The following is a 72,089-nucleotide window of genomic DNA, read 5'->3' on the forward strand; positions in this document are numbered from 1 at the left end:
GCTGTCAGTCGCCCAAAAGTGCAGGAACATTCTATTTATTTATTTGGGGGGCGGGGGCATCTGCTGCTTTCTGCAGCCAGCATACAAAGAACTACGATTTGTTGTGTCTGACACCTTGATCAAGTTAAAAATAATAATTGATTGCATTTTTATAGTGCTTTTCTATGCACTACGTGCTTACTCAAAGCGCTTACAATGGTCCAAAGCAATTTGAGAGAACAACTGCAGAATTACATTGCACTGATTGTAGCAAGAGCAGCCAATAAACACGACGTTTGCGCAACGACGCCTGTGGGGAGAAATAAATAAATACCGGTAACTAGACCCTTCTGATCCCCCTCCTCCGGCGCCCCTGGTCTGGCTATATGCCAGACTACTGATTTTCACGCTAACAAAGCATTGCATTATGCCTTTCTTTTCAGCAAGCGACATTGGAGCAAAAAGATTTAAAGTTCTCACCAGAAAGGTAAGAAAGGTGATGGGGATAATTATGCTACATGCAGTAGTTATCAGCGTAAGTCGGAAGATATGTATATTTCATGATCACATTCTTGGGTTAAATAGCACATACTGTATGTCAGCATATTTGTAGTATAATGTGCTGGGTTAACCTACCTGTTACCTATGAGCTCCCTGTCCTTCTGGAGGGCATCGTTCGCATGGTCCTGGGAGACAAACTTCACATATGCCTCCCCTTGGTTTCTCCCTCTATCATCTAGGATCACTGTGATCCCGCCGTTCACGATATCCAGTCCTGGGAAACATAGCCAGATCTCTTATGGGTCCATTTGGTTACGCTCTCAGAGTTCAAAACAGTGAGTATTTGAGTGTGCACTGTGTAGTGATGGGAGCAGTGATAACCTACCTGCAAAGAACATCATGATATCTTCCTCTGTGGCATTATAGGGAACCCCTCGGAGTCTTACCACCCCATCACTGGCTGGCAAATGGACTTCTTGCTTGCTCAGAATAGCCTCTGCATGGATGTTTGTAACCTCAAAAACTGAAAAACAAGGCAGGCTAAGGATGCTTAGTTTAAAACAATTTCTCATCCAAAATGCCACAGTTTGCTTTTTCGAAATAGACTGGATAATGAACTTTAAAATGGCTAGTTTCAGTAGATTGGACATAGTGTCAAATAAAATAAATATAAATGTAATATTATTAATTTAATATGGGAAAACTATCAAATCTAATCTAGGTTTTTGAGCTAGCCCGTCCTATATTCAGCTAAATCGTGTAGATTTTCGTCTTACTCAAACATTAAATTGCCATTGACAATGCATGGAGAATATGTCTGAGCAAATTGTCTAATTCTGTCCTACACAAACATTAAATTATTTTCAGGCCATGTTTTTCCTGAAATGGGAATCAACCTGAAATGATGCTGAGCCTCTGGTTTGCCATCAAGAAGTCATTGAAGCCAGAATCATGATTCAGCTTTTGGTTTAGGCAACAGATTAATCTAATAACCATTTGGTTATGCGAGCAATGCCGTGCAAGGTTTAAAAGTCAGAACAACACGTCTTTTGTTGTTGTTTTCTTTTTACAAAAAGTGGGTACATTTTGTTAAAAAAACAAAAAAACATCTACGATTTAACTAGAATGAAATGCCTAAAATCGGGACACCAGGGTTGTTAATGTGGTTCAAAGTTCTGAATGACAAACCTTCAACATAACGTGGACCAAGATACTCTCTGTGTTTCTCCAAGGCTTTCCTCACATCCTCCTCAGTCTCCATCTCAAGGAAGGCCTGACCGTTTGGCTTCCCATGGGCGTTCACAGTTAGATGGACCCCCTTTGCCCCATCACGAATTGTACATTCTGAAATGAGTAGCAGATCACATGTGCCGTTACAGGTACAACTCACTCACTCACTCACTGCTTAGGCCCTGCTAGGGGGCCTAAGGAGTGTCATGATGAATGCTTGGGCAGTCAGGGAACTCAGAACACAGGGCTTAAATTAGCTGCAATTTGCAACACTAGATTTTTGTATAATGGGATGAATCTGGAATTGCAATGCCCTCCATTGACAGCCCATTGATCAAATTGAAATGTCCGATCTACTTGTATTAAACGACATTAAACTCACCAACATTGCAGCTGTAGGGCAAGGATGAATTATCCTCTTTCAATCTGCAAAGCTTTTGTTTCATAAAAGGCTAGGCTTTAAATATGAGCTATAAATGCTTACCTGAGAAAAACCGCAGGAGATCTTGAGCTGTGCAGGTCCATGGGAGCCCTTTGGCCTGAACAATGAACACATCTGCTTTCTCTGGTTCTGGATGAGGGGTGTAGGCTGGCAATGGTGGGTAGTCATCTTCAATGGGTGTCCCAGCCTGTAAAGTAGAATATGTTACATATTATATGTACACAGTAAATAATTGTCCATGTGTCAGTGTCAATGTATCTATTTGAAACTGTGATTTGGTTTACATTAACACTCAAGATTCAAAAGTGAAATTACTGTACAGCTGAGCTGCAATTGAAAATGTAGACGCCTGTCTGGTTGGCTAGGTAGGACACCTACTGGTAGACAAGTAGTCTCTGCCTTAAGTTCATAAGTGCTACAAGCGGGGATGGCCTTGTATGAACCGTAGAAATGTAGTCTCATCCGGGAGAACCATAGGTTCGAATCCCCGGCATATGGCATTATACAGTAGTACAGGTTGCGGATTTCAGCTGTAATCGCGTTTATCGAGTTCACTGTGCATAGGATTAGGGTTTTGGCTGTTGGTTTTTACGGAACTACAAACCTTGGTACAAAGGCTGTGTTGAGTTATTCTCAATGAAGACAGTGCAGAGAGGCTCTGCATTGGTGGAGTCAGGGTGGAGATCCATTTACGGTGTTGATGGTGGTAAATAAATCCACACGATCGGGCTGTCAACACACTTCCCTTCCACTGCAGCGCCATGGGCCTGGCTGCGACACACCGGCTCAATAAAAACAACAAAGCTTTACTGTTACCAGACATGTTAGCGTAAGAAGGTGATAATTAACGTCTGGCTGAAAGCGATAGAAGCTGGCTATTAAACTAAACTTGTAAGCTAACAGAAACAGACTTTTAGTTTGTTGTCCTTCAAGGGCAGTGACAGCATGTGTGCTGCAGCCTAGTATCAGAGAAGTGTTCCGTCAGCAGATATAACCTAAGATATAAGACTTCCGGTGGACGACCTCTCCAAAATAAGAGTATCCAACACTACTCAAATGGGGACTAGTGTCCGAGTCTAGAACCCGCCGCAGTGGTCTAGAAGACTAGACCCCTGACACGACGATATCAGTGGGTTGTAAGGCCAATATGCAGACTTGCAGAGATATCTGGGACTGGGTTCTAAGGCCAAATATCCTCCTGACTCATTCATACAGAAGGACTAGTCTCTCACGACAAGGGCGGGCGTAGTAGCTGCTTGCATCTGAACTCAAGGGCAATTTAAACCACTTTATAGAGGGCTTCTGGCTGGATGCTTGTCACAATGACGACGCCAGTCGTATACTCTATATCCATATATGGAGTTCTAATTGGCATGATGTCAGCACTAAATGTCTCTGGATACAAAGTATAAATATTAGTAGATTATATTTGTACTAGAGTGGTGCCAGTTTGGCACTGGCCTACTGGGAACGATGCAAGTTGGAAATGAAGGCCCCACCCAGTTATTATGTCTGTGTCCCTTATATGCTCATATATGGAGTTATTTGTCAGGCATGGCCAAATATGGAGTCTGGAGTATGGAGTCTGGGCCTGGGCACAGGCCTTTTGTGGCGGTTCTGGACAACTGTGGGTCCGACCGACTCAGAGTTACGTGGATTACAGACACATTGGCGCATTTATAGATATACTAGACCGGTGCCCGGCTGTAGAGCATCGAGTCGATAACGATGGAAGTTGGAGATCCATGCCCCACCCGTCTACGTTGTACCCGTATCAGAGTACCTGTTCCACCCATCTGTCTGTGTCCCTTTTATGCCCATATATGGCGATTTATGTGTCTGTCTCTCTGTGTCCCTTTATTCCTATATTTGGAGTTATTTGTCAGGCATGCCCAAAAATATGGAGTCTATGCAGATGTCAGAACAGGCCAGCTCCATATATGGAGATCCAGGGCGGCAGGGCCCATGAGCCTGGGCAGAGGGCTTTGGTGGTGTGGAACGCGTGTGGCGAATTTGAAGTTGGTGGGAGGAACGGTTCTCGAGTTACATGGAGTACAGTTCATATGTACACACAGAGACTCTGAGCATTTAAAGATACTAGAGCCGTGCCCGTTGGGCACTGGAACGATGCAAGTTGGAAATGCTTGACCCACCCATCTGTTTCCCTATTATGCCCATATATGGAGTTCTTTGTCAGGCATGCCCAAATATGGAGTCTATGCAGATGTCAGAACAGGTCAGCTCCATATATGGAGAAGGTGATCAGGTCCAGAGCCCGGGCAAATGAAAAAAAAAAAATGAAGTGACATCACAAAGATGTTCTTCATAATGTTACTGATTTTTTTCAGACCTCCAGTTCTAGGCAACACAGAATGGGGGGGACTTTTTATTTATTTATTTCCACACAACAACTCAACAATACTAAGGTATATTAAGTAAGAAAGTATGTAGCCTTGCTGAGCCATGAGGCCCATAGGGCAGGAGCCTATCTCCTATTTCTGTAGCGTGGGGCAGCTTGATGTACAAGTACACCCCCTGGACATGACGCTAGTATGTCGCAGGGACTTATCCCCAATCCAACCCTTGATGCTGAGTGTCAAGCAGGGAGACACTGGGTCCCATTTTTAGAGTCTTTGGTATGACCCGGCTGGGGATTGAACCCCGACCTCCCAGTCTCAGGGAGGTCTAACCACAAGGCCACTGAGATGGTATATTAGGTATATTAATGACATGTTGAAAATTAGTGGTATTCCCCTTTTTTTCTTTTTTTTAAAGATATTTTTTTGCGGCTTACGCCTTTATTGATTTTTTTTTAAGGGATCAGAAAGTAGGCTGACAGGAAACGGGAGAGAGATGGGGGGATGACATGCGGTAAAGGCCGTGTCGGGTCCGGGAGTCGAACCCGCGGCACACCGCGACTGGATCACCAGTCCGGTGCCCAGACCGTTACGCTACGGCCTGGGCCAGTGGTATTCCCCTTTAAGTGTCCAATTTAATGGGGATGATAATAACAATATATAACCAACCAATAACAATAACAACCTCTCAGGGCACTATAAGCCACTTCATACATGAATGTATTTTTGCTATGCCCAGCTTTGTGTACCCCATAGCGATGATTTGATTGGCTGAGCAATGTATGTATTAAGGATAGAAATCACACCTGCGTGAAGTGAGGGGCGCTCTTATCATCGTACATCATCATGAGGTAAAATAGACACTATGACGTAAAATTGTCCATTCATTGTCAATGGGAATTTAATGTTTGTGTAGGACAAAGTTTGTGCACATACACCAAAAGCTGGCGCCCCTTAAAAAGTGAGTACAGAAAATTGAGGACGCCACAAGAAGTTATTTAATAGCTGGATTGGATTTGAGGATAAAAAGTGAGGTCAGAAAAGTGAGTACGCAAATTGTGATTGGCCAGAATGTGATGATGTATGATGATAAGAGCGCCCCTCACTTCACATGGGTGTGATTTTTATAAATAAATGTGTCTTTTAAAACATTAATTCTTATTATTCTGAAGGCAACCGGAAGCCTTATATCTGCTAGCTCCTAAACAGGGAGTCTTCTGCTGACGGAACGGAGCTCCTCCTCCTTGGTCCTTTGGTCACTAAGAAGTGAATATGTTTTGTCTACCGCCATCTAGAGGCGTGGATGCTACTCGCACCATGAGATGAGTATAATGTAGTTAAAGGAGAAAGTAATAGTTGAGTGTTAATTTTTTTTTAATTTGCTGCTTTCTTTCGTTTTAGGGATTTTAGCTCTTTTTGACAGGGGGGCGGGGGCATTCAAGCATGGGGCTAAATGTGTATTTTTTTTTACCAAATTTGATGATGATTTATTTTTGTATTATTTACTATAGTCCTAATAAACCCCAGGAAATTACATCTGGCCACAGAAGATCACAGGATCTACTGAATGTGAAGGTAGTCTACTGGGGGGAAGGCTTATACTGTGTGTATAGGCTCAATATGTCAGTTTGTCACATTCAATAGATCCTGTGATCTTTTGTGGCCAGATGTAATTTCTTGGGGTTTATTAGGACTATAGTAAATAATAATAAAATAAATCGCCATAATATTTTGTAAAAAAATACCTATTTAGCCCCATGCTCGAATGCCCCCGCCCCCCTGTCAAAAACTGCTAAAATCCCCAAAACAAAAGAAAGCAGCAATTGAAAGAAAATTAACACTCATATTTTACTTTCTCTAATAACAACCTAAAACATGAACCTTGGTTGAAAAAAACTAAAGTTGTCCTTTAATCAAACTTGTGAAATATTGACTTTCTTTCATCAAGTTTTTGTTGAAAGAACTAAGAAGAATTTTGCATATTACTAGAAGAGTGCAGCGAATGAATAGGTTGATTGCTTGATTGAAATATTTATTAACAGTTTGCAGAATTACAGTACATTTCAAGCACAAACTCAATACAAAAACTGTTAACTGTGACCCGATTAAGCATTACACTTGTTTACAAGAGGGTCCACCTTGTTCAATTCATCAAAACAAAAGGCCCCCTTTCCACCGGTTGGTTCCCAATGGGAACCGGTGCAGTTCTTTTTGGTTTTTAGTCCATGAGCTAGAGCTCCAACATTGAAACGTTAATTATGAATTGAGTGGGCAAAACCATACCTATATTAGATTATTATCACCATTAAACTTCCCCAATTGAGTACTTACACGAAGACAATGATTTATTGTATTACAAATTTTACATTTTTAAATATGCAAATGAGGCATTATGTAGGAAAATATGAAAAATATTAACAAATATTAAAAAGCTACTACTGTGGAAGGGTTATCATGTATTAATTTACAGTTTGTATTGATCCTATAAACAATTTAATGTAGGGTAGGGGAGGATGGGGGAAGATGAACCACTTTTTACTTAAGTTGTCCTGGAAGCAAGGCAAAATGAGATGGCAGTCAAATCTAATGATCTACACATATTTCAGGATGTCCTCTATCAATTGAAATGATGAGTAAGCAGCTATGACAAAGGGCCATGAAAATATGACCTTTTCAAAAAAACTGGTCATGTGCCTCAATTTGCCCCAGGTAAGGGGTAAGTTGATCCAAAATTGAACCACATGATATTTTAATGTAAAGAGCTTAAACTTGAACAGATAATGTATTCACTTATTGAAAATAATTTAATAACAGTTTTCCCTTTTGCAAATAGTCTTATTTATCTGTTTATTTATTATTTAATAATAATAATAATTCAATATAAAGACAATTAAATAAAGTTTGTTATTCAGAACCTTATAATATTTGCAATATTGTTAATACAATATAGCAAATTTGCAAACATTTGCAAACATCCAAATTAAAGGTCATTCAGTATAATTTGAGTAGCAAATACTTAATACAAAAATATGAATGGTGATTCACATTAAGAAAATTGGCTCAATTTACCCCAAGGAATTGTTTCAACTTGCCCCATGGCCACTTTTTGACAAAACATGGCTAGCTTAATGCTCCAGGCTAATGTTTAGCTAAATGATTCACATGGGTTTTATACATTGGTATATCACCAACATGCATGATATATAAGTTTAGACCTGGGTGCTTTTGCTTTAACATAAAAATGATTATTCCAGAAAAGTTTTTTTTTTAACTTTGACCAGCAAAAAACACTGACAACTGTAGTTTTAAAGATACAGGGGGTGGTTCAACTTACCCGACGGTTCATCTTCCCCCATCCTCCCCTATAGTTTGCCCACCAATTTTGGAGCTCTGGCTCATGGACTAAAAACCAAAAAGAACTGAACCGGTTCCCATTGGGAACCAACCGGTGGAAAAGGGGTCGAGACATACAAATATATAGACAAATTAGACACTTCTATATAGTCAAAGAACAGAACAGGAATTCATCATAAAGGAGGTAAAAAGGGAAAAGAAACATGTGAGTGAGGGGGAAAAGGGGTGGGGGTGATTCAGATTTTAGGGGGGGCAGTTTTCGAATTGCAGCCGTCCGTATATGCCCTTTGAGAGCGGTTTTGAAGGAGTCAAGGGATTTGCATGTCTTAATGGCTGTTGGTAGGGCGTTCCACATTTTGGTGGCATAGGAGCGAAAATAATTTAGTCCCTTGTTTGTGCCGAATCTGGGTTGTACATGGTTCGTTGCACTCCCTCTGGTGTTGTGGGTGTGGACTTCATTTACATGGTACAGGTACATGGGTATCTTGGTGGTGTATCGAATCTTGTGGACCAGACCCATTGCAAGATGCTCTACTCTGTCGTCGACCCTAAGCCATCCCAGCCTGTCAAAGTGGGCAGGGGTGAGGTGGGTTCGGGGGGTGAGGCCAAGTAGGAGCCTGACCAGTTTGTTTTGGGAGCCTTGTTTTAAGGGCCTTTGAGGTGCTGTGGTACCAAGAGGTGGATGCATAGTCAAAGAAACCTTGTACGAGGGCTCCTGTTATGGTCTTCAAGGTGTTTTTGTTGACCAGTGAGGAGATCCTGTAAAGGAAGCCTGAAGCCCCTTTGACTACCTATAATGTGTGACCAACATGTGTATATTTACTGATTGTAAATCCAGTCTCGAGTCTTGACCCAATGACCCACACATGCCTTGAATAGTGTGGCCCAGGGCCTCCACAAATCTTAATCCACCCTTGCCTTCTTGAGAAAACATCTTAACGTGTGTGTGTGTGTGTGTGTGTGTGTGTGTGTGTGTGTGTGTGTGTGTGTGTGTGTGTGTGTGTGTGTGTTGTTGTTATCACCAACATTGTGATTGATTGATTGATTCAATACTTTATTAACAGTTTACAAAAAAGAGCACAGAGTACAGTTCTAAAGTGTATTCAATTCATCAAACCATCATCATCATTATTATTATTATTATTATTATTATTATTATTATTATTATTATTATTATTATTATTATTATTATTATTAACAGTGTGTGAGATTTTTTTTTTAGAATAAACAAAAAAAAACGGTCACATGATCACCTCTTTTATTTCCTGCAGCAGTAGCTTAGCTTTCTGTTCGCTCTTGCGAGTTGCGACAACAGTGTATTTGCATGACGGCTGTGGTCGCTCTGGCTCTGAACGCACATTTGTGGAAAAATCAGGAATATTTATATTCTTTTATATTGTAAACCGGAGGCCTTTGCCTTTTCTACAGACACAAGGGACGAATATATATACATCAATTATATACAGTCTTATTTTTTGGTTGTTGGCGTGTAAAGCCCATTTTCATAATGGCGACAGCTGCGGTATCTGCCACTGCTGGCTTGAGCCCCAACTCCGGCTCCGGTGCTGAGCTGGTCCGCGGGCAGGCCTTCGACGTTGGGCCTCGCTACAGCAATCTGTCCTACATCGGTGAAGGAGCCTATGGAATGGTGTGGTAAGATCTGTTAATGACACATTCTACATTATATGCCATGCTCATGCTCATGCCACTGATCTGATCCGATCCCTTCTGAGGATTTGACTGTATGCTCTCATGACTCATGGCATTTATGAAGAAAGTTAATTCTACAACTTGAGTCATACATACTACTTTAAACGAGGGTTCTCTACAGATGATGAAGCTGTTATAATAATAATAATGATAATAATAATAATAATTATTATTTAGTATTAATATTATTATTTTCCGGTATTATTATTATTATTATTATTCATTCAGGTGTCATTTGCCCTTTTCACATTCAACACCCAGGCTGCAAATGTATCACTCACAGATAAACACATTTGTGCGTCATTATTCATTTCAATGGCTTGGTAGGATATATGGTGTACAGAATTCAAGTACAACTATCCATCTAAACAAGGGTCATAATGAGTGATTTCATTATCAAGTTTTTGTGTTTTAGACAGTGAAGAAGAATTGTTTTTCATACAAGACCACAATAGAATATTTTTCTAAGAATAATTTTATTTTGTAAAATAGAAACGCACACACTAAATAAAGATTTATTTAGATCAGTGATTCTCAAACTATAATGCCGATTTTGATCGATTATGCCATGAACCCCCATAACCCCAATTCTATCCTCCCCCTTTTTATTTTCTTATTTTGTTGCATCTTGAACCCTAGCATCCCTATTCTGCAGGTAACATTGCAACGTTGCAGTTTGTAGATCTGTTGTGTGTGTGTGGGGAGGGATGAGTTTACAGAGCCTATCCTGGTTTAAGATTTATTTTAAGTGTACTTTTAAGTGGTCAATACAGTATTATACTAAATACAATATGTGTGTATAGTATACTGTATAGTGTATAGGTACTGACACAAGGATTAAAATTGAGAGAATGAGTCAAATAGATAGGCTAACTTTTAAATGTGAAGGGCAGGTAACATTCAAATGGCATACTTGTCACAGTTTAGGCTGGAGCTGAGTAGCATCCGTTCCTGGGAAGGTGGCATTTGATGGTGGCAAATTAAGTGTTTGGGGCAACACATTGACAACTCTAATGACCTTATTTTTGTCATTGCTTTGCCCCTTATACCTACACTCTCCCAAAATGGTTGCCCACCTAGCTCGGCACTGCTCCAAATCCAATTAACCTCAACCTCATGCAAAACATTAAGTGCAGCTTGGCTTTTAAAGAGTGGAAAATGACATTGCGTGATTGTGATGCAATATCTATACATGAAGAAAGAAACAAAATACTGATAGCAAAGCTGTAACTTAAGAGCCCACCCTCCCCCACATTCTCTTCAGGAAGTTCAAAGTCCTCACTTGATTGAGAAAGAAGAGAACTAGAAAGCTTGAAGAAAATGTCACTAACTGGTTGCTAAATAATAATACATAATTGCAGTCAGTTTTGTTTTGCACCTTAGTTGAAGAACTTTAATGTGCTTCCAATTTAATTGATTATTACTTTTTGCATAGATGCAGATCATTTTATAATAACAATAATTATAAGTATAATGCTTAAAACAGTGTTACTTGCCATAAGAATGCAGATCTACAAGCTGGTAAAGAGCGACGGAGGTGCCGATGTGTTTCAACAAAGCTGTCAGGAGTAGATCCCGACCCATATTGGCCAATATTGCCGTTATTTGACTTTTGTTTACGATATCACTATCGGAAATTATACAGCTGATATGTACTTTCAACCTGACCTCTGTATTTTGGGCATGTCGTCATAGGTGAAAAGTTTCAGACATTCCAAAATAGCCAATCTATAAGCTCACAAACACTTTTTTGACAAAACACTGGTCAAAACATGCTCTGTGGAGTGTGGACCCAAAATCGGGATCGTTACCGGACCCCAAAATCTGGCATTGGCCGGGCTGTAGTCACAACCTCCAGGAGAAAAAGAAAAGACCAAAATCTTGGGAGAAGCGTTGACTCAGGCCAGTGCAGGCTGTAACAACAAGCTTTAGAATGGATGGAGAAACCAACTAAATGGACAGGTAGCACATGTGCACATTAGTGATCGATTCGATACCATACATCTCAATGAAGCTGTCAAACAACACATTATTATCAGGCATGATGACTTGATAAATGTCAGAATTCCTTAAATCAGTGAGAAGTACAGGGTCATAATGACATCTAACTTACGACGGTGATTTTCATATCGTTGCTGTCTGGGGAGAAACCACCTAACTCTGCTGGTGTTTTGGCTTATAAACAGTGCAGCAGGGTACTTGTACAGCAGTTGTGAAGGTACCTGTCGTGATTGTGAACAGAGCAGCAGCTGCAGCCTATGAAAACAAGCCCAAACAGTAGTAGTAGTAGTAGTTGTGATTTGTCAACGTACCTGGCTGTCGGGACTCGGCCACTGTACACTCGCCACACTGACTTCCTTCACGTTATTACTACCACCTACTGTACACTCCACCAGAGTTGTTGGGAGGCGGGGCACGATTGTGCCTATGGTGTGTGTGTGTGCTAGCAGCAGCCACCACCAGGCTCTGCCAAACTTTGTTCAACTCAACTGTCATCTCTGTATGTATTTATAATTTTATTTTACCGGGCACGGGTGGGCGGCCGTGTGCCCCCCTTGCCTCTGGGCCCCAACACAGTTGCGTTGACTGCGTAGCACTAGTAACGCCCCTGTTGATTTGGCTTTGTTTTCTAAATAAGGTTGTCTTAATTTCCTGATTTTTTTTATTTTTTTTTGTGGTTTCTTCCCAACAGCAGAGATATGTTAGTGTACAAGAACAGTGAACATGTGACTATACTACTCATTCTGTAAACATTTCCACAGCGTTGTTGCAGGTGTAGTATGAAGTGTAACACATTTGATGATGCTCTTGAAGTTATGGTTGGTGCTAGTCTTAACCACTTGAAACACCATCGTCCTTATTCTGGTGCGCAATTCAGCAAAAACCTACAAGCTCACAGTGCATCTCAGTGTGAAAGTGTAGATCGGCTATTTCAGGTGAAGAGATTTGGTGTAGAGTAGAGGTAAAAAAAAAAATCACACCTGTGTGAACCGAGTGGTGCAACTCCCTTCTCTCCTCCCCCCCTCCTCTCTCTCTCTCTCTCTCTCTCTCTCTCTCTCTATCAACAGTGCAGCACTGTCTCTCTCTCTGTTTCTGGCGCCCCTACTGGTACATACTCGTGCTCATTAATGTCACAGGTGCACATGAACAACACATAGGTACTAGGTAGGCACGGACATTGCTGTTCCTTGGAGTGGTTGCACCACTCAAAAAATTAGTTTATCTAGTATAGACCCAGGGTGACCCCAGTTAACTAAGTATACAGGAATTAAGTGGTTATTGAACTCTGAGCTGAGCTGGACCGATTTATCTATCTTCCGCTATTTGTCGTTATCGACATTTATGCAGCAGATGTGACCCATCAACCTAGTGATGCTGTTTTGGGCATGTCGTCATAGGGGAACATTTTCTAAAGTTAACACAAGTTTTCAAAAATTCATGATGCATTGCGTGTTGAACCCATTCAAGGACCCTTACAGCCAGGTCTGTAACTCTTGACGGTGTACAAATGGAACCAAATAGAACCGTAATGCCCACCAAACTGGAGCTCCATGACGTTGAAAAGTTTGAGAATCTCTGCTAGAGCATTTAACCACTTCAGTGCAACTTCCTCTGCAACGTCTCTCGGTTGCTTGACCCATGTTTTGCTGAAATGCAGATGATGTAGCGTAGCGTAGCCTACTGATTTATTCTGCCATAAACCATCCTCTTAAAATTCCACCATAGAACCCATCTCCATGGCAACCTCTCTGCCTCTGACATCAGTACCACCATACCACAGCCAAGAGCATACAGTACAAGGGGGAAAGTAGAGCCTTGACACTCTTAAATGCTGTTGTGCAATTCAGAGGAATATATAATTATGTCTGCTAAGACGCAATTGCGTTTTGTTTTAGTGCTCAACACATTGACACACTATTTTATATATTGTAGAATATTATTTACTGTTAAGAAGAGATTATTTCACCGGTGTAGTGGCAACACAATTGCACAAAACTGTGATATTACTCCTGCATTGTTTTTTAGATGGACTGTTACATTGCGGGTATATTATTTTAAAGGTAGGGTTAGTGATAAATAGCTCTATAGTTTATTCAAATAGTAGTTGTTGCTATAGAGTTTTTGTTCATTAACAGGGTCTCCCTGTCTCATGCTCTTTAGTGAACAGATAATGCAATGATGCATGTTCAGGTCGGTATACCAATTTCATCCAATCAGAAGAGGGAACTCATACAATTTCACTTGTCTATCCTGTATCCTCACTATCCTATAAGTAATGACACAAAGAAATGTGAGGACAAAATTGAAACTGGAACGCTATAAAATTGAAGCTGATATATTGAGCTCTGCACGAACGGATAGACGGGAGCGAAAAACTGTCCTTTGGCCTAGTGGAGACTAGAGTGAGACAGTACATTTGCATGCAGAAATAAGCAAAGTTGGTGGTAATATCCATTATGCCAATCATTTAGCTGACATTAGTTGCGTAACAATATTTTCACACTGCAGGTGCAGGATTGGTTTTCTTGGAGTGCTGTAAAGAGAATTCTTGTTCAGAACATTGTGTTGCCAAGTGAGAGTGAGAGATGCAACGGTTGTGCAGCATTGGCATCTTTTGTTGTCCTCAGAAACCGTAAGCAATTGTTCAGTAGAATATATATTTTATATAAATGGGCTTGTATAATATCTTCCTGCCATACATTTATTCCGTTAAATTATTTGGTGAACTTCTGTGCTGTTAAACTTTGTACGTTTCTTCTCATTTGTACTTTATTCACACTCAAAAGTTCAGCTGATCCATGAGCATCGAGCACGAGGGGGCTCGCTTGTCAAATACACCAGAATTATCTACAAGCTGCCAAGGCATTGCGATGGGAACCAAAGTCTTGTAAGCTTGTAGATCTGTTCTTTTTGAGAAGCAACTCTGTCTGTACAGACTGTACTGTACTACGGAATGCTTGTTTCCTCTTCTTGTTGCACATGGTCGTTTGATGGAAGCCCTTTATGGTGTTAAACAGGGTATGGATTCCATGGAACAATGCAAAGAAATTGTTCACACGTGAATGGCGTTCAATTTGTTTACAAACGGGTTGAACTCATCTGATGCACCTGTGATGCACAGCACACCGGTGTATGTATACTGCAATAAAGGCGTTATCCACCCTTTCAGACCTACATTAACATATAGTAGAAATTTAAGAAGAGCTTTGTGAATGAGGCCTATTGGGCACACTTCTCTAAATCCAAGAAGGATCAGTATTGATGTTGTGCTCTGTATTGCATATTGGGCTTGGCATATGCTTTTGTACATGATCCAGCTACTAAAGTGTCAGTGTGTACTGTAGCTATTGCTTTGGCCACATTGTGGATTTCTAGGATTAAATGCGCCTCTGTTGTCCTCCCATTACCTGAAAAATGTAATTGCTAGCACTCAAATCCAGGGACGACATGGTATACATGGGGTGCATACTTAGTTTAGACTAGTCATTGGTTAGACATAAGGTTGGTGAGGGGTGCGTTAAGAAAGACGACCGGATTAAGGTTGGTGAGGGGTGCGTTAAAACGACCGGATTAAGGACGGTGAGGGGTCCGTTAAAACGACCGGATTAAGGTCGGTGAGGGGTGCGTTAAAACGACCGGATTAAGGTTGGTGAGGGGTGCGTTAAAACGACGGATTAAGGTTGGTGAGGGGTGCGTTAAAACGACCGGATTAAGGTTGGTGAGGGGTGCGTTAAAAGTTAAAACGACCTGATTAAGGTTGGTGAGGGGTGCGTTAAAACGACCGGATTAAGGTCGGTGAGGGGTCTGTTAAAACGACCGGATTAAGGTTGGTGAGGGGTGCGTTAAAACGACCGGATTAAGGTTGGTGAGGGGTGCGTTAAGGGTTGGGAGAGGGTTAAGGTTAGGTTTAGGTGTGCAGCCCTGTGGGAGGTAGGGTTAGGGTGAGGGTTTGAGATGGGTTGTAAGACTTGTACATTATCAACAGCAGTATCCACTAGTCCATATAAATACAGATTTGTTTTTTATTTTTTTAACCACTTGAGAGGAGAGCTACTGAATTATATGAAACTCACTCAGTAGAATATATATTTTATATATATACGTAAATAGGCTAAAGGCTTATATAACCCATTCTGGGCGGGAACCCATATTGGTATCTTACCCCATCAGGCCGGGAACCCATATTTGGGTTCTGTACAGTATGTACAGTATTCAAAAATGTAATCTTTTTGATGCTGCTATATAAATATTTGAAATTTTAGAATTTTTTTAGGCCTAAATGGGATAATATCCTCCTGCCATGCGTTTATTCTGTTATATTATTTGGTGAAGCCGCTATTTCAGTGGCGCAGGCAGGAATTCATTATTAGCTGGGCCTGGGACCACCTGGGTGGGCATATTTTTGCATTAATTCATATTCATTTTTAATTAATTAATTAATTAATACTCGTTTTTGCCTTCAATTTCCTACAAATATTAAGTCAGGTGTCTTAGAGATTGACAGGTGTAATGTCAGGCTGCTACAAGACACTTCATCCCATCACATTCCCAAATATAAACAGAAAATCAATCCCGTGTGAAGTGAGGGGTGCTCTTATCATCATACATCATCTCATTCCGGCCAATCACAATTTGTGTCCTCACCTTCGACTTCAATGTTTGTGCTTACGCAATGTTTAAACAAAGCTGGCCATTCATTGTCAATGGCATTCAATAATTGTGTTAAATCTTGTTAGAAAATAGAAAGAAAATAAAAAAATGATCAAACAAAAGAAAATAAATTGTGTTAAGACAATGTTTGTGTTTACACAAACCCTCAAAGCTGGACATAGGAGGTCCTAGCACCCCCTCAAGTTAAATGGCAAGATAACACCCCATAGCATAGCAGCAGACAACAACATGGGCACAATCAATGAAAATCCATTCGGCAAAAATTCAATTATGTAATCTCTTCAATCACGTAGTAATCCATAATCAGTTTCTAGGTTGAAGAAAAACAGCCACATTCTAGACAAGTACATGAGGACATAGGCCATCAGGCAGGCAGGCATTACCAATCAATCTACGCAGGTACAGATGGACAAACTAGGCTATCATAGGCTATGGATCCAAATAGGAACTGATGAATAATAATAAGACACCCACTGTCATATTTTGATAAATTGACTGCAGTGATTGCATCCACATTATACTGTCATCATATATTTAAAAAATGAAAAAACATTTTGTGGCTGGACCCAGTTCAGACATAGGCCCACCTATGTCTGCACTCTGCACCCCTAGGCTGTGATGTTAAACTCTGTACGTTACAACAGGTTAAGCACAGACTGTGCTTGTTTTTTGTCTTGTCAAATATTATATTTAAAAATATTTCTGTACAGTAAGTCAAGTGTGCAGTCTGTGCACCAAATGACAAAATTTACATTTACTCCAGACATAAAATGTATTTTGTGGTTTCTTCAAAACGATTATTCTGTTCTCTATTCTTTTTATTTCATTGAATAGTCCATAATTGATAAGGGATCAAATGATCAACGTGATTTGTTTTTTATGATTGACTACATCTATTAGACTGATTAACCATGTATCCAGCTGCAGCATTTTATACTTATAATGAAGTCGCACAAAAATACTTTTTTTTGTTTTTGTTTTTCCTACTTTGATGCTCATTTCCGTTGACTGTATCAGGGATATTATTTGTGTGCTTAGTGTCTACTGTGGAGTGTGGATACAACGCTATTCTCTCTCCCCCCCCCCCCCCCCCCCTCTCAACCAGCCCAACCCCTTCAAAATTCTCATGGTAACAGCCTGTTGCATAACAAGTCGCTCTGGCAACCATGGAAAGCCTTGTACTCCAGTCTCCTTGGAAACAGTGCCCTCCTCCCCCCTCCTTTCTGCGTACTGAGCATGCTCATAAAACAATAGCAAAGGAAACAGGAAAGGCAGCCCAGAGTCTCTTTTAACCACTTGAACCCCAGCGCATCCATTTGTTGGGAAGGGGGGGATTAAATGTATTTAGCCCAAAATAGCTGATCTATAATATCACCTATTTTTGGCGCAGAGATTTGGCGAAGAGAATTGGTGTAGAGAGCGAAAATCTGTCCAAGTACAGAGCCAACTCTGTTCCAATTTACCAATGTAAGCTTCTGCTTATGAGACACCTCATCGGCACAAATTATTCCTAGCATTAATGGAATCAGTATCACTGTAAAACGTACACCTAAAGTCCTCCTGAGTGTTCATTTATGGTCCATTTGGTTGCATTTGCACACACTCTGAGAATGAGATATATTAAGAATGAGGACTTTACTGTGTCTGAGGGTATGGGATCGGTTACCTTATGCTATGCCGAACAGAATCGGTAGCGTTGCTTTTTAGTTTGAAAAAGTAATGTATGATAAGCTACAAGCTACGGTTTACAAGCTAAGACCTTGTCATTGTTTAATTGATGAGGTCTTTATATATCAGGTGGTCTTAGATTTTTGCCTTTTTATTTAGTGGTTTCTTGTATTGATTTCTGAAACTTCACTTTAGTTTTTTCTCTGATATGACCTTCTCCAGTGCACGCTTCAGAAATTCCTTCACATTGTGATGACGTTCCGATTTGTCCAAGTACTTGTTTTTGTTGGTGTTACGGAGATAAGGCACAACCTTTTACCCTACTGAGATAACGGGTATGAATTAAATAAATTAAATCTTCTTCAGAGGCCTTCCAAGGCTCCCATACATTTCAATTTCAAATCATTATAGCGTGTAGGGCTGTCGTATTACAGATTCACATTGATTTATCTTGTATATAACACATTTGTATTAACAAGATAACATTTTTGCTTAAAGCTGCAATCAGGAAATTATTGAGTATTATGTTAACAGTGGTCAGAGCCAAGTAGTACTGCCTGCTGCTCATAAACACTACAGTATGTTGCCCCATGCAGAGTGGGGATTATTGTCTCCATCCACCAGGCCGAAGGTATGGGAGAGTATGTTTTGCACTCTGTCCGTCCATCTGTGTGTGTCTGTGGACAGCTAATCTCTGGCACTGTAGGCTTTATCGCAGCCAAACTCTGCAGTCTGCACTCTGCACACACACTTCCTGGATGCCAGAGCTGAACCTCTGGCCCAAATGTTCCACATGGGCCTGTTATAGCGCCACACAGCCGATTTGTGCGAAACACATTTTTTGACAGTACACCTACAGATTTTGTCCAAACATCATGCAAATTGGTACACAATCTCTCTGCAGCTATTAAAAGAAACGGGTCTTTCAGATTTTTCATAATCCATCTTGATTGGCTAAGATTGGCTTCCAAAGTTCACAGGAGTGCTCCTTTTTGAACAAAATTACTTAAATCATGAACACATCGTGTGATTTCCATGAAAGTTTGCACACACATTCCTACTAGGCCAAGAAAGAAAAGTCACTTGAAAATTTCAAATCAGCCTCATGGTGGTGCTATTATTGCCTTATTAGTGTTTTTACCTATAACTGCACCTATCTGTGTAAAGTTGTATGCACACTCCCTAGAGGCCAAGGAAAAACCTTTGGCCTGTATTTTTCACATTTGCTCTTTATAGCGCCACCAGGAGGCCAACTCATGTAACACATTTTTTATATAGTACTCCTTCAGATTTTGTACAAAATAACACAAATTATGAACGCAGCGTCCGATAGTGGTGAAGCTGTGTGCACGCATATTCCCAGTAGGCTGAAAAAGAAATGCCACTTGACATTTTTCCAAAAAAATTGTCCAATCCTGGTGGAGACCTGTACCCCGAGGGTCACCTTTCTAGTTAGATGTGTGGTCTCGTGAAGGAGACCTGGGTTTGAATCCTGGGTAGGAGAGACGTTTTGGATTGCAACTTTAATATTGTTATTTATTATTGCTTATGTATCCATTAATTTCTTTATTTTGTATTTTTTTTTTATCATGAACCAGCGCTGCCCAAGACCGTGACAATAAGGTCCGTGTGGCCATTAAGAAGATCAGCCCCTTCGAGCATCAAACATACTGTCAACGCACCCTGAGAGAAATCAAAATCCTGCTGCGCTTCAAACATGAGAACATCATTGGAATCAATGACATCATCCGCACACCAACTATTGACCAGATGAAGGACGTGTATCCTTAATCATATGACTGTCATGTGTATATCTATATCAGCAACATCAGTCATTGGGGATGTGAACAAAGTATTTTTATCGAGTCGATGTGCCGTCGATCGATTTCTTTATTTTTATTTTTGCTGCACAGCAGTTGAGAGACGAGCGCAACTGTGCATTCCTTAATTGGCTGAGCCAAGTCAAGACATTTTAACTTTATTGGTGAGCCGGGTTGGGGCGGGTTCAATCATGTATAATGGGATTTCACTTGTCCTGCGAGGACGTTTGGTAAACATTTATTATTTATAGCGTGCACTGCAGCCTACCGGAGTATTGTGGTGGCTTATTTGCATTGACGTTGATCTCCTCCTTTCACCAATAAATCCCAAAACAGTGCGACTGTGAATAAGTCTACGGTCGGCCTTACTAAAAGGTAACCTCTCCGTCTTCTCTCAATCTCTGCCACGTCGCACACGTGCGGCAAATTATTGTAAACAAGACCTGTTATAACGTCATGTCTGTCACACGGGGTTACTGCAAAAGTGTTGAACCACTGAATACGGTTGAATAATTACGCAACTACCACAGACTGCAAGGCATTGGTGATCGGTCACTGTAACACCCGGGGCCGTGCATGCTAGCTAAATTATTTCCACTGTTAATTCTTCAAGACATAATGGCTTATTATTATTATGGAAATATAGTATATTTCCACCTGACATTGTCATTTATATGTCAACATGGCACCCATGCAGTACTTTGCGTGTGTTTTATCATTAGACAGATGCAGGACTTAACGTGAGAGTATTCTCTAATTCATTATTTAGATTATGGTCACATAATACAACACAACAGATGCCATCAGTAATACAAACAGGTTTACATTTTTGGGATGTGGCATTTTTCATCTCTAATGTGTGTGTATAGTATCATAACACGCATATGTGCTCCTTTTAAACAATAAATAAACAGAGCCCCGGTAATAGAAGCATATGCTGCACAACACACCACGCACACCTTGATGGCTAATTAACCGTTAGCCGGTAAGGAATCAATGCTATTGCTATTTTACCCATTTAAAAAAAATACTCAGTCTGCCCTGACAGGGGAATTAGCAGCCGCAACGTTACGTGCGTTATCGTGAACACATTTCCAGTAGTTTTTTACATAGGTTTCTTTAGGAATACCAGGCTAAGCATTTCCGCCGGCTGTATGCCTGAGGCGAGTTGGTAAATGGGTGACTCATTTGGTATTCTTCGAGACCACAAAATGGAATGAGCCGGTCCATTTGGTTACACTCCCAAAGTTAAATTACTGTGTGTTGTATCTGTATCATAATATATCAATACTATAATATTGCACGAAGGGGCGCAAATGGGCGCAAATGTGTATGACATTATTTCAATATACTAGAAATACGAAATGTTAAAGGGTGAAACAGTATGCAACTCAATCAATTTACAACCGTCCGACAGGAGTTTTCATGTAATGCACGGAAGACTACAGTTACAGACTACATCCATCACGTGGGTGGCTCAGTCGTGTAACTTTCCCGACCTTAAGCTGTGTATGTGTTCAACAACACAGCCATGCAAAATAACACTGACAGCTAGCAGGTGACAAAAGCTTGCCATCCTTACCAACGGTTGCTAAACTATTGGCATTGGACTTTTTGGGGTGGTGTTTAACGAAGGGCTAATTCATCTGAAGTAATCGAAAAACATAATTGTTTGTGTTAACGGTTCTGTCATCTTGTAACTTGTCGTTTAATACAAGCGTCTTAAAGTATTTTGTTCAGCTGTTGCACCTTGCCCTCATCTCCTCACCATTCCACAAGTGTTAATAAACAGAACATTGTACAAGCTACGTTATCTCCCAGGTTCACAGAGGAACAATATAATCTCAGTCAGACGTCATTACATACTGTAGCATATGTCACTGATATGCTCAATGAGGAACAAAGGTGTCCACGAAGAATAATCCACAATAGTGATTAATAATCCTGATTACAACATTTAGAATAATAATCCAGATTATAATTTTAGCATGCAGCCCTAGCAATATAGACCCTTTGTCAAATTGTGAAAATCAATCCAAGAATAAATTGATTGTAACATAACTTAAGCTGAACACCTTAGCTTGGTGCGATGCAGATATATTGTCCAGGATCTCATGGAGACAGACCTGTACAAGCTTCTGAAGACCCAGCACCTGAGCAACGACCACATCTGCTACTTCCTCTACCAGATCCTACGAGGACTCAAGTACATCCATTCTGCCAATGTTCTGCACCGGGACCTGAAGCCTTCTAACCTTCTTCTGAATACGACCTGTGATCTTAAGGTACAACAGCCACTGGCTGAAATGGTAATATTGCTGCATACATATCAAAAAGGCACAAACCAAGGGGCACGGTCGTCGGTGGCACAGTTGGTAGTGCTGTCGCCTCACAGCTAGAAGGTCCTGGGTTTGATTCCCGCTCGGGACGCTGTGGGTGCTGATGGCGTGTTTCCTCCTCTGCGTCACCAGTGCCCATACCCAAGGTGGGGTTGGCGAAAGGGCCTTTCTGTTTGTAGTTTGCATGTTCTCCCCGTGTCCCCCAGGGTGCAGTAATCCTGGTCTCTAAACTGCCTCTCCCTGCCTCTCCCATCCGCCTGATGGAGGGGAAAGGAACTGGTTGGAATAACGTGTTCCTTCCACGCTCTACGTCCAACCAGGGAAACTCCCCCCTGTCAGGTGTAAAGGAGCAACTTGGACACTCGGGCATGAAGGAAGCATGAGTTCAAGTCCGTTGCTCTCCCCATGTCCCCCATATATGGGGACTAGGTTGGCGGAGGGTGTGTAGAGCCCAGGATCACATTAGATAATTGACACAGGGATGAAAAATAGGTTACAAAATCGTGGGATAAAAATTATAAGATAGAAAAAGGCACAAACCTGTTTCCGTGCCTTCTTTAGTCTGAAGTTAATCCAAGCAAAGGCAAATTTCTGTGATGTTTATTTATAAAATGCCCGCTTTATTCACGTATCATCCTGTTGACTTTAACGTTGTATCTCTTAACATTGTAGTCACACATTTTTACTGCAATCGTTGTCCTTCCTCAGATCTGTGATTTCGGTTTGGCTCGTGTGGCTGATCCTGACCACGATCACACCGGTTTCCTAACAGAGTATGTAGCCACACGCTGGTACCGGGCACCTGAGATCATGCTCAACTCCAAGGTGAGTGTCAACTTTAAAATGATAGCTACAATTAAAGAGACTTACAGACTAGTAAGAGTACGATTTTCAAAGATTATGAATCTGTATGAAACTAAAGGGGTTTCCTTTCAAATATACCATGAAGACAATATGACCAGCATTACTTAATCTATTTTGTTTGTGTTTTGGATTCTAAGTTTTAAAATGATGTACTGTTTTGCTTCCCTTGATAAAAATCAGCTATAGCTATGAGAAAGTACATTGTATCTGTAAGATAAAGACATACTCACTGCCAGCACTGCAATTTGCCTTCATGGTAGACAGTAACATTATTGTGTAGCATGAAGTACAGTCTCTAATAGGGCGGAGAGAAAAACTGAAAACTAGTTGCAAAGAAATTAACTCGTCAAGGTAACCTCTTCAGAACTCTTCTTTAAGGCAGTTGCCATATATCCCTTGAGAATCAAGCTAGACACTAATATGAATCAAGCTAGACACTAATATGTATTCAAAGGTAAAGGGTTCATTGGGAGCAGATGACCATTTTATGGACCCAACACACCAAACCGACGTCATCGCTGAGATGCGTTAGAAAGGGCCTGTGGACAAAAATCTGTTGTCTAAGGCGGTGGTGTGTACGCTTCTGAGGCGGATCGTCAGTTTGTTGTGAGGCGTCACTCGCCACAAGGGAAACTTTGGTCTAATCCAGCGTTGAGTAGAACTGCAGAGTCTTAACTGATCCAGCACTTGGTCGACCTGGCACATTGGATAGCCATCAAATTTGGATAGTTCTTCAGTAGGCCACACCGGGCTTAAACCTGGCTTAAACGCAAGCACAGTGGTGCCACACCGGTCATAGCTGATCTACGATCTCACAATGTGAAGTGTTGTGAGCTTCACAAAACATATTCAGAAAGATTTTGAAAACATTTTTGAAATGTGCCATTCATAATGAAGTAATTTTAGTCAAAGTATATCTTGTTGCCAATACTTTTGTACTTCTACCCAAGTCAAATTTTCAATGCAGGCTTTTACTTAGTATATCTGTATTGTGGTATTGGTGACAAATCGAAGTACTTCTTCCACCACTGGCTGCATGCTTTATTCACAGGCAAATGTGCATTCTCTGTGTGTCTCTCTCCCTCTATCAGGGCTATACCAAATCTATTGACATCTGGTCAGTAGGCTGCATTCTGGCTGAGATGTTGTCCAATAGGCCAATCTTCCCAGGAAAGCACTACTTGGATCAGCTCAACCACATTTTGGGTAAGAAAATCCTATTACAATGCTCCTGTTCGTAATGTAATTTTAATTTATGTTCACAGTTCACACCTTAGCCAAACAATATAGTTGTTCAGTTACACAATGTCCTGCAATGTGGTTCTGTGAGTAGGCGTCTTCAGACGTTGATATTTGTTAACGAAACAGGCCTCTAGTTTGAGGGGCAGTAAAGTCAATATCTAACGGCAGCGCTGGATGGATTTGGAAGTTTGGCACTGCGTAGTTGAATGTGTACAGCTGGCGGTAAACGATAGGCAAATTGGAGATCAGCGTCCTGTAGTTGACTTTTGCATGGTGCGCTATAGAGCAAACTCCTCTGGTCCAATTAAAAGAAGATGAAAGGTGGAAAAATACAGGATAAACTCATTAGGTCAGTTTCTGATTGGTGGATACTTGTTGGAGGGATATCAGGTTGGGTTAATGCAGTCGATTAACTCTTGAGTCAGACACAAATTCCCTTTCCTTGTTTTTGGCCATTATCTCTCTCTTTTCAGGCATTCTGGGCTCTCCCTCCCAGGAGGATCTCAACTGCATCATCAACATAAAGGCCAGGAACTACCTTCTGTCATTGCCTCTGCGCTGTAAAGTCCCCTGGAACCGACTGTTCCCCAACGCTGATCCAAAAGGTATGAAGCCTGATTACGGGCACGGCCACAAATGCGTGATTGAAACAGCCACGTCCCGTTCACTTCCATTCTATGTGAGGGAATGGGGATTCCCTCACATAGAATGGAAGTGAACGGGGATATTGATAGTGGCGTGTTGGCGTGCGATGTGCCTTTACGCTTTGTAGTGAGAGTTGTGCACCAAAAATAGACGATCTATAAGCTCACAATGCATCACATGCAACACGTTGTGTAGATCGGCGTAACCCATTTTGACCTGAGATCAGATTCTAAAAATGTCTTCTACATCCTGACAGTTTTCTGAAAAAGCTGTTTCTATGTCAGTGGTTCTTCGATTTTTCAAAAATAGCAGACCTGGCCCAGGCCGTAGCGTAACGGTCTGGGCACCGGACTGGTAATCCAGTCGCAGTGTGCCACGGGTTCGACTCCCGGACCCGACACGGCCTTTACTGCATGTCATCCCCCCATCTCTCTCCCGTTTCCTGTCAGCCTACTGTCTGTCCCTTAAAAAATCAATAAAAGGCGTAAGCCGCAAAAAAAAATATCTTAAAAAAAAAAGAAATAGCAGACCTACAAGCTCGTAGCGTGCCACTCGGTTGGCGCGCTATGAGCTTGTAGATCTGCTATTTTCCAATAGCTAAAGCATAACATAATGCTAACACCAAAAGGGGTTCCCGCCCAAAATGGGTTTTAAATCAGCTAATTTATTTAAATTCAGACCTGGTTTTATTTTTCAACTCCCCTCTTGTTGTCTTTGGTTACATCATTATAGTTAGACCCTGGGCAGGTGAAATTGAAGTTGTTTTCTATTGACAACGGGGGTATGTAAATGTGCTAAAAAATAGTACTGGCCATTTTATTTGGGAGAAATCTTTCACATCTCAACTGTGGTAATGTTCCCTTTGCTCTAGCACTGGACCTGTTGGACAAGATGCTGACTTTCAACCCCCACAAGAGGATTGAAGTAGAGGAGGCCCTAGCACATCCCTACTTGGAGCAATATTATGATCCTACAGATGAGGTAAGACGATCAGTAAACATTGCTAGGTGTCAAATTAACAGTTTGTACATGGTCTCATTGTTCATGCTGACATATTTTCAATGAGGAGGCCTTACCGTTTGTGAGTGAAACTGCACCCTGTGTCTATGGAGATCTATGAATGTACATTAATTGTCTTCAAATCACAAAACGGTGAAAATGGAAGACATCTAAAGGCCTGTTTTGTCCAACTCTGTAGCCTGTTGCTGAAGCTCCATTCAAGTTTGACATGGAGCTAGACGACCTACCCAAAGAGACACTGAAGGAGCTCATCTTTGAAGAGACTGCACGCTTCCAGCCAGGCTTCAGGTCCTAACTCGGGCCCTCTCTCACAGGTAAATGTACAAATCCCCCTTAGGAAGAAACGTCAAGCAGGGACTCAGGGTGGGCGGCCATCTACCTCGACCGTGTCGGGGAGAAAGAACGGGGGGATAGAAAGAAAGAAAGAAAAATAGACCGGGAAGGAGATGCAGGAAAATACAAGTAGTAGCAATAATAATGAATGTAATAGTGTAAGAATATAGTATGGTATAGAAATGTTGTCCGATAATGTATAAGAATATTAGGATATAGTGTAGTGGTGTAATATGATAGCGGTCAATGGTCGTGCTCTGTGAGGAGGCCGGGTTCACGGTCACACTTTTGATGGGATCCGTGAAGAGGCCTGGTCCACGGTCACACTCGGCAGTCAGTTGGGGGTCCATATTAGAGGTCCACGGAACTGCAGAGTGGAAGGCAAAAGAGACTCCGGGGAGTGGCTCCCCGGATGTTGAGTTAGTAGCAAGCCTTACTGGAGCCTACAGTGTTAATTACAAGCACTACTGGAAAACAAACCCACACAAACAACACAACAAAGGTGAGGGGTTGGGTGGGGGGGTCCCCTTACTCAGTTCTCACCCTTTTTACACGTATATGGATCTTTAGCTAAACGCAATTTCTTTGTGTGCCTTTGGGCCTTTCAGCCACACGCAAACCGCGTTTTCGACCACTCAAACCGATGTTTTTGGAAACGGATAAATTAGTGAAGATTTTCGGATCAGTGGATCTGTGTAGTCATGCGAAATGGAGCTTTTGAGAAACGATGATGTCACCGCTTATTAGTGCATATCATTTTTACTATAATTAGGTGAGAAATGCAGCTTGTGCCGGCATGGAAACTACACGGATATCTATCCGATTGTTCATGTTTATATATCACTGTTAACAACTTTAAAACTTATCATATGTTGCATCAACTGCAGCAAGCAAAGGCTCTGCTCTGCTGCATCCAATAATAAATATATCGGCCTACTAGTCCAGTGCGGACTGGTGATTTCATGTATTGGTGCCGAGTGTGAAGCTTGAACAGTATGTTAATTGTGGACCGCTACAGATAAACTGTAGTCCAGGGGTCCTCAACTAGAAATAATGAAGGTCCACAAATATTTTTTTGAATAAGACCGAGGTCCGGTCCCATGTGCGGCGTCCATCGTAGAGTGGGGCTCTATGCCCGTTTAGTATGGTCAAGCCAAGCTTATACAAATCAGATCCCCTTCCACCCAACCAATAATGGGGTGCAGAGTGCAGGCCCGGAGTGGAACTCCAAATCAGGCCGGGAGTTATACGCCCTGGCAGGCCACACTGTGCGCGCGCATAGCACGCGCTAGAATTTTGGGGGACATTTTGGGGGCCTTTGCAGAAATTTCACATGAGAAATGTACCATCTGATGTTATTTATATTATTAACTTCTTCCCTCCATTAACATAAGACACACAATGTCAAGGACCCCAAACGAATATATATTTGATGTACTCTTACAAAGCACAGCATGGTAAAATATATAAGGGGTTGTGGTTTTTACATTTCCACTTACATTTCTACTTTCCGCCTCAAGGCAGTGGAAAACAAAACTATTGACTTTGAAGATTCCTGAAACTAACTTGATTTTGACTTGTACAAATCCAGACATAATGTTATCTCAAATGAGTTGGGATGACGACCATTACTGCATCTAATAAACAGTGTTTCTGAAAGTGGGGACATGGGTCCTTAAGGGGATTCTAGTGAGGTCCCCAGCTAAATGATTTATAGTTGGAATGGAACCTTGCATATCTGTAACGCAGAGAGTGTACAAATGGAACCAAATTAACCTGTATCGATTTGTAATCCTTTAAATAAAATATATAAGTACTTTAAGATCAATACCTCTCTACAGCGTTTTGATGTGTTTTTGCCGACAGACATTTGGTGACACTACTGTATATATTATATAAAATAAATGTGCCATTTAAAAATCGACACTATCCTTTCTTTCAGGTGGTGATCTGGATTGGCTTCTCTGCTGCCACTGTTCCCCTCTGCCTCCTCCACGCTGTGATCTGTTTCTGGTATGGTTTGTATTTCCTGCCTGTTGTCCACATCAACTGGATTCCTTGGGTCTCACTCGTCAAGTCCACTTTGCTCAGGAATGGCGTCAGGAATCAATCAGTTTCTCTCCTCTTGCTGTCTTTCTGTCCTGCTCCTTCTTCCTTTATTTCTCTGTCAGGAGGTGAGAGCAGGGGGAGATCAAGGCTTGCAGTGTGGACGTTAAAAAAAACCATGTTTTAAGCCAAGATATACAAACAATACGTGTGCGTCTCAAAGGCTTTGGCTATCATATTCGAGATTATTGTCTTGTCAAATGACAGTGATTACAAACTAGCTGTTGTGTTGGTGCAATTGTTGCTGTTCTAATTACTGCCTACCTTGCACAAGCCATGGTAGATGATTTCCGAGTGAAGGGGTTATCTGAATCTAAAAGGTCTTTCAAACTTGTCACACTGACAAGGGACATTCTGAGTTGTCTCTCATAAAAGACAAAAAATATAACCTTCATAAAATTAACTGATTTATGCAATGAAATCACGCAATCAGTCAGACTTTGTTGGCCAAAAAAAATCTCTTCTACAGTGTTTGAGTGTTAGCCATCTAAAAGCTCTATTGTTTGTCAAAGATTTTTTTTTTAATACCCTTGTCTCATATATGGCCCAAATGCAATATAGACTAAAAAGTCTTAAAGAAAATGATGGAACATTGATGAAGTATGAAACACATTAATTGATTATGTTTACCTCCTTGACAATTGAGATGTTTAAGATATTATAATGATAATTTTGCATACACCCTTAGAGAACTGTAATTATTGGTTGGTCATATATGACAGTGTTGAGTTATATATTATCACAAGAATAACATGTGCATTACACGGTTATCCTATAAATTTTGCCTTAGTGATGTGGAAACTCACAGAAGCACTAGCCTATATGTATAGTATGATATTTTTCAAATGGGAAAATTTACAGTCAACATATGAATAATGAACAGTTATTACGGAGAACTTTTTTTGTCTGGAAGAAATATTGTGATGCCATTTCTTTCCTTTTTTATTTTGTCTGTAATGGTTCTGTTGCTTTTCTTCCTCTTATGTCTCCCATCTCCGTTAACCATTTAAACCGTATATAGTTAGTTGCCCTGGGTCGCCCAGGGTCTGTACTTATTGGCACCCTCCTTTCTCCCCTCTGCACCAAATCTCTTCGGTGAAAATAGCCAGTCTACAAGCTCATAACGCATGGCAATGTCAAACTTTGTGAGCTTGCATATCTGCTAATGCCGAATGTTCACCCCAGAATAGGCCTGTCATAATTATTACATAACCCGCAATTACTTGAGATGATCACAATATTTTTTTCATAATCGTCGTAATCGTTTACATGTTGAAACATTTTCACACATAAAAAAAAGCTGAAATGGTACATCTACAAGTTTACAGCCCATCACTTGGTGACGTGTTGTAAGCTTGTAGATCAGTTATTTCTGCCGTTTTATTTTTTACTTTTATTTTTTTGTATAAAAATGTATGTCATTAATTTCTTTGTATATTTCAGATTTGTCATATCTTCCCTGTGCATGTTTTGATTACCACGCAAACAGAAAATGATTCTTTGTTCATATAAGGTTCAGTGCCACAAACAAATCGTTAATCACAATTATTTGTGTGACAATTAATCATCAACTTAAATTTGAACCGTGACCGCCCTACCCCAGAATAGGGACGCTAGGGTTCATATGGTTAAATCTCTCTTTTACCTTGTTAATAATACTGTGCCCTTTGCATGACTGTTAAAAGCTCTGTATACAAAGACAATGTTCAAGTGCCACAAGGCTGAGTCCTTTCTTTCGGAAGACCCAGGCTGTCTTGTTCTAACTTTTTGTGGTATATCATTATTTTCACGCACATGGTGCTTATGTTCCGTTTCTTTCTGTGCTTGGGCATATTGCCCCTATGTTTTTGTTGTTTCGTTTGTTTAGCTTGCAGTTATCTTTGTGTGTGTATGTATATGTACACGATACACATACACATACACCAGTTTTGCTTGATGTATTTTTGGCCAAATGACCTGTAGGTGGTTGCAAATGGAGAATGGTAGCCATCTGCATGGTGGTTTCAAAGGGAGAATGGTAGATGTGTCTGCCACATTAAACACAAACCGCTTTGCTGCCTGTTCTAGGAAAGGGATCTAGTCGTGCAAACATTGAGGTAGTTACAATAGCAGGACACATTGTATTTTCTATATAAGATCTTGCTTTAAAAACCACATTTTATACTGATGTGTTTTGCCATATCAAAACCAACAGAACTAAAACTACAGCAGAACTCAAAACTAATGTTATCCATTGTCAATCAAATACTGTTCTATTTTATGGTTTTATTGCAGACGAAGGACAGACAACACTTGGAAACATCAATTAGACCTCAATGACCGATTTATAATGATGAATTGTATAGCTCTACCAAATGTAATGGCTGCCAATTTATTGACCATGTTTCTTTGGTAGACTTCATGTCAACAGAGGACACCGACTAAAACCACAACTAAAATAAATAGAAACTAAAGTTCTAACACTAAAGCATTTCAGAATACAGTTGAGAAAATATAGCATTCTCTTAGAATATGGCTCTATTGGCAACTAAATCATTGGAAGCCGAATCAAGTACAGGGCCTATTCAGCCGCTATTGCTTTGGCTGACAAATCATTGCATGCATGAAAACAACTTTTCACAAGTTGATTACAAGAGTATTGGGGCGAGTAAGTTCATGAGATTTATCTCTGGGGAAGAAAAAAATTACTTTAACTTCTAAGGAGAAATTCAGAACTGGATTTTCTCTCCAACGTTCTAATGCTTAATTTATGCTTCCGTCACATGCCAGACACTTATAGACCGATTCACAGAGGGTTTCCTGGGTGCGGCCATTACTGAGGTGTACCATTGAGTGCAGCAGCACTGATTAGCTACACCTGGCCTACGGAGCACCTGCTCCATGGATTACACCTCAGTAATGGCCGCGCCCAGGGCACCCCTCTGTGAATCGGTCTATAGTGTCACACACCAGAAAAGCAGATCTACAAACTAACTCGCAATGTGCCTGTGACGCATTGTGAGCTTGTAGAATGTCTATTTTCAAATGATGACACAGTCGAACAATGAAGTATAGATTGTGCTTAAACTTTTTTCTTTTCTTTTTTTTCTCGTCACAAAGACAAATCTTTGGTCTGAGCTGGGCTTCAGCCCCGGACCGGTGCTCTTGGCGCACTCAACTGTATACGCATCTCTTTGACAAAATGCACTTGCTTCACTTCTTGGGATGGGACATGTCATCCATGACCAGGTGCCTGCAGGGACTTGACATGCCTGTAGATCAGTGGTTCTCAAACATTTTTATTTTCAGGACCCCCATAACTCGTTGAGAGTTACAGACCTGTAAATGTTCCATTTGGAACACCCTCAACAAGGAAGCGTGAGGGTCCCTGGACCCCACTTTGAGAACCACTGTTGTAGATAAATGGTGGTGATGAGAACATTAAGGGCACTTACTGGGATTCTGTTGTATGATAAGCTTCTGCCGAGTTCTTTGTGCGATCTGTCTGTTTTTGTGCCTTTTTTGATAGTCTTGATATCCAAGATTTGATGTTTTGTTTAGTATGTTATCCATTGTAACTGCAGTATGCTCTAATGAACCACAATCAAATCGGGAGGGGTGGGTTTAGAGGTGGGATCTCAGCTCCTTATCTTTCAGTTGTGTAATTTGAACGAGAATTTGTTGCCACAGCTGTGTGATTTGTGACTGTACTGAAAAGATGAAAACGGAACATTTATATTTTTATGTTACCCTTTCTGAGACTTTTTTTTAAATGTTTTTGTGCAAATATTTTTATTGTAAAATGATTGTTTCTAGCAAATGCTAATATTGTTTGAATTGTTTCCAATTTAACTACTTCTTGCTGTATGTTTTTGATCAGTATAACCTTAAATTGTGTAGTTGACTTTTCAGAAGGAATCAGTATATTGGTTGTATTATAAGGGGTTCTGTTTCACCTGCCATAGAAATGGTTGAAATTGATTGGTCAGTTTAATTTTGCTGTTGTGTGAAGGATTTGACTTGAACGAAGCATTTCTTTGCTATGATTAAAGACTGACTGCCACTTTGAAACATCTTCTGCCTTTCGGTGTTTTTAATTTCTTTAACTTTTAAAATGCATTTACTAAAAAATTTAATTGTTATGCAAACAATAGCAATCATAATTTACTTTGTTCACTACATTTAATTAAATGCTCCTTGCATAAGCAGGCTTATCCAAAATAGTTACCTTAAAGTATCAGAAAATATAGCTATTCCCAATAATTTCCCTTCCACCAGTTGGTATTTGTGCCTTTTTAAGGGAGGAATAAATATATTTTCCAATTAGCACTGGAAATGAACTAACAGCATAGCCATGAGAGACTAACATATTTTAATGTCCTTCATAATCCAATATCATCTAAGATGTAGCACGCACCACCCTTACAGGTATACATTTAAGTACATGTTAACTGTATAACAATTTGTAATTTAAAAAACATTGTGAGTATACTGCATGTATTTCACATCCTCTGACTAGTAGCCTATGTAGTAGGCCTATTCCCCATCCTCATCACCCAAAGGTGACAACTGACATTACAAGATCTGCCCATTACGAAATCCAAAATCCATGCAACTGAAGTCCAGGCCAAAACTTCACATTTTCTTCCTTCCTTTTCTTTTTCTTTAAAGATTCGTAGATTAGATTCATCTGACCTCTAGTTTAGACGACTTATACAATACATACATATTTATGTAAGACTTTTCAAACAGCAATGCAGCTGGAAGAGCTTTACAATCATAAAATTAAAAATTAAAAATATGTTTAAAAGAAATGAACAATTTATATTTTAATCGACAGCATCGTAACAATATAATAATATCGGATTAGGGTATTACAATTAAGTAGGCCTATCACAGGCTCACAGCTTCATAGTTTAAAATGGTTCTTCTAATAATGAACATCTTCCTTCCAGCTAAAACCTTCACAGCAGGTAAACCTAGCCTCGCGTTGCGATACTAACATATAGGCCTACCACTGCGTTTCTGTTGCCTGGGGCAATTGCATTGCAAAGTGACTGCAATGGCAGATGGAGGCTGGCTGCGCCTAAGGTAAACCAGCATCACACAATTTGAATAGTTTCTGCTGCGTCCCGCAGAGGGCGCTCAATTGTTTCCTTGTGCGGATTAGCCTATATTACAGCTCGGTCGACACCATTTTAAACCTTTTATTTGCGGTATGTGGCGTCTTCATCTTCATACTGGTAAAAAAACAAAAAAAACAACACACGTGTTAAAGCGTCTGAAAAGCCCAGACGTTGGCGTAGCTAACGCCCCTCAAAAACGAATCTATTTAAAACTTGTGATTGACAATTTTACAGTGAGACCAAATACTCATTAACAAATAGCATTATGAATCCGTGTTGTGCTTTGCAGAATGCATGTTCGATCACAACATACAGTATTCAAGCGTCTGTGGGCTATGTTTCATGTTATTGATTTTCCCCATTAAGCCTTTTTTTGTTCATTGTTTTTGTTTACAACAGCTCTGCTTGACCACGTGCTCACAATGCGCTCATACATGCGCAGTGGGTTATTTGGCAAGAGGTGGCACGTGTCTGCCTCGGTGGCGCGCATGGCCAAAAACAAGCCACAGCGACGTGAGCGCGCTATCTCTCCAGTCTGTCTCTGAAGAGCGATTGGCTGCTTTGCTCGACATCAAGGGATTGTTCGAACGCGACCGAGGACGGCGATGTAACCAAGGCGACTCTCCATTCATGACAACAATAAGTTTGAAGAAGTTCGGATGTATCTGCGGTTCGACAGCAGTCGGCAGCGCATCACAGGGACGTCTTGGATCCACACAAACTGTGGCGTAAACAAGTGCAGCTGTATGTGTGACAGGTTTGATGTCGCACTGAGCGACAGCCAGCCGTCCGCGCGCGCATCGCAGCGCATTAAAGATTCCTTTCAAACTGGGCCACGGGCAGGAACCGCGTCATAGGCCGACGGGGGAGCATCATAAACATCAAACTGCTTTGCCTTTTAAACCTGCCCCGCATCGGTTTGTTTTTGTTTTTTATTCCCCCACGATTGTAAGATCGGTTCGGGCATGCACACACTTCAGCGTACTTTCTTTTAGCCGATGGAACAACTGGCACAGAAAGAGACGATCCAGATCTGTTGGATGGAAACAGGCCTAGTCCCGCTGTCGGAGGTCCTAGTCCCTCTGGAGGAGCTCATGTTATGTTGGGAGACCTAACGGCGTCCATGGAGTCAACACAGTTCAAGTAGGGACGGTGACAGTCGTGTCCCCGCAGGGCCCTTGGACTGGACCGTTACTGGAGAAAGCCTTTTCTCCACCTTCCCTCCACCTGCTATTCTGAGTAAGCTTGCCCCCCCCCCCCCCTTATTTTCTTTCTTAAATAATAATAATAATATATAAACGGACAATGTATTGTGTTTATCTTTTGTCTTCACTGAGAACAATACGGTGTTGTTGTCCTTCCATATGTCGCTCTAGGTCTCTCCTGTCTCGTAACTGCCACGTGAACTGATTGTAAACATGGCACACGCTGTTGTCCTCAAACCTCACAGATCAATGTGGTTAGGAAGTATTTTGGTTCGATGTTTGATTTTGTCCTGAATGGTCCTTTTGTTATGCAACATCATTGTCGAGTTTGTTTTCCTGGAGGAAATTTGACTGATATTAATCCTCGACACATTAGGGAAGCAAGCATATCAAATCACTGGCTTTGTGTCATGAGTCGAGTCCATGATGCAGTAGTCTGGTCAAAACACAGAGAATGTGGCCTGGGGGGGTAATGAATATACCTGCCTTTTTCAGGTGTTAACCGTGGGAACAATATCATTCAATGCTATGATACTATGACTGTCGCGATTGTTATGGTGTGTGAAGCACTTCACAGGAGGTTATTCACATTTTGTTTGAACGCATTCTGGAAATTGGTTGTCACTTGTAAATAAAATAAAGCAGCACGCGTAAATCGTTCGAAACTGATCATTCTGCCGTCATTGATGTAGTAGCATATATAATGTACTAACAAATAACTATATTGTTTAAGCTAGTTTCTAGTGATGGGAAGCAAGTCCACATCACACAAATAACTATCGATGCGTCGTATAACGGTGTCGTATACAATACATGGAATAAAAGTATACCCCCTTGTATTTATTTACACATCCGGGCCCAGAGCGTCCCCTCCCCCCTACGTGTCTTCCCTGGAACCCTGCAGAGCCATTGGGAGGTGAGGGTGTCAGTCAGGCTGCGGTTCGGCCCACCACGGTGACGTTTATGTATATCAAAGTAACCAGGCCAGTCTACCACGAACACAAAAGAAACAACAAAGAAAGACAGTGGAAATGAGAATCATCATCAACACCACGACCACAAGGACAGAAGTTGTCGTCCGGTGACGACACGCGTGGACCAGAAGAAGTCAACAAACACGAGGACAACAATATAGTTCCTTGCTATGAAAAGCATTGATTTGAACCTCACCTGTTTATTTTTTGATCCACTCGGATTCAGGTGGTGAGTAGAACTATACTTATTCAGAATCAGAACCAGAGATGTGTTGCTCAATATAAGCCACAGAGACAGTGTTTTATCAACAATAACAAGATCCTCAAACAGTCCCAGAAAAACAACACGCCGCTCTCCTGAAGTTGGCGTCGTGTTCTTTGTTTAAATAATGTTCTGATCAGAAGTGCCACGTTCCATTCACGCCATTTAATTAAAAGGCTTATGCTATTACTGTATTATGTACTATTAAGGCATTGTGTCAAGGTTGTCGCTTGACGAGGGGGGATCGCACCTCGGCAAACTATATGGCTTGCAGATCTGTTCTTTTCAGCCAGCGACACCGCCGTACGACGGAGTAGCTATAAATAAATGAGGGTTTAGGGACTCCGCACGGACTTGTCACCGTCGAACAGGTAATTAGAAGGTAATTAGATGAAAGCAAACGAGATGGTCAACATTGTGTCTTTGTTGTTGTCGCTGTGAGGACATGTGAGAGAGAGTGTCTTTGTCTGGAGGTCTCTCTCTCTTCTCTTCCTGTAGTGCTGGTCAGTCACCAGCGAGACGCACGCGGTGCTGCCTTCCCTTTGTTTTGACTGTGTGAGCTCATAGCAGTGACAATAACACAGCGTTTTTTTTCTTAAAACCTGGGGCCGATTCTAGGAATGCCGTCTAAATCAGCACTTCTCACACTTTCAAGATTTTTCAAAAATGTTGAAAAATAGCATATGTACTGTAGCTTGTATATCTGCTACTTTGGAAGGGCCAAAAATCTAAAATTACATACTTTCCAGATTTTAATGGGTTACATTTAAAACAACAACACATACTGGATACATATACTGGATATGAGTTGCCATATATATAGGCTATATGTAGATATATCCCCCTTACATAAATATTTAAGTAATAATATACAAACTGCACGTGCAAGCTTGTAGATTGGCTATTTTTTGGTGATTTGTTGCCCAATTGGGATGCCATTGGTTCAATCCAGTGCTTAATGTGCAGAGGAATAAAGATCATTTTCACTTGCAAACGTGTAAGCAGACAAATAAAAAAAGGCTTAATGTAATTCCTGGTTTTGACTTGTTGCCAATGAGGCTGTTGTAAGATAGTGCAGCTATCTCCCAAGTCAAGTAACATGATCTTATTATCCCTTATTTAATGACTCCTTTGTACAACACTGCCTGTCGCTTGCTGACATTAAGACTTGTTCTACAGCTGAATAGAGCAGAGATTTGCATCACTCATCCTGTCACTTAATGGCTTTGTGTGTGTGTGTGTGTGTGTGTGTGTGTGTGTGTGTGTGTGTGTGTGTGTGTGTGTGTGTGTGTGTGTGTGTGTGTTTGCAGAAGGGGGGGGGGGATCATCATTGTGTTTAGTTGTTGTTTTCTCATTTTTCCACGTGTGGGTAACACTGACAATTTAATTTCCACAAATTAAACAGATAGTTCACCCCCCCAAATTGATTACTCTTTGTGTCTCACATAAGTTCGGTGTCACTTGCCCCGAAATCCAAACTAATACAAGCATGTGAAAAAAGAGGAACTAACCAGGTGCTCAATGGAGATAGCACAATGTGATAATGATGAAAAGGTGCTCACAAAAATCTTATAAATAAAGTTGTAAAAATAAATAAAAAAAGGGCTCACACGGATCAAAAACGGGATCAAGACAGATAAAAAGAGAAGGATCCGGGCACACAAAGTAATTTTTTTTAGGAACGCCTTTATTAAAGGCAACTGTCAACATCAGGGCAAGAAGGACAAGTATGTGGTCAGCTTGTAGATCAGTTATTTTGGGAAAGCTACACCGTTGTACTAAGGAGTATAGTAGTAAACGGCACGGCATGTTTCCTGTTGAGTTGCGGAAGCTTCTTTGTTTGCTCGACTAGACTGTCTGACTCCCCCCCCCCCCCCCCCCTTCTGACTTCTCTCACTCTGTCTCTCCCTCTCTCTCCAACTGGCTTCCCCCCTCCTTCTCTCTCTCTCTCTCTCTCTCTCCCTTCTCTTCCTGTTCCAACACGTTGCTCTCATTTGAAACTTTATTCTCAGCGTTGCAGTGCCTGTTCATATTTACTAGATGGTATATACCAATACACAGTCCTTGTTGAGTGTAGCTAAATAATCTATTCTTAATCCATGTCCCATGTCCACACATGTTATGAGATGTCCACTCTACATCAACAACATTGCTATCAAGTTGTTGATTTGACGTACAAACTCAAGAGTGAGATGGTTAGTCACTCACAACAACCTGGCCACTTCCTCTCTTTCAACACATTTTGGTTGTCTGTCTCCTAAAAAACAACCTTGAATTGCTGGGCTGGCCTAGCGGTCCGGGCACCTAGGCTGGTAATCCAGCCTGACAGTGTGTTGCAGGTTCGAGTCCCAATCCCGACGACCATTGCTGCGTGTCTTCCCCGCTCACAGCCTCCCCCATCTCCCTCCCCATTTCCTGTCAACCTACTGTGATCTATCAATAAAAGGCCAAAAGACTAAAAAAATAAATTTTAAAAGAACACCAACTTTGAATTGAGTAATTTCTTGAGTAAGTCATTCCATTGCCTCTAAATGGACAGAAAAACATCCCCCAAAAAAATTCGGAATTAGCTACAACTTGAGAAGGAAGCACAATCTGTAGAGCGCATATCCCCCCAGGCTGGGTTGCCTAGCCAGGCTGTGTAAGTCATGGGTTGCAGCCTTCAGGTTTCCAGGAGGAAGGGGAGGAGATAGCATTTCTATGACTTCCAACTTTCTGAATTTGTGGCACCACCTGTTGGCAGAAGTGAAAGTGCTTGTGCATTCAGCAGTTTTTGTAAGAAATGGGCCCCTCCCACTAAGTTTGAAGCAGGTTACAGGTAAACATCATGGCATATCGGAACCTGTTTGACAGTCATTGTCACATATGTCATGAAATCGTTAATTTGGTGGTGGTGGTGTTTGTGGGGGAGTCATGTGGCAACAAACCGTGACATTTGGAACATTTGTAGTGCCCCCTATGGATCTCACACACACACTCTCACACACACACACACACACACACACACACACACACACACTAACCTCACGTCCACCTCGGAGGAAAGCCTGGTCTGATTTGATTTGGGTGTGTTCTAAATAAAGTGTTTGTGTTGATTATTGTGTATTTTATTATGTGTAAACGTGAAACATTATTGTACCGTTCACCTTTATCTTTTTTAGTATAATAGTGTTAGTTTACTATAATTAGATTAATATACGATAATCAACACTATTACACTTTATTTAGAAGTACACACCCAAATCATGAATCATAGTACATCGTACACGTGTGTTCAATCAATTATTCAATCAAAGCAAACAGCATAAACAATATTAGTTTGGCTCTTCTACAAAAATAAAACTGACAAGTTAGTTACAAGTCTTCATTCTGTCGCACGTGCCAAGCTGTCTTGTATTATTTCCCACCACGGAGTAACCTCGCATCTTGGAGGACAGTCAAGACGGGCAGGCCAATCAGAGGCAGGCGGAGCGTTACGTCTATGCTCAGCCACACACACACACACACACACACACACACACACACACACACACACACAGATACAGCAACGATAACTATTATGTTGCTATCCCTCTCCAATCCAATACATGATGGGAATTTAATCCAGTTGTGTATTTCCAATCAGGAAGTGCCAGGCAGCTTGGCTTGCCATTATAAACTCGCTAGTGATGTTAGAATTACTTTCTGATTGGAAAAATCTAGTAAATCTGTAAGTGCCAATCCATTGTATATCTTCCTAAAGGATATAAATATTACATAATAGTATGTGATGCACATGACAATTAGCATTTTATATACAGGAGAGTCAAATCCCATTTCAATTTGCATGATTAAAGATGTATTTTATCATGTTATGACACACTTGATTTCACTAGAACACATTTTATTGATAGGTCTGTTCAATGGTTTCACCTGATTTGGTTTGTTTGAGATAACTTGGAGATATTTTATTTTACATAAGCAATTAAAGTCAGTGGTAAATGTTAAATCAATACTTCACCATGTATTGATCTTATTCGTTAAATTGTACTGAATTTCCCTTAGATCAATGAAGGGGGTAAACACGCAGATCCGACACACCAAAGATCCGACATGCGGAAATCACCCGTCGCTCCTGAACATGCGTTGGTCTGACATGCGTGCTTAGCTTGCGGTTAGGGTCATGTTGGGGTTTCAGGTAGGTAGTCGGTCTAATGACAGTCGGACCTAAAGCCTGTACCCCAACGAAGGTCTATCTATCATCCATCCATCCTTCTATCCATCCGAAAGGAATATAATGACAGCATATTGGGCATGTTTCTCACCATGTCCTCCTCCCCCTTTCCTCCCCACAGGTTTGATTTTCTCCCGTGGTGTATGTGTGGAGTGCGCCACACACCCACTTCACAACAACGACGGCTCTTGCTTGCATCTTCCAGTGCTTCTTCTGTCAGCAAGTCCAGCAGAGCTGCAACTCTTCCAGTGCCAGCCCTGACACCAGCGAGGAGCCCTGCCCCACTGACATGGTGAAGATGACCAAATCAAAGACCTTCCAGGCTTACCTGCCGACCTGCCACCGCACCTACAGCTGCATCCACTGTCGGGCACATCTGGCCAATCACGATGAGCTCATCTCAAAGGTATAGCCACGTTACACTCCAGCGGTTCTCAAACTTTCTTTTCAAAGAACCTTCATAACTCTCAGAGTTAGTTCTGTAAGGCAGTGGTTCTCAAACATTTTTGTGCGTGTTGTGAGCTTGTACTGTATAACGTCTATTTTTAAATAGCCATGGTAAGAAAAATGTGTGGGGACCCCCTGGAACCCCTCTAAGGCCTCAATGGCCAGGACCCCACTGTTATATACAGTAAAATCCTGAGTGTCCGTTTTAACTCTGAGAGTCTATGTGTACTCTTGAGGTACACATAGATAAACTAGATAAAGTGCCCCTCTGGGCACAGGTCTCCACCAGGGCAGGTCAGGTTGTGGCCTCCTGGTGGCCAATGTGAAAAGGGTGCCATTTCTTGGCAATTGTTTGATTTGAGGCATTTTGTTCCAAAAATCCACCTGTTGGTGGTGCTATAACAGGCCAATGTTAGCCAATTAGGATGGAATATGAAATATCGGACAGATCCGTCTTGAACACATGACATGACAGATAGTGTGTAACGATTTGCGGGATTTTTTAACAGAATCTGGAGGAGTAATATAAAAAATTGTGTTTTTCAAAAGTCTGCCTCTTGGTGGCGTTATAACAGGCCGTTTTGAAAATTTTGGGGCAGAGGTTCATCGTTGGCATCCAGGGAGTGTGTGTGCAAAATTTGGCATCAACCGGGTTAACGGTGCCCAAGATTAGCTGGTAACGGACGGACACACTCACACACATGGACGAAGTGCAAAACATACTCTCTCCCCATGTGCCTTCGGCCTGGTGGAGACAATAACGCTGGAAAGGTTACTGTGCAATGTTTGATCAAATGCAGAAGATCCACTGCTGTTCATCCCATAATGCAACACACTTTTTGCAACCAAAAGAGTGTCTCAAGGCTTTTAACAAAATAACAATGATTCAGCATTATGAATGTAATAACGCATAACAAAAATATGATTGTTCGGATATGATCAGAGGTAAAAATATTGGTCTCCACCAGCGTTAACTATAGCTAGTATATTTGTAGTATTATTGAGCTTTATAAATAGATTCAAACACTCCTGTTTATTTTGACAACGTTGGGTCTTTTGGACACTGTGGTTTTCATTTCAGGTCCCTTTACTGTTGTCTTAGGATATCAACTCCAAAGGAGGTATTGAGTTTATCCACACATAGAGGGAGCAGACTCCAGCGATATCAAAATAAACATGCTTATTCTCCCACTACACTGTATTTGTCATTTTGTACTTTTTTGAACCACCTAAACCACAAAAAGCATTTGATCTTACTCTTCCTTTTCAAGCGTTTTTTTGTGACATACAGAGCATGTCCAATTAAACTAAATTAAGTCTTGTTGGGTGTATTTATATTGGCTGTTTAACCACTCATACCCTAGAATCCCGCTACTCTGGGGGTGAACATCCAGTGAAAATAGCAGATCTATAAGCATTAAGCTCACAACACGTCACAACATGTCGTGAGCTTGTAGATATGTTCAGCAAAGATATTTAGTGTGTAAAGAGCCCTTTGGTCATTAGTTTAGGGTTTGAAGACTTTAATTCCTACAACCAATACTTTTCCATAATTACCATGGCGTTTTATGTATTTGTGAAGATGCTGTATATAGCAACTGAATGTTTTGTTACATCTGTAAAGCCTGGTTTTAGTGATTTATTCTTCAGAAAGAGCCGATCTACAAGCTCACAACGCAGTGATGCATTTGGAGCTTGGAGACTGCCCATTTTATGCAAATGCAGGCGACAATGGAGTATGATAAATTAAGCATAATACAAAGCAGAAGAGCGAAACCATCAAAGCAGCACAAAGACAGTGCAGCATCTCACCCCATATAAGCATGCAAATCACACTGCATGGCTCTTTGTCAAGAGACAGTCATAGAAAACACTATCTTTCCCTCAAGAATGTACACACAAACTATTCATGTGTAAATTACACACACACACACACAAACACACACACACACACACACACACACACACACACGTATGTAACTTTACTATTGCTGAAAACATGAAGAACAACTAGAAAGGTGCTCAATACTCAATAGTGTGCAAAACTGCAAATCTCCACCACATGTATACACATCTAGCTCTCCATCGTTCTCTCTCTCTGTGAGGCATGCAATGACAATGTTTTGACATTTGTTAATTACTTGTGTCAATTCTGTGTGTACAGGGAACAGAAATCAGGCAGAGAATTTAAATGACGGTGGCCCCCATATACTGTATGTCCAAACTGACGTAAACATAATACAGTACTGTAGTTAGAGCAAGCAGCCAAAGCATGTCAACCAGCTGATCAGATGGTTGATTAAAGTAACAAACTGAAGGGACCAGCATGATGAGACCAGTCCTCACCAGGGGGGGTCACCACTTGATTTTGGTGGGGTCCCCAGAGAACGGACAATTTAAGGACTTTTAAGACCTTTTTAATACCGTAAAGAAAAAAAGACCATTACGGCATCAAAAGTAATCACAAACGAAATTATAAAAACTGGTCAAACATTGGGCAAGCTATCAAATAATATAGGAAAGAGGCCAAAATTGTGAAAATAGCCGATCTATAAGGTCTGCTATTTTCACAATTTGTATCTGTGGCACTGAGTCAAACTAAATGTTATGCCTCGACTCCTACAATTCCATGTGCTTGTCAATGGGGGGGGGGGGGGGGGGGGCTGAATTGAAAAATGATCATTTTGGGGGGTCGATGCCATGGCCTGAAAGGTTGAGAACCACGTCTGTGTGTGTTTTTGTACTCCAATACATACAGAATGTACTGTACTGCACAGGTTTATGAAATAATCTCATATTATTATGTTGATGGCACTGGCAGTCTTGCACTCTATGGCAGGAAACTGACTTGCTCAGAAACGTAGAATTTAAGACGTGGTTAAACTCTGTTTGCATCTTGGGAGTGTTGGGAGACCTCACAGGTTGTTATTGCGCCTGTGGTGCTTTCTGCACAGACAGACAGACAGACAGTGCAAACGACCTGCAGAGATGGATTTAATGTCTGCTCTCTCTCTGCTTCCACTTTTTCTTTTTGAGCAGTAGGCTAATTGTGACTTGGGAAAAGTCTACTCATGGGAGATGTAGCTATTTTAGAAAAAAGTCAGTGTCTCATTTAGTAAAAGTGAGTGAGTTATCTAATTCACAGGTACCTGAACCACATTTAACCCAATGTTGGGTCGTGTGACTAAGGAAAACAACCGCACACTGTCTTCAAATGCAGTGACCACCATTTATTTACAGGGAAATAGCAACGTTTCGGCCTATGCGGCCTTCGATCATCAGGCTATGTGTGACTACACAAAAGCAGTCGTACTGTGATGTCAACACGTACAGAAACGTTCGTTTGTTTATTATCATTTAGAATTATCAAAATTTTTTGATCTTTGGTTCAGGGACTACCAGCGATCCAAGCAGTGACTGTGTGTGGGGTGGAATCTATTGGCACAACAACTAAATTGGGGAGAAAAATGGGAGGACAAATAATTGGCTATTGGTTCTAGTATACTTACGTCTAGTGACTCAACCTTTGGAATTTCAAGGAGCCACGGTTTGATATGAATTAGGCCACAGGCGCCCATCAGATTTTCTGGGACCCAAGTCAACCCAAGTCACAACTTCAGACTCAAGCTGTCAGCATTGGATTTGATCAGATAGTGATGTTAGCTTGAATGCATGCAGTGGTAGAACATAACTAAGCAAATGTACTCAAGTACTGCACAAGTACAATTTAGAACCTTTTATTTTAATATTTACTCAACTACAATCATTTGACTACCGGTACTTACTTTGCAGAATTAGATTAGTAATGCAAACCATGCAATAACCAATCTGAAGACCTATTTTATATATAAGCTCACACGTAGAAGCATTCTTTTTACCGGTAATATTTTCTTTTTTATCTATGTTTTGACGTGTTTACAAATATTCTAATAATTTTAATTTGGTATTGTAAACCTATTTTGATGACAAACCTTTTGTACTTTGTTCCCTTTATTACTCGTGTCAAATGTTGAATACAGATGTTTTACGTTTAACGGAGTATTTCTATATTGTGGTAAGAAGTACTTCTTCTACCAATGTTTTTGTTATCAACATGGATAAATGATGTTATGCCGGGAGGTTCCCCAAACGTGGGTATCCAGGCTAGATTTCTCAAACTCTGCTCGAACCCGACCAGGCCCAGCCCGATATATATATGTATATATATATTATATATATATATACATCAATGTAACATCCTGAACACATTGGTATAACCTTTTATTTTACTATTACTGTCAATAGGACTAACCTACTATTATTGTCATCATTACCTCTCCAATGCAACCTCTAAACCCCTCAAGATATCAATAGTGAATAAACATGCAATATTAATTAAAAGTATTCGTTTTCATGCCAAGGACCCCCAAAATGATATGTATTACTTGGCCATGAACCTCCATCTGAAAATGTTTTGTTCCAGGAACTTCCAGGGACCCCAAGAAGAAGATTTGTGTTAATCATATTTTTCATTTTCGTGTAAAGCTCGCAGCGTGGCACAAAGTGAACACAGCCTGAGCATGGTATGACATTGTATACTGTAAAATAATTTTCGTTGCTTTATACCGGTATATATGCTAAAATCTAAAATGACACTGATGCTTTCCCGGTTATAATGGGTTAACCACATGTTGTGGTGCGAAAATTAGGTGAAAAAGTCTGTCGATTTTATAAATATATAATTAATTAAAATTAACACAAGAGTTTGTGACAATTTCTGACAAATAATAACTTTGATCCATTGGAACACAGGTTATTTATTTTGTCCATTTCCCGAAATGTAATCGTTTTGGACATACAAGGTTTCCAGCTTGTATGTCAGTCAACTATTTTACATTGACTGACTCTTGATATTTGTCAGATAAGATGGTGGATATCATACCAGCAGTTGCTAGACTTAGAATTGGACTTAGCAATGGGTCTTAGTTGTACGTTTGGAAGACCGTTATTCCATATGTTTGGGAAGACTAGAAAGGAGCAATCTTAACTCGACACAACTGCCATCGCTAGCAAAAACATCAGACTAAGCTCAGCAGCTCTCCATAATTTACATAATATGTAACAGTAACATTCATTTACACATGCATACAGTACTTCAGTGCAGGTCACAGTGGGATAAGTTAAAGAAGCTGTTGACATTATAAGACAATGTTCACCATGGTTTCTCTGAGCTGCCGCTGGAATGCTGGGGAACCAGTGACACCAGTGAGCTTCACACGGAAATTAATTTGTACACAGCTACGTAATACAGACAGTATGCATTTGCCTTTTTCATGCATTGATGCAGCTCCTTTCCTACGTATGTATGCAGCCACGCTTGCATTCAAGAAGTATCAGAATGCTTACAATATTCCTGCTTTTTCATGTGGTTTGCCAGTGGATATGGAATATCCACAGAATAGGAATGCATATGGAATGCTGTAAATAATAAGGGAAAATTTGCTAAATGTGTGGCAAATCTGCAAAAAAAATGCTTACTACTAGCTTTCTTCACAGATGTGTTCATAAAGGTGTCTACAATCATAATCATACATTTGTTCCAACCCAACTTTGTGACAGCTGTTGAAAGTTGGAATATAAGGCAAACATTTCCAAATTTCATTATTCTTTAAGTAGCATGTGACGTGCCAAACTAGGGGTTTTTCATGATTCTGAATCCATTGCAAGCATTAGTTTTGCACAAAAAACACTCCTTTGCCTAAAAATGCCCATAGCCGGCATCACAAATGTGTGGCTATGGCCTATGTGGCTATGGCCCAAGGAGTATTTTCGTGGATTCAGCATCATGAAAACCCCCTAGTTTAACATGTCACATGCTACTTAAAGCATAATGAAATTTTGCCTTATATTGGTTGTTAATGGTACCCCAACTTTTAGCAGCTGTCACAAAGTTTCCCAGGGGAGTTGGGTTGGAACAAATGTATTATGTTATAGTAGACACCTTTATGAACACATTTGTGAAGAAAGCTAGTGGTAAGCATTTCTTTTGCAGATTTGCCACACATTTCTCAAACTTTCTTTAACTATAACGTGTCTTCCAAGTTTTCAAATCCTGTAGGACCTACCAGAATCTCGTAAATTATTATGGTAACTAGGAAATGTACCTAGCTGCTGAAGGAAAGATTTTCTTTGAGGGGCGCTAGCCCCTCCAATATGGAGTTTAATGTGACACCTGTTTCTTTGTGTCAGATGTTGGCCACCATGCTGTTAAAAGTCTTTATAGTTAGGGGTCCCCCATGGGGTTTATACCCCCCCCCCCCCCCCACACACACACACACACACACACACACACACACACACAGAATCTCTTCGCCCCAGAATAGGGATGCTGGGTTTCATGTGGTTAAAAGGATCATCATCTATTATCAACATTATCACAAAGGATTGCGGATCTATTTATAAGCTCTGTATTGTCTGCCACACCTCCTTGGCATGTGTGAATCCGGTGTACGAGGCACCATCGCCAAGGCCTCAGCATCAACTCCTCTAAGCCGATTATGTTACTTAGAAGAAGATGATACTTTCATCTGGGGTTTTCCACTACATGCGGCCAAGCATAGGTCGCCCCATCCACATTTGATTTGTATCTCATATTATGACATTTGTGAGGATAGGAGACTGATAGGATGATAGGAGACTGGATATTGGTATTGATTTTGGATATCGTAATATAGTAGTCGTCTTTTCCTGGTTGTACTCGCTTGAGCACGTCACAAAATGTCCATTCCAACCTCATTTACATATAATTGGTTCTCTACTGCGCATTAAAAGATGCCACAATTTCCGTCCACTCACGACGTGAGGACAAAACATGCCTATCAATGACGTCATTGATGTGGATTCCAACCTAAAGTAGAAACTACAACCTTTCTCTTCCTGGAAGGTTGGCATGCTGAAGCCATTTTCCTTGCATGAATACAAAATATAAAAATCTTGTTTGAAGATGTCATCAGGCAGGTTTGGTAGGCTGCCTAGGTTTCTTAACTACCCACACAGCCCTCCTCTGAGACACAGTGAGTTTCAAAAACCATTGCAAACGACCCTCTAGTGGCCTGTTTGCAGACCCCCCCGGCAGCTATTGTGAACGGCATCTTCAAAATGCCTTTCCACTTCCATAAGTTATTTTGGAGAATTATTTCTTCTATCAATTATTTAGGGTTTCAACCATACCTATATAATATTGGAGTCACCGCAAAGAGACCACTGGGGGGAAAGCCCAAGTCGTTTGCGGTGGTTTTTGAAAACCTTATGCCCATACATACACCATACCAAAAAGCAAAAACTTGTCACCAGCTAGAAGCAGTTTGAGTTATTGACTCTGTCCCCTCTAAGGTAGTCTGGCAAGGCTTTTAGGGTTGCCCACTTAACAATTAGGCAGAGGTGGGAAATGTGGCACAGCACCCCCATCTTAAACCAGGAGCAGCATATGTACAGGAGGAGTATGAAAAAGCCAAACAATCTAGAAGCCGAGTTAGCTGAGGGCAATGTGAATGATTTCAAGTCAAACTCCAGCACAGGCTTTGAAATGACGTTGTAGAAACTCCAGTGTAAATCTGCAATCCTTAAGATTTAAGACCTTACGCGTCGCTTCGTGACACATTGCGAGCTTCTAGATCTGCTATTTTCACTGCTTATAAAACATTATTTTGTTTCCTAATTTAGGGAATTTCTTTGATTATTTTTTATTTTATTCATGAAATCCATTCATTTCTGAGGAAATCTTTAGAAAATAATTAATGACAAAGGTTAGGAAACAAAAAATAAAGGGATATTCACTTGCGAAGTTGCGACCCACAAAAATGGATCCGTGATCCTGACCCACTGTTTGGGAAACATGGGTTTTTTTTTATGCCCATCATAATGCTGAAAGGTTTAGTCATGGAATAACCATGCTAGAATGCAAGTATCAGATATATGATGATCTAGTCACAACAATGCTTTTAAACTAAATTGGTTATTACATCATCATTGGAAACTTTTAATTGAGTACTTTAGTATGTGAATAAACAACTTAGTTAGGACACATAGAACATGGTTTCCTCAAGCTGATTCCATCTAGCTTCTAGATTACTATTATCAGTGAATGTGGGAGAAATCCCTATTAAGAAAACATGGCTTTAGGGGCACGTGGGCATAGTCAGTAGTGCTGTCGCCTCACAGCTATAGAAGGTCCTGGGCTCGATACCCGCTGGGGGCGCTGGGGGTGTGTTCCCTCCTCCACGTCATCAGTGCCCATACTCGAGGCGGGGTTGGCGAAAGGGCCTTTCTGTGTGGAGTTTGCATGTTCTCCCCGTGTATAGGGTAGGTACCCTCACAAAAACATGCAGTAATCCTGGTCTCTAAACTACCAACTTCCCTGGCCAGAGGGGAAAGGAACTGGTCGTGGAGGGAACGTGTTCCCTCCACGCGCTACGTCCAGCCGGGGAAACTCCCCCCTGTAAGGTGAAAAGGAGCAGCTTGGACTCGCCATGCATAGAAGGAAGTGTGAGGTCAGTCCACTGCCCCTCCCAGGTTGGCAGAGGAAGTGTAGCGTCCATGATTAGATAATTGACACTGGGTGAAAAAAAATGGGTTGCAAAATCGTGAGATAAATTTTAGGGGAAAAAAGAAAGAAAACATGGCTTTGAAAAGCAATTCTTAAACTAAAGTGGAGCTGTGTATCATTCTCTGTGGTGAAGGGATTTCAAAGATTTTGCAGCTTAGAATGGATTTGTAGTTTATGTTTTTTGGCCAAAGATGTCTCTTGCTTATATTGCTTTGAGTCATTCCATACTGTGTGGTCAAGAAGAAAGGATATGGGGATTTTTAGATAATTCCTTTTAAAATGAGCATTAAAACAAGTTTAGCAAAATAAAATAAAAATGTCATTATGGGTGTGCCTCACAAAGTCACAGTTCAAAATGTTTAATGGATTTTAAGCTAATCCAGAATGTTTGTCTCTGAAACTCTTTCCTACAGGATTGTATTTGGGCCTGTACAGTCTTTATGTTGTGAGTGTATAGTGGTCTACACTGAGCCTTAACTGCTCTGGAGAGAACAACGCAGGCAAATTAAAAATAGACTGTGGGAAACAGATAAGGGCAGAGCAAGAGGGGGAAGTCTTTTAGCCAGTGGTTAAATTGATAGCTCAGCTTAACCCAAGTGGAGACCACAGATATGACTCCCGCCCCTCGTGACACAGAGACCCCCCCACCCCAGCCACCGCCATCATACAATTGTGTGGGTGAACTTGATATCAACTCCACAGTGACTGACCTAGTTCCCTTGCTCCCAAATGAAGGTCATTTTCTCTTGTTTCGTCTGCGCTGTGCTGTGCTGTGCTGTGCTGTGCAGTGCAGTGCATGCTCTGTATTTAAAGCCAGACTATTTTACTTTTTATTTTATCGAGTATCTATAATTATGCAGCCGTGTGTCCCGGTTTTTTAACTTTTTTCCCCCCCACAAATAGCTCACAATGTGATATATATATATATATATATAACTCTTTGTCTGCTACTAGTGGCGGAAGAAGGTACTGCGCCAGTAAGCCAGAGGATTTTCTGTGTTTGGGGGCAGATTAATTTCCGCAGTGCCAGCACGGAGAATCGGAGCAGCAGGAGTGGTATTGCAGTCGCTGTACCGCACTGTTGACAAAAAAAGAACTAAGCCAGAAGGCAAAACTCTCTGTCTAGCAAGCAATCTTCGCTCCTACTCTCACCTATGGTCATGAATTGTGGGTCATGAAAGAAAGAATAAGATGGCGGATACAAGTGGCGGGTGGCCGGCCTCTCCCTTACGCCGGGGCTCCACTTGACGCGTCAGCGTTGCGTCTCCGTCACCGGCAGGGAGGGTGGCTCCACTGCCTACGATGCGTTGCGTTGTGCTGCGTTCGGTGACTGCTTTAAAATTGTCCCGGTTCGTTTTTTGTCCCGCGTCACACGTGTCCAGTGGAGCCCCGGGCGTTAGAGATAGGTTGAGAAGTTCTGTCATCCGTGAGAGACTCGGGGTAGAACCCCTGCTCCTTGACATGGAAAGGCATCAGCTTGGGTGGTTCGGGGGCATCTAGTATGTCTGCCTCCGAGCATCTTCCTAGTGAGGTCCTCGATGCACGTCCCACTGGGAAGAGACCCCATGGGCAGACCAAGGACCGGGAGGGGGGAGATTGATTATATCTCCACACTGGCCTGGGAATGCCTTAGGATCCCCCAGGAGGAAGTTGCTAATGTTGCTCTGGAGAGGGAAGACTGGAAATCTCTGTTGGAACTGTTACCCCCGCGACCCGATTCCGGATAAGTGGTTGATGGTTAGATGGATGGATGTTTGCTTAAAGTTAAATGTTCTCAAACTTTAATCAAATCTTGTTTTAGTTGTTCATACAGTATATATATATATATATATATATATATATATATATATATATATATATATATATACACACGAGTGGTGTCTGTCTGTCCGTCCCTGGCTGGCTGTGTCCAAGCACGGAAATAGCGTTTGGTTGGTTTTCACAACCAAGTCTAACACACACACGCAGCCTAACACACACACACACACACACACACACCCACACACATTAACTGTATATATGATGATTTCGGGTATTACAGTACAGGGACAGTACAGTAGAGGGACCCCCTGTGGACCCCCACACAGTAACTCTGTCATTTCTCAACTGTTTCGGACACGGGGCGGCTCACCGGAACCGGGCCGGCACTCTGGGCGCATTCCTGTGGGTCTGGAAGTTCCGGGGGCCCCCACACAGAGTTTCTACACTCACTTAACACGGGTGTGATTTTAATAATAATCTATGGTCTAGGACTCTCAAAAATCAGGATCTACTCTGTATCAAAGACAATAATTATATAAAATGTTATTGTTAGAGAGGGAGAGAGGGGGAGAGAGAGAGAGAGGGGGGGGGGGGATGATGGTACATTCAGTTGTTGTACACAGGAAGCTGCTTTGACTTTGCGCTGTGGGGAGGTGGTGGTTGTGGACTGTGGTCAGTCAGGGCAGCTGGTGGTCCAGTTAGGCAGCGCCCTCAACCACGGCCTTATCTATGGCACTCAATTTGCAGTGGAAAAAAGCAAAGCCCAGTGGAGCCTGTCTGTCTCACTGTGCTAGCCAAGAATGACAGCCCCACAGAGACGGGTTGACAGGCTTATGTCCTTAACCCCTATGGGAGCATTGCACTGCTACATATACAGTACACACATTGACACATAGACTTACTGGCAGGCCTGAAGCAGCATTTAGAATGTCAGTGCAAGGTCGGTAGCCATTCCAACTACCGTGACCAAACATTTCATGGAATCAAGTGCAAAACCCAGCTGTAGTTTGATAATTCTATTTACACAGCAATGTTTGTGTTTGCAAAGTTTACACTAAAACAATTCACATTAAATTGGAATAAAATTTAACTAATTAAGAAATAACTGGTACATTTGGGTCTACCAAAATTGCTGATGTACAACACAATCAATTTGACATGGGACTGTTGGCATTGGGTTATAGCACAGCAGACTAATGTAATGTTGAACACTATACAGTGTGGGTTCACTGGATTTGGTGTCTAATGGTTCCACAGTGGTTTGCTCACAGCTAACTAATATGTTTAAGCTTAAATTAAGCTATAGCACACTCCTGACGATATTAAAAAGTTAACATTTCAGAATATTATGTCATATATATTTCTGAATGGTTGAATCATTTGAGAGAGTACAGTGGTACCACGTGTGTGTGCTGTTGTTTCCTACTGTGAAAGAAATGTTTCTCATGGCTTATTCCTTCTCCCCAGTCAAACTGCTCAGTAGGAACTCCTGGCAGTAAGGGAACAAGTATGTGCACTTCAGCTACTGGGAGAAAAGCACCCGAGGGCTTTTGACAGCTGACATGCCTCCATTCTGTGTGGACTCGCCACTTTGACTTTAAGTTCTCGTCACCTGACGTGCTTTTAATTTTTTTCTCTCTCTTTTTCAGTCGTTTCAAGGCAGCCAAGGACGGGCCTATCTCTTTAACTCTGTGTAAGTATGATGAGCCCCTGAATTCAAAAGATTCAGTAAAGCCGTAGCTTGTTTAGCAAATATTGTAGTAAAATCCAGAGGGTTACTTTAGTTAAATGAACACTGACCCAATAATAATAATAATAAAACTTTATTTGACATGAAATGCAGCTCAAAGTGCTTTACAGAACAATGGAGAATAAAAGAAAAGCAAGGCAACGACAAAAAACAAGCAGTAATGCAATACAGTGAGGACGAATGAGGATGAATAACAAAAATAAATAAAAAAATAAAAAAAATAAAAGATCAATTAAAAGCAATGTTGTAGAAGTGGGTCTTGAGCTGAGCTTTAAAAATGTCTACAGAGGCTGCCTGACGAAGGTACAGTGGGAGCTTGTTCCATGCCGACGGCCCGTAGAAGCAAAAAGCTGCTTCCCCGTATTTTTTAGTTGCCATTTTCTTTAGGCAAAGCGAGCAGGCCAGCAGTGGAAGACCTTAGGGGGCGGTTTGGGACATATTTAGGCAGGCAGTCATGTAGGTAGGAAGGTGCGAGACCATTGAGAGCTTTATAGACAAGTAAAATAATTTTAAAATCAATCCTAAAAACAACCGGAAGCCAGTGCAGTGATGCCAAAACTGGAGTAATATGTTTTCTCATCTTAGTTCTAGTTAAAACTCTGGCTGCTGCATTTTGGACAAGTTGTAATCTGTCAGTTGTTTTCTTAGGCAGTCCTGAAAAAAGTACATTGCAGTAATCAAGCCGAGAAAAAACATTTAACTCAAAATAAAAATAAACATTTAACTCAAAATAGCATCAGTGACGACTGACAGTGCGTGCGTGCGTGCGCACTATACTGTACGTGAGAGGTCTAAATGTCCCCACAAGTAAGAATTTGAGAAAGAGACGTTGTGAGGACCTTTTTCCTGGTCCTCACGAGAATTATTTTTAAAGATTTTTTGAGATAGGATTATAATTATGATTTGCATTAGGCTTTTAGATTATAGGTTTATGGGTGGGCTTTATAGTTTTCACTATTTTATATATAGTTGTGCAGCGATGTCACAAACCGGGGAAAATAGCCAATCTACAAGCTCGCAGCGCGTAGAGCTGCAATATTTTGGCTATGTCAGCTATTTTCAATGCCGGTCTGAAATGTCGATGTACTAAAATGTTGATGTACTCACTACTATAGTAACACTGACGTCTGTGTCTGTCTCTGTCTTGCAGTGTCAACGTGGGCTGTGGGCCGGCGGAGGAGCGGGTTCTCCTCACAGGCTTACATGCTGTGGCTGACATCTACTGTGAAAACTGTAAAACCACCCTTGGCTGGAAATACGTAAGCTGCTTGAACTCCAACCACTTAAGCTGCACATCGTCGCTGTTGCGCAGAAAAACCTTATCTCCAAATGTTTTGTAAATTAATGTCCTACTTTAAGTGTGACAAACAACTAACAAGACTAACTAAAGTGACTAACAAGAGATGGTAACTATACATTCGAATAGATCTACATTGGATCCATTGGAACGCAGGTTCTTTTTTTCCATTTCCTGCAAAGTAACCGTTTTGGACAAGGTTTTCACCTGACAAAGACTATATACTACTGTATGTAAAATAGCCTATGTACAAAGGTCCTGGAACACAGTGACAAGAGTAAATTGAAGGCTGGATAGCCGAAACATCTGTCTCTCAGTTATTATGTAGAAAATAAAAATAATTGAAGTGGATCAATCCCACCGTATGCAACCTTTGTCTTTCATGATGTTGTTTTGATTGGATATCGCACCAGAAGTCAGAGAGCGGTGATCACAAGAAAAGTCAAGCTTTTAGATCTGCCATTCTTGCTATGTTTTGATATTTTTTGCCCAAAATGGGGATTTCCAGATTGAAAGTGGTAAAGACTTGCCCTTAATGTTCCTCCTCCTTTACTTTGAACGTCCATAAAGTTCCAATGACAGTTTGCACTTTTGAAATTTGTATTCGACGTTTTAGCTGTTGGTGCATAAGGTAATTACAGTTCACAGAGATTGGCTCCAGACTGCTAGGCTAGTACCTCTGAGAGGTTGCAGTGATTAAATGTCAGGATGTTTTGAAGGGACTTGTCCTGGTAATTGTCTGAAAAGACTATGGGAAGAGAGCAACTCACTGAAAGCCCCTCCAAGTGACCTAAAAAAAAATACATTCTTTGTCAGCCGAAGTAGGAGAAACTATGAACCAAAATAATGTAATTGTTCAATTTGATCCCTGCGCTAATGAATCACATACTAGCTAGCACCTTACGTATGTTGTCTAGAATGGTGAATGTGATTGGTGTTCCCTTTTTGAGATGGGCTCTTTCAATATTGGAGAGTGAAATTGTTATGTAAGAATCTCACAATTCATATGGAATATGCAAATCTATGCCATATACTCTTATAATATGAAAACATCTTCAGGGAGCCACCAGTAGTATGCAGTTATATGGTATCAGTTTGCATGCTCATTTGCTGTGAAAAGTGTAATGAGTTGATCGGTTGATTGTCTCATAAATAATTTAAATTAAGTTTCTTGTTTTGTTTTTTGCAGGAGCATGCTTTTGAGAGCAGTCAGAAATACAAAGAAGGCAAGTTCATAATTGAACTGGCACACATGATCAAGGACAACGGATGGGAGTGACTTAATAGTTGCTCTCACTTTTTGAGACTTTTCAATGCTCTACAATCTACATTGAACTCCGTAGAGCAACCAACATCCACAACCGCACCCACCGAACACCCACAAACCTAATTTCGCCTCTTTCACACACACCCACACCCACCCACCCACTCACTCTGCTAATTGTGAAACGGAATGGAACGGTGACATAACAGACTATTGTAAGAAGCAGCGACTCGGACGATCGTGCCACCGCAACCCTCATGTTAACCTTGAAGATCCTGTACTCTCCTCAAGCAGCTGAGGAGCTTTCGGTTCGACTTCAGTCTTTCCTCAATAACACGCTTACAAGTGTTTGGGGACATGGCAGCCACTGTGTAAAAGGAAATAGACTTAAGTCAGAAGACCCCCTGCATCACATGTGAGAAGGGGCATGGGGATTTAAAATGTATTTTATATTTCTTTTTTTGTTTTTATTAAGTTGTGGCGTTCTTTTGATGGATGTTACTGGTTAGCATTTATTTCCCCTGTCAGTCCTGTCATGGTATTTGGTCCGTTAGTGGAGCATGCTTTTTTTATGATTTATATTTTTTCCTGTCAAAATAGGAGGCGTTTGGGTGGGGGGTTCAATCATGTAGCAGCGTCGTGCTTTTGAAACGGTGGTGAGCGCGGTATTTGCAGTGGCGTGGGATATTTGTACGTGTTGTGTTTTCCATTTGATCCTGTAATATTTTTGTTTTCTTTCTTTACTCTTTTGTTCTACTGCACCCATTCAGTACCTACACATCATTGAATCCAGCATCAAGTATTTGTTTGATTGTTTATATATATATATATATATATTCAAGTGTAGTGTTTGGCTAAATGCAAGTGTGGCTGGTTCCATTTTGCAGCCGTACTATAACTGAAAATAGGAACATGAAAGACAAGTGCAGACAGACACTAGAGAGGGGAACCCGACATCAATACAACACATTATGACAGATTACACTGTTGCATAGTGGAACAATGAAAAAAGAAACGGCTATATATGAAATCATACTATGATTAAATATCCATACATACTATGAAAGGTATTCATAGTGTATAGATATTGCAACATGTAATTTATATAGATATTTACTCTCATGCACACGTATGTATGTATGTATATATAAATATACTGCATGGTGTGTATGTGTTTACGCATTACACAATAACATACTTGAAAGAAGTTACTTTGTTTTGCACTTTGCAGAGGCCTTTGGTTCATAGGTTTAGAGGCAAAATGTTGTTTGCTCAAGTCAAGTCTTCTCATGGCCTTTAATTGATAGCTGACCGATTGTTGAAGATGTGTGGAATGAAAATTGGGGTTACGACTCTAAATCTGATCATCTCCACAAAGTTGTCTAGAGCAACAACAAAAAACGTTTTTAGAGAGAAGCGCAATTTTCTGTTACTTTGCTGCTATGCTAGAAAGTTAATCCCTTCTTCCACTCTTGTAGGTCCTTGCACTTTATGCCTATCTGGCTTATTTCAGCTTCTGAATTGTCACTTTCTTTGTAGACGGTCTCTTTGTGATTTGCCTCTAAGCAGCATGAATCTTGTGCCTCTTCAAAAAAAAGGAAAAAAGAAACTGCAGAAAAAACTGCCTCCCCTTTTCTGTTGTTGTGCAGTGCATAACTGTGAAATCTAGGGCTGGGCGATATGACTTCAAATCATTATCACAATTATCTTTTGCCTCAATAACAATAATAATTAAATTGCAGAAAGTCGCTCATGATGCGTCTTATTTGTGAGCTTATAGATTGTCTATTTCGGCTATTCATGTACACCGCCATTGTACAAAAAAGTATAATAAAGGGCTTGAGTGTTTAATCCCACAAATCGAATAAGTCGATTGGTTTCCTCTGTGTCGATTCGTAGATATAGAAGTAATGTAAAAGATTGATAAAAAAACTAAATCTGCCTCGCGATTAATCGACTACATGTGCACAATTAAATTTGTTGATGTTGATCTGTTCTAAATATGGGATTGGATATATTTTCAGTTAATTGCCCAGGCCTAGTTCATTAAGTTCATTAACCCCAGGCCTAGTGAAATGTATGCGCGAACCGATGTGTCTTCCCCTTCTGCTTCAAAGTGGCCCTCAAAACAACCCTTTACTGAATCCTCACACAGAGCTCTGACCCCCCCCCCCCCCCTTTTTTTATTTCTTTCCTTTTCTATTTCCTTTCCTTTATTGTTTTTTTGTTTAACAAGAAAGGTGATTTAAATCTAAATAATGAATATATTTATCTGTAAGAGTTTAGGAGGTGGAACTGTTAGGCATCTTCACTGTGTTATTTCTCAGTAGAGCATAGAGGAGAATAGCTTGTGGGGTTCCTAAGCCCGGGGGGGGGGGGGGTGTTCACTGCAAAACCTTTTACTACAGTAGGTTGAGGTTGGGCAGGGTGGGGGGGAGGGAGCGATTCAAAATCATCAGTGATTGATTACTTTGCCGGCAAGGTCAGTCAGATCACGTGACCTTTTATTGTAACAATGACAATGCAAACCCTAAAGAGTTACAGTGATACCTACTTGAAAATATAAAGACAAAAACAGCAGAGATATTGGCCCTGTTACCGTTTTTTTGTACATATAGTAACATATTTAAGGTTTTATACATATTTCTACTGGGTTAGTTCTTTTACTTCCCCAACTTGAAGCACTTTTGTTAAACTGTACCTCTGGCTTCATTGTGCGAGTGTGTGTACGGATGAATGTGTTTTTGCTTGCGTGCTAATCTGCGTATCCGCACGCACGCAAATATTTTGGTTCATTTTACTGTGTGTGTGAGTGTGTGTGTGTGTGTGTGTGTGTGTGTGAAAACAATGTGGGCTTTCTTTTATAATGGAGGGGGTTTTATTGCCCTCCACTTTCTTTTTACACCTATTTGATTTATTATTTTCGTTTACCTTCTCTCCCCAATTATCGATTGAGAGCTCAAGGTCTATTGGTTTGAAAGTGATTTGACAAATGTATTTGTATTTTTTCCTCCCCGTGTTAACTTTTCTGTCCGCCTGTGTTTTGTTTTTGGCGTGGTGGTGATAGCCCTGCCAGTGGTTTGGTCTCTCGGTGCCGTGTGTTGAACATCTAGGCCGAGCTGGAATCGCCCTCCATGTCACACCGCCAGAGTCCACTTCTCCTGTATACTCCTCGTCAAAGAGATTTCAATGTCACTGTCAAAAAGCAGTTGCCAGTGTCACTGTCGGTGTGTACCAAATAAGAACCGTGTTCTGTGTGGACTGCAAATTGGTGTCGTCTGTCCGTTGACAGCAGTGGTGGAAGAAGTGCTCACTCAGATTGTTTTGCTTTTCCATGATGTAGAAATACACTGTTACAAGTAACAGTCCTGTATTCAAAATTATTCTTGAGAGTAACAAAGGCATCATAATATACTTAAAAGTACCAAAAATATAGTACCGGTACTTACTACTTACTACTTGTCATTATGCACAATATCTTTTTATTTTTATTTTTCAAAAGTTTTCAAAATCTTTCTAAAAGCTCAAAACCAGCCATAATTGGATGCATTGTGAAAAGTAACTTGTAACTAAAGTTGTCAAATATTTGTAGCGGAGTAAACAAAGTATAGGCCTACAATGGTTGCCTCTGAGATGTTGTGGAGTAGAAGTATTGAAAAATGGACATTCTCTCCAACTAGAAAAAGTACCTCAAAATTGTACTTAAGTATATAGTACTTGTGTAAATGTACTTTGTTCCATTTCACCACTGGTTGACAGACACGACGCCACGGGATGATGTCGGATATGAGTCTCCTTGATATTCAACTGCTCTACCAAACCAAGACGAAACAAAAAAACGAATCATGTCACTCAATGACATGATCTTTCTGTAGAATGTTTTAATTCTATGAACGTTTAACTACCTAAGGTAGCCTTGAAAAAGACATGTGAGCCGCTGCTGAAAATGTTTACTTTTTTAGTTTTCTGTGACACTGGCTACATACTTTTTGAGCTCTGTTAATCAAAAGAAAAATGTCACTGAAAATGACATTGATCAAAGGCAAGATGGGTATACAAAGGAAAAACTGTACTGTACCGCAAGTTCTTTTTCTTGGGACTGTTGAAATACAGTACACAGTCTAAAGCATGTTGTATTTATATTGGCTATATATTGTGCCTGTTTTATTTTTGTTTGTTTTTTTCCTTAATTCAAAGCAAAAATATATGCTTTTTAATTTGACAACATTGCTTTGCATTCTGTCTTAGTAAAACGAAATCATGTCACATTATGTCTGTTTTCACTTTAATGTAAACTATCAGATATCACAATAAATTTTCAATGGCATTTCGTTGTGGATTGTATTTCACCTTTGCCATCATCTCTGTCGGGTTGAAACGTCGACATACAGTATGTCTAAAACTGTTAATTTTAGAAAAAGTAGCAGCAGCATGTTTCAAGATTGCATGTCTGCTACTTTTTGATACTTTCGTGTGACTGTAGTATGATCAAGCAGGGTGTTAATTTACAGAAAGAACACAAAAAGTCAGAATATGGAGATGTTTCTGCCTGACAGTAATGATATACAGTACAGCAGTGCTTCACAGACTTTTTAGCTCTATACCCAAAAAAGTGGTGTCTCCCTGGGACCCAAATTATACATGCACTATACATGAATCACTTAAGCCCTATTTCAATCATACTGCAAATGGCAGATTTTAAAGTTCACAAGATGTCAATTATTTGTACTTTTCTTAAAATCCTTTAAATGATCATTTTAGAAACAAAAAGTGACTCGTGACCCAAAAATGGGACCCTAGCCATTGGTTGAGAAACACTGCAGTACAGTACTGTTAAATCAAAGCCACGGACTGATTGAGAGTTACAAGAGCCAGGTTCTTAACGCTTCCAACCATTCCAAGACAGTCAATCTTGTTTGATCAGTGGTGTGTCAGGAGGAATTAAGGTCAAGCAGACCAACAGCATTGACCAGCATCTGCTGCTCAACAAATCAGATATACGGTAGACCAGTGTTCCCCTCCTACACACACACACACACACACGATTAATACACTTTTTTTGAATTGTGTATTCTGGTGCTTATATTGTTTCGAAAACATCTGTACAGTATGTGATTGTTAATGTAATTATAGCCTACTTCCCAGGGAGAGAAACACCTTATGAGTAGAATTGTATAATGATGTCAGGTCCTGTCACATCAGGCCACTATCACAGCACTGCGTCATGGTGACATGCTGCCATGCCAGTGTTTCTTTAAAAAAGAAAGAGTGTGTGTTGTCTATTGTGCTCTGTAAGCATTCTTTTTCATACATACCGGCTTTTCAGAGTTAAATCTCCCTCATCTGCTTGGTACTCTTGCGCCTTTAGTCTGAAAACGTCCCCGGCATTTAATGTGTTTTAATAACCATTTAAACTCTACTTTGTGGACTATGTTCCACAAGGTCTGTACTAGGCCCCCTCCATTTTCCCTCTACACCACCACCAACAAACATAGCTGACCTACAAGCTCACAAGGCTTGAATGTTCACTATTGTCACCAGATGTTTGCCCAGAATAGTAACGTTGGGTTCACTTGGTTAAATGTATTTATTGTATTTGCAAAGATCTGCTATTTATTTTTAATATATCTTTTATCCCACGATTTTGTAACCCATTTTTCACCCCTGTGTCAATCATCTAATGTGGTCCTGGGCTCTACACACCCTCCGCCAACCTGGGGAGGGCAACAGACTTAACTCATGCTTCCTTCATGCTTGAGTGTCCAAGTTGCTCCTTTACACCTGACAGGGGGGAGTTTCCCTGGTTGGACGTAGCGCGTGGAAGGAACACGTTATTCCAACCAGTTCCTTTCCCCTCCATCAGGCGCCCCGGCTGGCCAGGGGGAGGCAGTTTAGAGACCAGGATTACTGCATGTTTTTGTGAGGGTATCTACCCTAGGGGACACGGGGAGAACATGCAAACTCCACACAGAAAGGCCCTTTCGCCAACACCGCCTCGGGTATGGGCACTGATGACGCGGAGGAGGAAACACGCCGCCAGCACCCACAGCGCCCCGAGCGGGAATCGAACCCAGGACCTTCTAGCTGTGAGGCGACAGCACTACCAACTGTGCCACCGTGCCCCCTAGATCTACTATTTTTCAATAGCAGATCTACAAGCTCATAGCACAACACAGAGTGCCGCCCTATGGGCTTGTATATCTGCTATTTTGTGAAAAGGTCATTTGTAGTACGGGCCTCCGGTCTTAATGGGTTAATTATCTAAGCACAATGTGTTGTCAAGCTGTGTCTCCCGACCCTCAGTCCACTGCTTCTTCTGATTGGTTGACAGCAAGCGATGACATCACATGACCTCTGGGCTGGTCACTCACCAGGTCAGATGTCATGACCTCTGGGCTGGTCATCAAATGTCTTGCAGCGAGCGTCTAGATTTAAAGTTAAACACAAATTATGGTCATCTGATATATTACTTGCGCAAGCAGAGCGCGCAAGTAATGTGTTCGCCCTGTCTCCTTCGTCGTGACAGCTGTTCCGCCATTCGAGGCTTACGCAGAAAAACATCAAATTTGTGCCTGTTTTGCTGGACCAATGATGACGAAATGACCATATTTCTTACGTCATCATTTAGAGCTAGTCATACGTATACTATATACATAATCAGTAAAAAATAAAATAGCAAATTGTGCCTGATTTACTGGGACCAGAGTACGTGGTGTGTATGTGTATGACTAGCTCTAAATGATGACGTAAGAAATATGGTCATTTCGTCATCATTGGTCCAGCAATACGGGCACAGATTTGATGTTTTTCTGCGTAAGCCTCAAATGGCGGAACAGCTGTCACGGTTTTTGGACCAAAGTGACCACAGAATACCGCTAATCAACTTACAACTACACACTTTATACAGTATAGAGTATAGAGTATATATGTATACATATATAGTATATGCCTATATACTATATATATACTATATATATTTCTTACGTCATCATTTAGAGCTAGTCATACACATACACACCACGTACTCTGGTCCCAGCAGTTTGCTATTTTATTTTTACTGATTATGTATGTATTATAGTAGGTAGCAAATAATTACATCTAAACATTAATCATTTCAAACGTTCCTTCACAGAGATACTGAGATTTGACAGTTTACAGCGGGCGAAAACATTACATGCGCGCTCTGCTTGCGCACTAGTTGGCCATTTATGGCCTACTAGTGTGCAACAAGCAAGTATGCACTCGACAGAGTGCAGTTCTAGTTGTCACTGTGGTTATCTTGTATGTCCAAAACCTTTACTTTTCAGGAAATGGAGAAATAGAGACATGTGTTCCAACGGATCCAATGGAGTTGAGTCTGTGTTAAACCCAAAAAATGTGCCTCAAATCTTTGAATATATATATTATTACAGAGTGAAGATTTTAACTTAAATCTTTTGCTTCTGGGGAGGTCCCTGGAACAACATATTTTCAGAGGCATACCGGTATTACATATAATTTTTGGGGTCCTTGACATGAAATATTGAGCACCACTGATACAGAGAAAAATAGGGTTTTTCTGGAAAATGTCAGGATTTTGAAGATTTTATTTTAAATTCAGGCCTAAATGGGTTAATACTTCTGCAAAACAAATGCTTACCACTAGCTTTCTTCACAAATGTGTTCATAAAGGTGTCTACAATCACAAATAAATGTGTTCCCACCCCAGGGGTCCTTGGGGGGTTTCCAGGGGGTCCCCAATAAAAGTAGTTAATGCAGTAAATCATTTTAACCACTATTGGTTGTGCCTGCTATTTTCTGATTTGGATAAATTCTTTCCATCTTGACCAAGTGGTGTCCGGGGACCTTGAGGGAGTTCCAGGGGGTCCCCAGCTAAATGATGGTTAGTAACCAAATGGACCTTTATGGGTCTGTACCTCAGAGAGTGTACAAATGGAACCAAATTGACCTGTTGGTTCCATTTGTACACTCTCAGATAAATAAATAAATTGGGGGACCCAGAGATAAAAATGCCACTAAATGGGGATAGCCTAAATGCATGTCAAACTAGCCATAACAGTAACCTCACAAAAACAAGTAGTCCGGTGTTGTTGGAAAATTATCAACGGGGCTCGAACTCGCAAAGTTATGTAGCTAGGATTCAATCCTAGCTACATTGATTAGTCACAACTGGTGGCCAACAGTCGTAACCAACACCGCCACCGACCCACAGGAGAATACCATCGCACAGTGGTATCAGACCAACCACAATCAGCCAGCCCTCAAACCAAACCCTTCGACCTAGAAGAACTTGAAACTGCAATGGGAAAGTTGAAACCCGGAAAAGCAGCAGGGATTGATGACATACTGGCAGAAATGATACAGCACCTGGGACCTAACACAAAGACCTGGCTTGTGGGGATGCTGAACACATGCATAGCACAGAAAACCATCCCTTCTGTCTGGAAAAAGGCCAAAGTGGTTGCAATCCCTAAACCTGGCAAAGACCCATTATCCCCGAAGAGCTACCGACCCATTTCCCTCCTCTGCATCACCTACAAGCTCTATGAGAGGCACTAACATTTCTGAACAGACTATATTTACATCAATATGTCTGGGTCCCCACCTACTCACTCAGGGTTGACGTGTCACACCTGCAGTGATGGGAGGGGCAACAAAATGTGGTGTTTTGATTGGTTAATGGGGGCACTCCCTTAGTATAAAAGTGTATGTTTTGTGTACACATGACCTGATGAAGATCAAATAGATCGAAATGTTGTCAGTATTTCAATAAAGAACGTCTTTCTTATACCTGTGGTGTGCGGGCTCCATCCAATACCTACACCAGTTGTGATGCAACAGAGTTTGCTGTGACCGTTGTGAATTATGGGTGGTGTGGTCTTTGCCAAGACGGTGGATTGTGGCCCATGCCTTCCTGCTGTTATTTGTCATGTTGGTGTTATATATATCTTTTCGTCCTGGGCATGACGTTAAACTGTTCCGTTCGAGAGGACCGGCGACCCTCGAATGTAAACAGCCACGAAAGGAAACTATTTGTGTGTGAGGTGTTCTCTATCATTTAATTCCAGACTTTCCTTAGTTCATCCCCAACTTCACTGTCTATCTCCTGTGTTCTCCATTCATCTTGTGCGATACACAGTCGTCTGATGCGGGGGGAGGTGCCGGCTAGCGCATGAAGGCACAGGACAGGTGTTGTCTTGTTGTTGAGGCTTTTCCTGACCATTGTGCGGTGTTGGACAGCGTCATAGGCAGCAGAGAGATCTTTGAATGCTGCCCCAGTTATTTGTTTTCCCTCAAACCCATCCTCAATGTGTTGGGTGAGGTTGAGCTCTGTCCAGCACAGGAGCGGCCGGAACGGAAACCAGCTTGGTCTTTAGTCAGCTTGGTGTCTATGAGTGACAACGAGGCGTTGGAGTAGCAGCCTCTCATAGAGCTTGTAGGTGATGCAGAGGAGGGACATGGGTCGGTAGCTCTTTGGGGATGATGGGTCTTTGCCAGGTCTGAGAGTATATATGGTGGCCGACGGGCACGTACAGGTCTATTGTAACCAAATGGACCATTTGGTCCATGTCTGTAAGTCTGAGAGTGTAACATGTGTAACCAAATGGATCCTTACAGATCCAACACTGTTTTTGTTAATCATCGAATGAAATGTGGGAGGTCGGCAAGAGAAAGTTTTAAAAATCAAAGCAAATGCCGTTAATTCGAAAATGTTATTTTTGTGCTTTTGTGTTTCTCTTCTTTATATATTACTTTACTGTTGAAATGTAAAATTTACATTTCAACGAAAGGACCTGTAAATGACAACACAAAAACTAAGGCACTGGTGTCGGACTTCTGGTTTACCGGAAGGGGGTTCAACTCCCTGCAGTGCCCTGCTCAATGTGTTGTATTTACATGGTTCATTGGTCCATGGTCTCAGAGGTCATTGAGCTGCGCGCTATAGTGTGCGATTCTTCATCTTGTTGAGGATTTTAAAAAAGTGGAAAATCAAGGAAAAGCGAAAGGCTATAGTCCATGGTCTCGGAGGGCATACTATAGTATTTCGTTTTTCACGATTTCGGAGTATTTGAAAAAAAGGTGAAAATCGCAGAAAAGTGAAAGGCTATATTCCATGGTCACGGACCGCGTACTGGTCAAGGTCATTTATACCGGTCAAGGTTATTTATACTGGTGAAGGTCATTTATACTGGTCAAGTTAATTTATACTTGTCAAGTTCATTTATACTGGTCAAGGTCATTTACTAGTCTTATGAAGGTCATTTATACTGCTCAAGGTCATTGATATTGGTCAAGGTCATTGAGCGGCGCGCTATAGTGCGCGATTCTTCATCATTGTTGAGGATTTGAAAAAAGGTGAAATTCAAGGAAAAGCAAAAGGCTATAGTCCATGGTGCCGGAGGCCATACTCTATGGCAATAGCACAAACTTTGGCATGCTACTAGGCCTACATACTTTACACCTAGCAACCCCATTCTAGCCTACTTGAGTTCATCTTACGGTGGACATGTTTGCCTGAAAAGGAATCTTTGAAATGTTTCATAGTTTTAGAAATATAGTGCTTTCAAATTTACAATGGGGCTCAATGGCAGACATTGGCACGTCAAAAATCACTTTCACCTAGAAACTCCATTCACACTTTTTATTATTCAGCTTACTGTGTAGACACATGCTGGAACTTTTTTTTATTTTTATGTTTTGTAGTTTCTGAGTTATTTAACTTAAACGCCCAATGCATTCTCTATGGCAATAGCACAAAATTTGGCATGCTACTAGTCCTACATACTTACACCTAGCAACCCCATTCTAGCCTACTTAGGTTCATCTTACGGTGGACATGTTTGCCTGAAAAGGAATCTTTGAAATGTTTCATAGTTTTAGAAATATAGTGCTTTCAAATTTGAGACATTTAACATGGGGCTCAATGGCAGCTCTATAGGCACGTCAAAAGTCACTTTCACCTAGAAACTCCATTCACACTTTTTATTATTCAGCTTACTGTGGAGACACATGCTGGAACTTTTTTTTATTTTTATGTTTTGTAGTTTCTGAGTTATTTAACTTAAACGCCCAATGCATTCTCTATGGCAATAGCACAAAATTTGGCATGCTACTAGTCCTACATACTTACACCTAGCAACCCCATTCTAGCCTACTTATGTTCATCTTACGGTGGACATGTTTGCCTGAAAAGGAATCTTTGAAATGTTTAATAGTTTTAGAAATATAGTGCTTTCAAATTTACAATGGGGCTCAATGGCAAAAATGATGAAAAACGGCGTGCTATAGTATGCCGTACGATATGGGCTAAAGCCCATGGTCCAATATGATGAAAAACGAGGATTAAAAAAAAATTAAAAAATTAAAAAAACGATGGGCTATAACCCATCGTTTTTTTCATTTTTTCATTTTTTCCAAATCCTCAAAAATGATGAAAAACGGCGTGCTATAGTATGCCGTACGATATGGGCTATAGCCCATGGTCCAAAATGATGAAAAACGAGAAAAAAAAAAAAAATCAAAATTCAAAAAACGATGGGCTATAACCCATCGTTTTTTTCATTTTTTCATTTTTTTCAAATCCTCAAAAATGATGAAAAACGGCGTGCTATAGTATGCCGTACGATATGGGCTATAGCCCATGGTCCAATATGATGAAAAACGAGGATTAAAAAAAAAATCAAAAATTCAAAAAGCGATGGGCTATAACCCATCGTTTTTTAAATTTAATTATTTTTTTCAAATCCTCAAAAATGATGAAAAACGGCGTGCTATAGTATGCCGTACGATATGGGCTATAGCCCATGGTCCAAAATGATGAAAAACGAGGATATATATATATTTTTTTAAACAAAAAAACAATGGGCTATAACCCATCGTTTTTTTCATTTTTTCCAAATCCTCAAAAATGATGAAAAACGGCGTGCTACAGTATAGTATGCCGTACGATATGGGCTATAGCCCATATCCTCGCGGTGTATAGTGGTGTATGAGAATGGGTGTTGCGGAGGATGAGAGCATTCCTCTCATCCTCCGCAACACAATGCATTCTCTATGGCAATAGCACAAACTTTGGCATGCTACTAGTCCTACATACTTACACCTAGCAACCCCATTCTAGCCTACTTAGGTTCATCTTACGGTGGACATGTTTGCCTGAAAAGGAATCTTTGAAATGTTTCATAGTTTTAGAAATATAGTGCTTTCAAATTTGAGACATTTAACATGGGGCTCAATGGCAGCTCTATAGGCACGTCAAAAGTCACTTTCACCTAGAAACTCCATTCACACTTTTTATTATTCAGCTTACTGTGGAGACACATGCTGGAACTTTTTTTTATTTTTATGTTTTGTAGTTTCTGAGTTATTTAATTTAAACGCCCAATGCATTCTCTATGGCAATAGCACAAAATTTGGCATGCTACTAGTCCTACATACTTACACCTAGCAACCCCATTCTAGCCTACTTAGGTTCATCTTACGGTGGACATGTTTGCCTGAAAAGGAATCTTTGAAATGTTTCATAGTTTTAGAAATATAGTGCTTTCAAATTTGAGACATTTAACATGGGGCTCAATGGCAGCTCTATAGGCACGTCAAAAGTCACTTTCACCTAGAAACTCCATTCACACTTTTTATTATTCAGCTTACTGTGGAGACACATGCTGGAACTTTTTTCTTTTTTTATGTTTTGTAGTTTATGAGTTATTTAACTTAAACGCCCAATGCATTCTCTATGGCAATAGCACAAACTTTGGCATGCTACTAGTCCTACATACTTACACCTAGCAACCCCATTCTAGCCTACTTAGGTTCATCTTACGGTGGACATGTTTGCCTGAAAAGGAATCTTTGAAACGTTTCATAGTTTTAGAAATGTAGTGCTTTCAAATTTGAGACATTTAACATGGGGCTCAATGGCAGCTCTATAGGCACGTCAAAAGTCACTTTCACCTAGAAACTCCATTCACACTTTTTATTATTCAGCTTACTGTGGAGACACATGCTGGAACTTTTTTTTATTTTTATGTTTTGTAGTTTCTGAGTTATTTAACTTAAACGCCCAATGCATTCTCTATGGCAATAGCACAAAATGTGGCATGCTACTAGTCCTACATACTTACACCTAGCAACCCCATTCTAGCCTACTTAGGTTCATCTTACGGTGGACATGTTTGCCTGAAAAGGAATCTTTGAAATGTTTCATAGTTTTAGAAATATAGTGCTTTCAAATTTGAGACATTTAACATGGGGCTCAATGGCAGCTCTATAGGCACGTCAAAAGTCACTTTCACCTAGAAACTCCATTCACACTTTTTATTATTCAGCTTACTGTGGAGACACATGCTGGAACTTTTTTTTATTTTTATGTTTTGTAGTTTCTGAGTTATTTAACTTAAACGCCCAATGCATTCTCTATGGCAATAGCACAAAATTTGGCATGCTACTAGTCCTACATACTTACACCTAGCAACCCCATTCTAGCCTACTTAGGTTCATCTTACGGTGGACATGTTTGCCTGAAAAGGAATCTTTGAAATGTTTCATAGTTTTAGAAATATAGTGCTTTCAAATTTGAGACATTTAACATGGGGCTCAATGGCAGCTCTATAGGCACGTCAAAAGTCACTTTCACCTAGAAACTCCATTCACACTTTTTATTATTCAGCTTACTGTGGAGACACATGCTGGAACTTTTTTTTATTTTTATGTTTTGTAGTTTCTGAGTTATTTAACTTAAACGCCCAATGCATTCTCTATGGCAATAGCACAAAATTTGGCATGCTACTAGTCCTACATACTTACACCTAGCAACCCCATTCTAGCCTACTTATGTTCATCTTACGGTGGACATGTTTGCCTGAAAAGGAATCTTTGAAATGTTTAATAGTTTTAGAAATATAGTGCTTTCAAATTTACAATGGGGCTCAATGGCAAAAATGATGAAAAACAGCGTGCTATAGTATGCCGTACGATATGGGCTATAGCCCATGGTCCAATATGATGAAAAACGAGGATTAAAAAAAAAAATAATAATAAAAAAAAACGATGGGCTATAACCCATCGTTTTTTTTATTTTTTCATTTTTTTTAAATCCTCAAAAATGATGAAAAACGGCGTGCTATAGTATGCCGTACGATATGGGCTATAGCCCATGGTCCAAAATGATGAAAAACGAGGATTAAAAAAAAATCTAAAATTCAAAAAACGATGGGCTATAACCCATCGTTTTTTTAATTTAATTATTTTTTTCAAATCCTCAAAAATGATGAAAAACGGCGTGCTATAGTATGCCGTACGATATGGGCTATAGCCCATGGTCCAAAATGATGAAAAACGAGGATATTATTTTTTTCAAAAAAAAAAAACAAACAATCGTTTTTTTCATTTTTTCCAAATCCTCAAAAATGATGAAAAACGGCGTGCTACAGTATAGTATGCCGTACGATATGGGCTATAGCCCATATCCTCGCGGTGTATAGCGGTGTATGAGAATGGGTGTTGCGGAGGATGAGAGCATTCCTCTCATCCTCCGCAACACAATGCATTCTCTATGGCAATAGCACAAACTTTGGCATGCTACTAGTCCTACGTACTTACACCTAGCAACCCCATTCTAGCCTACTTAGGTTCATCTTACGGTGGACATGTTTGCCTGAAAAGGAATCTTTGAAATGTTTCATAGTTTTAGAAATATAGTGCTTTCAAATTTGAGACATTTAACATGGGGCTCAATGGCAGCTCTATAGGCACGTCAAAAGTCACTTTCACCTAGAAACTCCATTCACACTTTTTATTATTCAGCTTACTGTGGAGACACATGCTGGAACTTTTTTTTATTTTTATGTTTTGTAGTTTCTGAGTTATTTAACTTAAACGCCCAATGCATTCTCTATGGCAATAGCACAAAATTTGGCATGCTACTAGTCCTACATACTTACACCTAGCAACCCCATTCTAGCCTACTTAGGTTCATCTTACGGTGGACATGTTTGCCTGAAAAGGAATCTTTGAAATGTTTCATAGTTTTAGAAATATAGTGCTTTCAAATTTGAGACATTTAACATGGGGCTCAATGGCAGCTCTATAGGCACGTCAAAAGTCACTTTCACCTAGAAACTCCATTCACACTTTTTATTATTCAGCTTACTGTGGAGACACATGCTGGAACTTTTTTTTTTTTTTAATGTTTTGTAGTTTATGAGTTATTTAACTTAAACGCCCAATGCATTCTCTATGGCAATAGCACAAACTTTGGCATGCTACTAGTCCTACATACTTACACCTAGCAACCCCATTCTAGCCTACTTAGGTTCATCTTACGGTGGACATGTTTGCCTGAAAAGGAATCTTTGAAACGTTTCATAGTTTTAGAAATATAGTGCTTTCAAATTTGAGACATTTAACATGGGGCTCAATGGCAGCTCTATAGGCACGTCAAAAGTCACTTTCACCTAGAAACTCCATTCACACTTTTTATTATTCAGCTTACTGTGGAGACACATGCTGGAACTTTTTTTTATTTTTATGTTTTGTAGTTTCTGAGTTATTTAACTTAAACGCCCAATGCATTCTCTATGGCAATAGCACAAAATTTGGCATGCTACTAGTCCTACATACTTACACCTAGCAACCCCATTCTAGCCTACTTAGGTTCATCTTATGGTGGACATGTTTGCCTGAAAAGGAATCTTTGAAATGTTTCATAGTTTTAGAAATATAGTGCTTTCAAATTTGAGACATTTAACATGGGGCTCAATGGCAGCTCTATAGGCACGTCAAAAGTCACTTTCACCTAGAAACTCCATTCACACTTTTTATTATTCAGCTTACTGTGGAGACACATGCTGGAACTTTTTTTTATTTTTATGTTTCGTAGTTTCTGAGTTATTTAACTTAAACGCCCAATGCATTCTCTATGGCAATAGCACAAAATTTGGCATGCTACTAGTCCTACATACTTACACCTAGCAACCCCATTCTAGCCTACTTAGGTTCATCTTACGGTGGACATGTTTGCCTGAAAAGGAATCTTTGAAATGTTTCATAGTTTTAGAAATATAGTGCTTTCAAATTTGAGACATTTAACATGGGGCTCAATGGCAGCTCTATAGGCACGTCAAAAGTCACTTTCACCTAGAAACTCCATTCACACTTTTTATTATTCAGCTTACTGTGGAGACACATGCTGGAACTTTTTTTTATTTTTATGTTTTTTAGTTTATGAGTTATTTAACTTAAACGCCCAATGCATTCTCTATGGCAATAGCACAAAATTTGGCATGCTACTAGTCCTACATACTTACACCTAGCAACCCCATTCTAGCCTACTTATGTTCATCTTACGGTGGACATGTTTGCCTGAAAAGGAATCTTTGAAATGTTTAATAGTTTTAGAAATATAGTGCTTTCAAATTTACAATGGGGCTCAATGGCAAAAATGATGAAAAACAGCGTGCTATAGTATGCCGTACGATATGGGCTATAGCCCATGGTCCAATATGATGAAAAACGAGGATTAAAAAAAAAAATAATAATAAAAAAAAACGATGGGCTATAACCCATCGTTTTTTTTATTTTTTCATTTTTTTTAAATCCTCAAAAATGATGAAAAACGGCGTGCTATAGTATGCCGTACGATATGGGCTATAGCCCATGGTCCAAAATGATGAAAAACGAGGATTAAAAAAAAATCTAAAATTCAAAAAACGATGGGCTATAACCCATCGTTTTTTTAATTTAATTATTTTTTTCAAATCCTCAAAAATGATGAAAAACGGCGTGCTATAGTATGCCGTACGATATGGGCTATAGCCCATGGTCCAAAATGATGAAAAACGAGGATATTATTTAAAAAAAAAAAAAAAAAAAACAATGGGCTATAACCCATCGTTTTTTTCATTTTTTCCAAATCCTCAAAAATGATGAAAAACGGCGTGCTACA

At 40.6% G+C, this 72,089-nt stretch overlaps 3 protein-coding genes and 1 long non-coding RNA gene across 4 annotated transcripts in view; 3 read left to right on the forward strand and 1 right to left on the reverse strand.

Annotated features, from left to right (window-relative positions):
• Positions 1-3,113, reverse strand: part of grsf1 (G-rich RNA sequence binding factor 1) — a 6,071-nt gene extending 2,958 nt beyond the window's left edge. The window contains exons 1-5 of the mRNA XM_083784291.1: positions 2,757-3,113; positions 2,195-2,339; positions 1,669-1,824; positions 866-1,003; positions 616-754 (exon numbers count right to left, since the gene is read on the reverse strand). Of these exons, the coding sequence (XP_083640417.1) occupies positions 616-754; positions 866-1,003; positions 1,669-1,824; positions 2,195-2,339; positions 2,757-2,975 (797 nt within the window). The 5' untranslated portion in view covers positions 2,976-3,113. The remainder of the gene's footprint in view (positions 1-615; positions 755-865; positions 1,004-1,668; positions 1,825-2,194; positions 2,340-2,756) is intronic.
• A 6,061-nt stretch (positions 3,114-9,174) lies between these two features.
• mapk1 (mitogen-activated protein kinase 1) lies at positions 9,175-32,336 on the forward strand. Its single transcript, XM_083784601.1, has 9 exons — positions 9,175-9,516; positions 19,512-19,694; positions 21,829-22,018; positions 22,781-22,897; positions 24,028-24,142; positions 24,652-24,783; positions 25,695-25,804; positions 26,022-26,157; positions 28,119-32,336. The coding sequence occupies exons 1-8, from the start codon at positions 9,371-9,373 to the stop codon at positions 26,136-26,138; spliced, it is 1,110 nt and encodes a 369-aa protein (XP_083640727.1). The 5' UTR covers positions 9,175-9,370; the 3' UTR covers positions 26,139-26,157; positions 28,119-32,336.
• LOC310872595 lies at positions 19,965-21,819 on the forward strand. Its single transcript, XR_014570408.1, has 3 exons — positions 19,965-20,068; positions 20,109-21,201; positions 21,239-21,819. It is a non-coding gene; the product is annotated as an uncharacterized lncRNA (long non-coding RNA).
• Positions 32,337-35,575: 3,239 nt separating the features above from the next.
• On the forward strand, positions 35,576-57,555 carry ypel1 (yippee-like 1). Its single transcript, XM_083784616.1, has 5 exons — positions 35,576-35,795; positions 40,163-40,447; positions 52,483-52,526; positions 53,734-53,842; positions 55,070-57,555. Exons 2-5 carry the CDS (start codon positions 40,331-40,333, stop codon positions 55,157-55,159), a joined length of 360 nt encoding a protein of 119 aa, XP_083640742.1. The 5' UTR covers positions 35,576-35,795; positions 40,163-40,330; the 3' UTR covers positions 55,160-57,555.
• Positions 57,556-72,089: the final 14,534 nt, after the last annotated feature.

The sequence above is a fragment of the Protomyctophum parallelum genome (genome assembly GCF_964188405.1).
Source record: "Protomyctophum parallelum genome assembly, chromosome: 15".
In the NCBI taxonomy this organism is placed as follows: Eukaryota; Metazoa; Chordata; class Actinopteri; order Myctophiformes; family Myctophidae; genus Protomyctophum; species Protomyctophum parallelum.

Excerpts from the sequence above, each read along its gene's own strand:
- ypel1 (XM_083784616.1), top strand. The coding sequence starts at position 40,331 with ATGGTGAAGATGACCAAATCAAAGACCTTCCAGGCTTACCTGCCGACC. Across the intron at positions 52,527-53,733 it reads GCCTATCTCTTTAACTCTGT|TGTCAACGTGGGCTGTGGGC; the intron begins GTAAGTATGATG and ends TCTGTCTTGCAG. Across the intron at positions 53,843-55,069 it reads CCACCCTTGGCTGGAAATAC|GAGCATGCTTTTGAGAGCAG; the intron begins GTAAGCTGCTTG and ends TGTTTTTTGCAG.
- mapk1 (XM_083784601.1), top strand. The coding sequence starts at position 9,371 with ATGGCGACAGCTGCGGTATCTGCCACTGCTGGCTTGAGCCCCAACTCC. Across the intron at positions 24,143-24,651 it reads TCAGCTCAACCACATTTTGG|GCATTCTGGGCTCTCCCTCC; the intron begins GTAAGAAAATCC and ends CTCTCTTTTCAG. Across the intron at positions 24,784-25,694 it reads CCCCAACGCTGATCCAAAAG|CACTGGACCTGTTGGACAAG; the intron begins GTATGAAGCCTG and ends CCTTTGCTCTAG.